The sequence below is a fragment of the Squalius cephalus genome, assembly GCF_949319135.1.
Source record: "Squalius cephalus genome assembly, chromosome: 1".
NCBI lineage: Eukaryota > Metazoa > Chordata > Actinopteri > Cypriniformes > Leuciscidae > Squalius > Squalius cephalus.
The window spans coordinates 51,219,396-51,291,484 of NC_137122.1; the positions used below are offsets into that span (position 1 = coordinate 51,219,396).

The window sequence follows — 72,089 nt, forward strand, 5'->3', positions numbered from 1 at the left end:
CCCTGGGAATTAAACCCATGACCTGCGTGTTGCTAGTGCTATACTTTTACCAGTTGAGCTACTTTTAAGGGATTGTTTTTTGTTTTGTTTTTGCCCTAGATCCTCCAGATCACATTAGCAACCATGTATAGCAATGCCCCGGAAACCAACACAGATACCTGTGCCTATCCGTATCCGCAGGGTCAACTCTATTATTCTGGTGTCACGTAGCCTGGAATTGCTCTGGGTTAAAAAAAAAAAAAAAAAAAAAAAAAACGAGTGTCTTTGCATATAGCAGGTAAATGTTAACTCTTTTCAAACATTTTGTAGATACTTCAGAATTAGCTGTTCTATCTATTTCTGGTTTTCATTAAATTATATAACATTTTTAGAATTGAAGTTTTAAAATATCCCTTGATTTGCATTGATGCATTCAGGTTTAAAATATGATAGGGATGATTCTGTTGTATTCCGAGCTGGGGAAAGTTACTTTTAAAAGTAATGTGTTACAATATTGCATTACTCTCTAAAAAAAGTAACTAATTTACTTAGTTACTTTTTTATTGAAAGTAATGCATTACGTTGAAAAAAATAAAATACAAATGTGAAGTTTATCTAAAGCTTATTAGTACGGTTGAATTGGATCATTGAAGGTCAACAGCAAAGACATTGATTAATAAAGTGAGATTCAAGACATTGATTAATAACGTGAGGTCAGAAACAGCATTGATTAACAACTTCAGAGCTCACACTAGCCCTGACTGTACAGTTGTGTAAAAAAAACAATAAAAACAACATTTAGGCATTTCAAATTCATATGTAATCAGGGACAGTGTGCAAAGTTGTGTGACACAGGTTTTTTATTATCTTTTAGTCATGGACCCCCAAATATGATCACCCTCACGTGAGGGACCCCAATCCTACAATGTATATTACTAGTGCAAAATGCCCGTGCAAAATCAGTTTTTGTGTGTGTTTTTAGTAATTGTTGGTTTGGTGTGTTTGAGTGCTCATTGTTACAATTACACAGCAAAAGTTCAGTGACATTTTTATTTGTGCATGGTAGAAAGCACAACGTGAACTCCGAGAAAACGCTATGCTTGAGCAAACAGTTTGTGAATATATTCTAAGAAGAAAAGGTTCAAAAATTAACCTTTTGAGGTTCCTGGAAATTGCAACTGTGGGGGAACCTTAAGGTTCATTTTTTAACCTTTTTGAAAAGGTTCTAATTGGAACCTTTACTTAAGGGTGCATTAATGAACCGTCTGGGTTCCATTTTGAACCTTTTTGGACACACTTTTGGTATGTATATATATATGTATTATTATTATTATATTATTATACATTACTACTTTAATCCCATTTCACAACACAGGCACAACCTATTATTCTTCTTGAAATATTTATTTAATATAGGCATATACAAATTTGAACACAGGACAGAAAGTACAAATGAAGACTTATTAAAACTGGAATAGAATATAGAGAATATAGAATATTACATTTCATGAAAAAAACTAACAGAATGCAACTGAATAGCCTATTCACAATAAATATTATTAACCCATTTAATGTATTTACATCATGTATTTACACACCCACACACTCATACAATATATTGAATTGGCCAAAATTGACTATTTTAATCTCTGGGTGATATATTTTATATTATTATTATTATTATTATTATTATTATTATTTATATTATATTCAGAATATTATGGGAAAAAATATAATGTTCACAACAACTCATTCCATGTATTTACATCATGTATTTACATCATGTATTTACACCCACACACACACACACACATTCAGTCAAACAAGAAATTGGCCATTTTAATCACTGTGGGTGGTATTTTGGTGTCTGCGTTATGGCACATTAAAAACTTTTCAACAAATTTCAGGGTGTTTCTCATCTTTGCAGCATACTCAATGTTGAAGATGAAGTGTATTGCCATCAGAACAACAAGAGCCATGGTCAGATCATCCACTTCACAGACCTTCTCCCCTTCCATCAATATTTCTAGGAGAGACTCTTCAACCAAGGCACGTCCCTTTATGTACAACACAGGGTTGGGTGTACGGGGTTCCTAAACAAAGAAAGGATAATGCTATATAAGGTATAATGATATATAGCAGTTAAAATACCATTTATGATTATAATTTTTTTCAAACATTTTCAAAAAGCTAAAAAAAGAATTGGTCATTAAGAAATCTGTGATTTTGTGACATCATAATTGGTGAATTAGCTGAATATTAGGATGTTCTAGTCTAAATATAGTCATACAACTAATAATGAATGTTTTGGTTGCATGAATACAATTAGAAGTGGATCTCAGTGGGAAAATGTAATTATAAATTTAAATTATACACAAATTTATAGGACACCATTAAAGGAAAAGTTCCCCCAAAATGCTCTCCTCATTTACTCCCTCGATGTTGCTGGTGATGTAGAGTGGTGCATCAGAATGACATCAGAACACAGAAGAGTCATTTGTCACTGGCTCCTTTGAGAGTTTCCAATGGGGTTTTATAATGGGGGTTTTCAATATATGAGCAAAATAAAGCCTGTGCTAACATAACTTGATGATACTTTGACATTTTGTTTTACACTGTAAACTGCATATGCACATTGTCTTATATAGTCTTATATAATTATTAGAAACATACTTTTCCAAAAATGAAAATTGGAAAAACACCACTCTATAGTGGAACCTGCACACAAGAGATGGGGCATACAAAACTATTGTTTTAAGTATACTATACCTCATTGATAAGATATAGAGATCTTGGACTCTTTGAATAAAAGTGGAAGCAGCAGGACAGCAGCAGCCATTGAGAGACCTTAAATGTAAAATTGTAAAAATATGGGTAGTTTAGTGTTAATTGCAAAATTGTATTTACTAAAAACAAATTGATTACATTTTCATTTATATATATTACCTTTGTGTGCCAATTCAATGTGGGTTTTTTTCGCTTCAGCCAACTCAGCACAAATATCCACCCCGACTTCTCTTCTGTGGCACTCATTAATAACTTTCTGTGCCACCAGGGCAAGATTTTTCAGAATGTTCTTTTCAATGTTTGCATCAAGTATGCTTTCAAACTCTAATACAAGCTGTTAAGGAAAAAAAATATTAACAAAAATGTTCAAATGTGCAAATGTTCATTTCTTTGCAGTCATAATTTGGAATACAATTCTACTCACAATTGAGGGGATTTTAAGGGCTGGATATCGTGATAGTATTTCTTTTGTGGAGTGATGTTTCACATAGTCTGCCCTCTCATTCCTTGTCCGTGCCATGCAGTCTTGTAAAAGTCGGATATTTGGTGTCCTCTTCAAGCATTTCGTTACGCATCCGGTGTGAAAGGGCCTTAAGACGTATTTGTTTGATGAGGCCTTTGTTACTCTTTTATTTCTCTTATCTCTTTCCTTATTTGTATTTTATTGTATTTTATCTTATCACTTTAAAAATTGTACAGCAATCTGGCACACTGTGTTTTTTTAAGGTGCTTTATCAATAAATTTTGATTGATTGATTGAAATCAAGATTGCAGACGGAGTTGCTCAATCCATTCCTTCTATCCTAGGAGACTCTTGCAGGTAAAACAAAATGTTGTAGCATCAAGTATCATCTAAGGAGTCATATCACTGTTAAAGTTTCCAAGTATTGATTTTAGATTGGGACGAAATTCTGATTAATCATCTATCCACTAAATTGGACATCATGCATCACTAGCTATATTTCAGCTACAATTCATACTATTACTGTGACTGCTGTTTTGAAAATACATGATCTGCAGTAACATATTTTGGCTGTAAATGTATTTCTGTTAGCTATTAGAATGTAATTTGCAGTTTCATCAAGAAAAGTAATCTGATTACATAATGCTGTATTACTAAGAAGACATGATTGCTTTAATTTAGCAGATTTGATTTAGGCTTATTTACATATTGTCATGACACAGAAGAAGGCAACGGACAGGTAAACTGAATTTAGTAAGTTTATTCACAGGTATGCAACAGGGAAAGAGCGTAAGCAGGTTATCAGAATCTATGCAGATAAGCACTTGGATTGGCGGTGAATAACTGTTCTTATCTGTTCCAGAAAGTCCAGATGGACGAAGAAGACTGGAGATCAGAGGAGAGGACCATACAGGTAAGTACTCGTTTCAGGTAGATTGATTGATTGATTGATTTTATTTCTGGATCAAACCGGTACAAAAAGAAAGAAACAGTAATCCAAAAGGATAACATGCTAAAGTAAAAATACTTATTTCCAGCATGGTCCTTGGTGTTACACACTGTAAAACAATAAACAGAAACAATGGGCAAGAATAAAGAAAAACAAAAACAAACCCATACAATATGAAGAGGAGGGTAAAAAAAACATCACGTAAAACAAACTAAAACAAAATAAAAACACTATAAAGACTCTCCAAACTATTAATAACTAATTTACCCTATCCCATAAATGTTTTTTGACCTGTGTTTTAAAAATCCCTCTTGATGATAGGAGTTTTGTAGCAGTAGGCAAAATATTCCATGCCATGATACCAGTATAAAAGAAAGAATTTTTAATTGCATTTGTAGCTCTAGGAACTATGCAAGAGCGGATGCTGGCCCTAGTATTATAGCCATGCTGCGTATGGACCATGTTTACGTTAGAGCATAAATATTTGGGGGCATGACCATTAACAATGTTAAACATATGATTTAACTTAAGTTGTTCTACTCTTAGATGTACAGGTAGTAGACCAGCTCTTGTAAACTCCTCCCTACCTATATGAGTACGGGAGGGTACTTTTAATAGGTACCGAATAACATTGTTTTGCAGCACTTGGAATTTATTTTTAAATTTCGCAGTCAACTCAGAAAACCATGCAGAGCAAGCAAAATCTACATGACATTGAATCAGAGTTAATACCAATAATTTCTTTACAGAGGAATCAAAAAGCTTTGTCTTGCGATATAAAAACTTTAACTTACAGGCACATTTGGCTAAAACCTTGGCTGCAATGGCTTCACCTTTAAGTGATTGATCCAATGTTAGACCCAAATATGTAACACTTGATTTGGATACAATTTCAAACCCATTACACATCACCTTTAAAGTATTTGATTTTGCCAGTTTCCTTTTTGTACCAAACAAAATTGATTCAGTCTTGCCCAGATGCATAGAGAGCTTATTGTCTACTAGCCACTGGCTGACAGACTCGAGCTCTATGCCAAGAGTATTTTCAATGTCTTTAACATTACACCCTGGGACAAGTAAAACAGAATCATCAGCATATAATAGCAACTTGCACCGTACCGCAGCTGATATATCATTTATATATACTAAAAATAACAGGGGCCCCAGGATCGAACCTTGGGGCACCCCGCATGTTATACTCTGTGGATCAGACAGGGTCCCCTCAACATCACAGACCTGGGTCCTGTCTGTTAAGAAAGAAGTGAACCATATAAGTGCTGAGTTACTAAAACCCATACACTGTAATTTAGAAATCAAAATCTTATGGTTCACAGTGTCGAATGCTTTTTGCAGGTCAAGTAATAGCATACCAACATAATTCCCTCGATCAAAATTCTGACGCACATAATCAAAAAGGTGAATGAGACAGGTGTCGGTAGAGTATGCAGCTCTAAAGCCAGACTGGAGCTCATATAATAAATCATGCCTGATGAAATACTCCTCCACCTGTTCATACACAAGGCGCTCAAAAATCTTTGATACAGCTGACAGGATTGATACTGGCCTATAATTTCCAACATCAGCTCTGCTACTTTTCTTAAAAAGAGGAACCACTCTGGCATTTTTCATATCGCTTGGAAAAACACCCTGACTTAAGGACAAATTTATAATATGGGTAAGAATACTATATATAACCCCTGCACTATCCCTAAGAAACCTGGAGGGGATAAGATCCAAGCCAGAGGCCTTATTCACTGACAGGGTGGAGAGGATCGCTTTTACTTTATCCTCTGTGACCGGGCTAATTACAAATGCACCTGCAGAGACATTTTTACTTTTATAAAAAGAGTTAACAAAATTTATGCCAAATTTGTCAGAAACACCAGGCAATTTACTGACCAAACTGGCAGCAATGGTTGTAAAATAATGGTTAAAATGACAGGCAATCAGCCGCTTATCAAAACACATCTCATTCTGAATAATAAGCCCCGCTTTTCCAGACTTAGATTTTGCCTTTGCTGTTGATCCCATATCATTGAGAATTTTCCACAGTTTTTTAGGCTGTTTTACATTTGCAGCAATGGAATCAGTATAAAATGTAGACTTAGCTTGCTGTATCTTGCAATTAACTTGATTTCTAAGATAAGCATAAGAGTTATAGTCCGCTGGAAGTTTAGACTTTTTAAACTTTCTGAAACATCTATTACGTTGTCTGATCATGTCAACAATTTCAGATGTCATCCAACATGCACTTCTATGCTTAATTCTTGTTTCCCTCATAGGAGCGACTTCATCAAGAGCTGCTATAAAACGCTGCTTAAACAAATCCCAAGCCTTATCAACATCATTACATTCAAACACATCAGACCAGTCTCTCTCAGACAGCCTTTGATTGAACACCTCAGCAGAGTACTGTTTGGTACATCTGTATTTGATAGAACAGTGCTCATTTATTGGTTGAGATTTCATTTTTTTGCGTGTGCAAAAGACTGCATTATGATCACTAAAAGCCACATCCAACACACCCGATTGACTTATCATTTCATGGTCAGATACCAAAATTAAATCAAGAAGGGACTGACTATTTATAGACAACCTAGTAGGCTCTGTAATTAATTGCTGTGAACCAGACACCCTACATAGACATGAGAGACATTCTTTCAAGCTACTTCGTGGCAATAATAGATTTGTATTAAAATCACCCATAATGATGCATTCTTTCTCTAGGCATACATTGCTTTTACAACAGACAGATTCAAGGAGTTCATAAAAGTCAGTTTGCTTAGGTGGACGGTAACATACACCAACAATGATGGGCTTGGTTTTAGGAATAATTAACTCCACCCAAGCTGCCTCCAAGCCATCCACCTGCAGATCGTGGCGCGGATTGAAAGTTATATCAGACCTTATAAAAAGGCACACTCCTCCTCCATGTCTGTTGCGATCGCGTCGGTAGATGGAATAACCTGTAAGCCCAACTTCACACTCTTGAATAGAACAGTCTAGCCAGGTCTCCGATACAGCGATCACAGCAGCCTTAGATGTAAACGCGAGGTGGCCAATTTCATCCAGTTTGGGTAACAGACTCCTTGCATTAACGTGAATAAAATGCATCCCTTTCTGATTTAAAAGACCAAGTGACTCAGAGTGTCTCTCATCCATACTGTCGTCATCATAAGTTCGCAATTCCTTTGTGTCATCAAAGACATTTACGTCGCACATTTCCCGCACACAACACCGGTTACAAACCAGCGGGATATCCGACTTAGTTCTTACTGCCCGGTCATACAATTGTGGAGCAATATTCCCGCATTTTATATGAACAAAAACGTCACACAAGTCACAGGCAACTGCTTTGGCGTTTGCTCTTACCACCTTTCCGCAGTTAGGGCAGCAGTTGATGGTAAACTTCTTTTGCCGGTATTCCACTGTTTCAGAGTTAGTAGGGCCCGGACACTGATGGATATCTCCCGAAAGCAGTAGGCAGATTGATAATATTTTGCCGAAAGCATCGGGTCGCTGGGTTCCTCTAGAACTTGCTTTAAAAGTGGCTTTAGACTGCCAGGTGATCAAGGCAACACTGTCGCATCCACAAAGTTGGTCAGCATTTACTGACAGATGACAATCTTTGTCTAAACGCTCGATTTTCAGATGCACAAAGGCATCATATTCGAAGCCCTGTTTAGAATTTTTAAAACGGTAACCAAAACTGCTTAAAAACACAGTATAGACTGATACTGCTATCAGAGCTCCAAACACACCCGGCACACCTGCCGCCATCTTAATCTTGTAGGTAGGTAGCCAAGTAAGAAGTTCCAGCATAAATGTCAAGACCAGACAATGGTGAACTATAGATTGTGGGTTATGTAGTGCGTGTTGATTAGAACAGACAGGTGTTGATGATGAGTGGTGACAGGTGTCGGTGATTAGTACTCTGGTGAGAGGGAATGAGTGGGTGGAGTGTAGAGGTCTGGTGCTGTGGATGTTGCTGACTCTGTGACAGTACCCCCTACGACGGGGACGGCCTCTGCCCCTCGGAGCCGGACAACCGGAGTGATTGGTATGGAAGTCGAGTAACAATGATGGGTCCAGGATGTCCTCACAGGCGACCCATGACCTTTCCTCGGGTCCAAACCCCTCCCAGTCCACTAGGTACTCTAGCAGGCCAGACACCATCATGAACTCCTGATGATGCACGTATGGACACAGCAGCTGCCATAACGATACTGTCGTGCTTTTGAATGTAGCCAATTCAGGGCTCGAATTTCGGCTCGGGATTGCGTATAATTAATCATTCCGCAAGTCTCCCACTTATAATGCGGGAAATTCCCGCAAATATTGATTCACTTTAGCATATAGGTTGTATTCTTAAACTAATCCACACAGATTATAAAATCAAATCAGTCATTTAAAAACTTTCTGCGAGACGCAATTTCAAAAACAGCGTGAGTGTTCCGCGGCGCTGCGTCTTCTCTCTCTCTGTCTCTCAAAATGGGTTGCACAAGACAAACGCCAAGCGCGCTGCAGGCGGCGATACTAGACTCTCGCGTTTAGGAGTCGGGACATGACGGAATATTCACTTGCATAATCGGGCCAACATTGCATCGTGACTAAAGTTTACCATTTGCACGTCTTTTGAAGTCTTACCAGTTTAAACATTCAAGCGATTTTAAACTATTCAGTACTCGCACACTCTCTGAGAGATGGTTTTCTCTGCGTGTAAACATAGAGTAAAGCCGCCTCACAAACAGCTTGCGAGTAACAAAAGTGATTTTTTTGCAGATTATATTGCTTTAACAGACAAAAAAAAAAAAAAGCAAAATGATGTAAAAAAATGTCGGTCTTGGTGAGTATCCTCTAAACACAGTCGGTTATGTCTTATGCTCTCGGATTGCTCTTGTCTGCCTCGTTGCTCCTGCTGCTGCGTTGGTTTGAGTCTGTAAGCTTCGAACATTTTTCTGTTTTGAATCATTATTTACTATCATTCCTTGTTGTTTATACTGCTAAATATAACTTAATCAACATCACACATTAACCTGACATCACTAGCTTCAATCTAAATCGTTATTGCTAGCACAACACGCTAGTAATTTGCTAGCCTGTTAGTGTGCCATCCGTCCGCTCTTTATTTATATATTTTTAATTTTTAAATTTTTTTCGTGCGCAGTCGCGCCTTTTACGAGTTCATCAAACAACTTAGTGGAGTAGGATCAGTCAACAAACATGGTGTCATGTCGTCATCTCCTCTTATTGTTACTTGCACTTCAAGTCAAGTCAAGTCAAGTCATCTTCATTTATATAGCGCTTTTAACAAGGTAGATTGTTTCAAAGCAGCTTTACAGAGATAAGCATATAATTTAAGGTAACAGAGATTGTTTTGGCTTTATAGCAGAGTTAAGTTATTTTCCATCTAAAGTTAGTTTTGATTGATTTGCTTCCGTCGCAACGATCATTTGTTATTAAATTAGGGGCCGCTAAGACGACACCATTCCCTCTACACCAGGGATGGGCAACTTCGGTCCTGGAGGGCCACTGTCCTACAGAGTTTAGCTTCAACCCTAATCAAACACACCTGAACAAGCTAATCGAGGTCCTCAGGATTACTAGAAAATTACAGGCAGGTGATTTTTTTTCAGGGTTGGAGCTAAACTCTGTAGGACAGTGGCCCTCCAGGACCGAAGTTGCCCGTCCCTGCTCTACACAGACTTTAAACGCGAACCTGTGAGAAACGCTGATGGCGTTCACATGCGCATTTAGAATTGGTTCTATAGTTATGTGCGTTTGAATATACGCAGGTTTGGAATTCCCTACAAGCCAAGCCTAAACAAAGTACTTGTCTTTCCTTATAAATTTTGATAAAGAATTTTATTTTATTTTGTTGCTTTGGGGTAGGAACGCGAAACGAATTTTCCCGACAACGCTTTATCTGTAGAGTGGTAAAGGGATCCTCCATAGGGACAGACTAGTTGGCACTTCAGCACTGCGTTGTCATCGGTCCAGGGAAAGGTCCTTCGTCAGATCTGGATACGGCCTGGATCCGGCAGACTGCAGGAAAACCTCGGGATAAACACAGACACTAAAATTAGCGTAGATGCCATTCTTCTCATGATGTAACGAGTACATCAGGATTTATGGGAAGTGTTCCCGGTTCCGGCTGACCTAATCTATGCAGCCTAACATTAAATTATAGAAGTCTATAATGTATTATGTGAATGCTAGGTCAAAAAGATTGTGTCTTTAATCTGGCTTTGAACTGACAGAGTGTGTCTGCTTCCCGGACAATGGTAGGAAGACTGTTCCAGAGTTTTGGTGCTAAATAGGAGAAGGATCTACCGCCAGCAGTCGATTTTGATATTCTAGGTATTAGTAACTGGCCGGAATTTTGAGATCGCAATAGACGTGACGGATTATAATGCGTTAAGAGCTCGCTCAAGTACTGCGGAGCTAAACCATTTAGTGCTTTGTAAGTGATCAGCAATATTTAAAAATTTATGCGATGTTTAATAGGGAGCCAGTGCAGTTTTGACAGAACTGGGCTAATATGGTCATACTTCCTGGTTCTGGTAAGAACTCGAGCTGCTGCGTTTTGAACTAGCTGTAGTTTGTTTATTAAGTGTGCAGGGCAACCACCCAGTAGAGCATTACAATAATCTAGCCTTGAGGTCATGAACGCATGAACTAATTGTTCCGCATTTGTCAATGAGAGCATATGGCGTAATTTAGATATATTTTTAAGATGGAAAAATGCAGTTTTACAGATACTAGACACGTGACTTTCAAATGAAAGATTGGTATCAAAGAGCACACCCAGGTTCCTAACCGACGACGAAGACTTAACAGAGCAGCCATCAAGTGTTAGACAGTATTCTAGGTTATTACGTGAGGAAGTTTTTTGTCCAATAATTAGAAACTCTGTTTTTTCATAATTTAGAAGTAGGAAATTACGAGTCATCCAATTTTTTATATCCGCTATGCATTCTGTTAATTTAGTGAATTGATAAGTTTCGTTAGGTTTTGAAGAAATATAGAGCTGAGTATCATCGGCATAACAGTGAAAGCTAATGCCATGTTTCCTAATGATATCTCCTAATGGTAGCATGTACAGAGTGAACAGCAGCGGTCCTAGTACTGAGCCTTGTGGTATGCCATACTGAACTTGTGATCGATGAGACATCTCATCATTTACTGCTACAAACTGATAACGGTCAGATAAGTATGATTTAAACCATGCTAGTGCATTTCCCGTAATGCCAACATAATGTTCTAATCTATTTAAAAGAACGTTGTGGTCAATGGTGTCAAATGCAGCACTAAGATCGAGTAACACTAATAGAGAGACACAACCACGATCGGATGATAAGAGCAGATCATTTGTGACTCTAACGAGAGCTGTCTCGGTACTATGGTACGGTCTAAATCCGGACTGGAAATCCTCGCAGATATCATTTCTTTCAAGAAAGGAACACAGTTGTGAGGATACTGCCTTTTCTAATATCTTTGACAGAAAAGGTAGATTCGAGATCGGCCTGTAATTGACTAATTCTGTAGGATCAAGTTGCGTTTTTTTAACAAGCGGTTTAATCATTGCCAGCTTAAAGTTTTTTGGTACGTATCCTAGAGACAAAGATGAATTAATGATATTAAGAAGAGGATCTATGACCTCTGGAAGTATTTCTTTCAGTAGCTTAGTCGGTATAGGGTCTAACATACATGTTGTAGATTTAGATGATTTAATGAGTTTAGTAAATTCTTCCTCTCCTATAGCAACGAATGAATCAAATTTTTCCTCAGGGAGACTACAATGCACTGCCTGATGCGATACTGTAGTAGATGGTTGCATAGTTATAATTTTGTCCCTGATATTATCAATCTTATAAGTGAAGAAGTTCATAAAATCATTACTGCTGTGTTGCTTGGAAACTTCGGTGCTTGAAGCTTTATTTTTCGTTAGTTTAGCCACCGTTTCAAATAAATACCTAGGATTATGTTTATTTTCTTCTAAAAGGGTTGAAAAATAAGCAGATCTAGCAGCTTTTAAAGCCTCTCTGTAAGTAATTGAGCTCTCCTTACATGAAATGCGAAATACCTCTAGTTTTGTTTTCTTCCAGTTGCGCTCCATTTTTCTGGCTGCTCTCTTAAGGGCCTGAGTGTGCTCGTTGTACCACGGCGTTGGACTATTTTCTTTAATCTTCTTTAAGCGCAATGGAGCAACTGTATCTAAAGTGCTGGAAAAGAGAGAGTTAAACGTTTCTGTTGTAATATCTAGTTCTTCTAAGCTATCCGGGATGCTGAGATGATGAAACTGATCAGGAAGATTATTAATAAAGAAATCTTTAGTAGCAGAAGTGATAGGTCTCACATATTTGAAACACGGAGTCGGCTTTGCAGCCTTGGCTAAATGCAAATTACACGAGACTAGGTAAAGATCTGAGATGTCATCGCTCTGCTGCAGAATTTCAACGGCATCAACATCTATTCCGTGTGATAATATTAGATCTAGAGTATGATTACGACGATGAGTAGGTCCTGATACGTGTTGTCTAACTCCAATTGAATTTACAATGTCTTTAAATGCCAATCCCAATGCATCTTTTTCATTATCGATGTGTATATTAAAATCACCAACAATTAGTACTTTATCTGCAGTCAATATTAATTCTGATAGAAAGTCTGCAAATTCTTTGATAAAGTCTGTATGGTGCCCTGGTGGCCTGTATACAGTAGCCAGAACAAATCTCAAACGTGATTTATCGTTTACACTATATATTTTTACATTAAGCACCAATGCTTCAAAAGAATTATATTTAAAACTTGATTTCTTAGTGGTTTTGAAACTATTACTATAAATTACAGCAACACCACCCCCTTTGCGTTTCAGACGAGGCTCATGTTTATAACAGTAATCTTGCGGAGTGGATTCATTTAAAGTAATGTAATCGTTTGGTTTTAGCCAGGTTTCTGTCAAACACAGCACATCTAGGTTATTATCTGAAATCATATCGTTAACAACGAGTGCTTTTGAAGTAAGCGATCGAATATTCAGCAACCCAAGCTTTAGCATTTGCTCATCCAGGGGCGGACTGGGACCAAAAAGTGGCCCTGGACTTTCTGGCCCACAGCAGCCCACCACATCCCACATCATAACACATTGGCACAATAATGTGCAGAATAATTTTTAACACCACTTATAGCATAAAAATTAGGGCTGGGAAAAGATTAATCGCGATTAATCACATCCAAAATAAAAGTTTGTGTCTATGTGATATATGTGTGTGTACTGTGTATAATTATTTTGTATATATAAATACACACACATATGCATGTATATATTTAAGAAATATTTGCATGTTTATACTGTATATATTTATATATAAATTTAAATATTTTATATATAAATAACAAATATTTCTTAAATATATACATGCAAGTGTGTATTTATATATACAAAATAATTATACACAGTACACACACATATATCACGTAGACACAAACTTTTATTTTGTATGCGATTAATCTTTTCCCAGCCCTAATAACAATATAACACAATACAAAAATAAATGCTATTTAAACATTAATTTTAAGCAACAACATATATTAGATCACATTTGTAAAGCAAAGGGAAACAAACAGAAGAACATAGCACGTAACCTTTCAGCTCCATCTCTTTACTTCCTCTTGTCATACATGGACAATTATAATAATTATATAAATTATTATAAAATAATGATCTGGTTAGTGAACAAGTCAGTGCACGATAATAATAGCAAAACAGCGAGCAAAGAAGTCAAAACGACACCGATAGAAGGCTGTTCTAATGTCACGTCATATTACCTGAGTGTTCCTTGGCTAATATTTCAATATTAACTGAGCGGAGTGGAATAAAGAAAGTGTTTAGCAGGATTGATATTCAAAACGGAAAGTACGCACTGCTTTGTTTACAGTTTGTGTAGTATCTGCAGCCGGTGTAGCAGTCGATTCTGTTCCCTAACGGAATTCCTGTTCCCCCTGAACGAGCCGTGTCTGCTGACAGCGCATGCGTCAAAGCCTTAATAAACCTTAATAAATCAAAGCCTAAATAAACATTACATTGAAATCTGTATAACGTTTTAAATTTGAAAAGAAATAATCTGGATTGAATTGACAGATGGGGGAAAACTCGCTTCTAATAAAAAATAAAAACAATAAAAAAACGCTTAAATTTCGGGAAAAAAATCATAGGAAAAAATACAATCCTTTTTTTAACCTTTTGGCTTCCCGTACATCCAGTTGTGCTTCTTGCTCGTATTCAGTTCTAATGGTACGCATGGTAACTCGGCAACTACGCATGATTTGTAGTATGATTGCGTACAGGGAACAGGAATTCCGATAGGGAACAGAATCGACTGCTACACCGGCAGCGTCGGTTTCTCTTTTTGAATGATGAATATGAATATGTAGCGTATACGACTCTGGGTAAATGTGAATTAGCCCAAGGATATAGGGAATTTTGGAAATATTACTAATCATAACTCATGGTCATAATTCATAAGTCGCCTGTACATTTATTTTATCAATTATCGAGATTACCTTGTTCTATAACTGGTCTAATCATCAGTTATTCGTCCAGAAGGGGTATTTACAAACTCTAATAAAGTTTAGGTTCTGGCCACGAACAGTAAACTTTATGAGTTTATTAATTAAAACTACTGAATGTAGTCTAATATCGAGCTTGTAGCTGGATCTTTTGTTTCATTGACTTTAGAATGGTGGGTTTTCAAACACAGAGACAGTGAAAAGTATAAATGGATTTTAATAAATGTGACTAAAGATTATATGAGCTACGAATAGAAACGTACGTAAAAATGCAAACAATAAACACAAACAAACATTTAAACAATAATAACATACGTGATAAGAATAAAATGAAATGAAAGAAAGAAAGAAAGAAATAGAGAGAAGGGAAAAGCTAATTGTTACATACAGAAACCTAAAAGCCGGACCCCAGAAAAGCAGCTTTTATCAGATAAATATACTTGCAAGTCTGTTCTCTGTTTGGTTGATGCTGAAAGCGCGGACGAGGTCCTGTTTCGACTGCGTCTTCCGGTGTCGCGGGAAGCTTGAAAAGGCTCACTGAAATGTAACGTTACCGAGAAAGTTCGTCTTCATCTTCCGTGAAGGAAGAGGCAAATATAACTTAGTTGCAAAAGAACGGCTGCTACGACTCGAACATGTGTTTGTCCGAGGCCTTCCGGGATGTTCCTCGGGGAAGCGTCGCGCCGGGAGAAGAGGAGGAAGGATGAGAGCGAGGTGAGAGAGTGAGGTGAGAGAGCCCGCTGTGTTTTGAACAAGCGGCAACCTCCCCGTCTCTCTCTTGAAACCAACACGGAAGTGAGTTAAACTGCAATTCATTGACTAGCCGCTTGAGGCTGTTGTCAAAAGGGAGTCAAATCTGTATCTCCCCCATGTTAAAATGCCAAATTTTACAGCAGAAAAAAACTTATTTACAGCCTGGTGTCTGTATGTGGCTTTGGTCTATACAGCTAAGTTTGCCCTTCATGACAACTGTGAGGGGGGTGAATTTTTTTATAACTCATCCGTTTAGTTGATTAATATTTAAAGTTCTGCATAATTAAGGGTGTGGCGTGGCCACTTGAGTGACAGGTGGATTGCCGCTGATGTCAATGCTAGCCGTTTGTCTGCTGTTAGCCGTCACTTCACCTCAGCAAATGTTAGCTGCTGAACTTGCCATCTCTGCAGTGTTTGTGCTTTTTTTCGGGATTATTTCATACAATTTAATACACCCATTAAGTTACTTCGCCCACTGTTTAGGATTCCGTCGTTGTCGTCGAGTATCGTTCGAGAGAACAACCAGCGCTGTATTTCTGTTTTCCCCTGTGAACATGCACTAATGGATGTCTGACAATTTCGTTGGTTTTTGGAGTTTTCAGATTTAAAAACGTCAATAAAGGCTCGTTCGTTCTGCTCTCCCGGAACAGATAGATTATAATATGCTTATGTACCGTCAGATGAAATCATGCAGGCGTCGGCGCTTTCTCCGTCCATGCAATAAATGCACATCCTTGAATGAGCGCGGATTTTCTAGCGCATTTACTTGATCTTCATAGGCAATAATATATCTATGGTTTAACCCATTTGAGAGGCGGCCAAAATCAGAAAGCTCTCTACGAACTTGACGAGCGACGCCGCGCTGACGGACCATAGACTATAAAAAAAGTGACTGACATGTATGCACAAATCACTGTCACACACACTCAAGAGTAATATTAACTTAAGTTACTGCATAATACATTTTCAACTAGCAGTACAGAATCACGATACACAGTCTCACTTGTAGCCATGTCTTTTAACTATTATAATATTTCGAAGGGCAAAAATAGGAACTTTTAATTGGCTTTACATCATCAACTGTCACTTTAGCGCGAGGCCCTGTGCAGTCGCGACTTGGTACTGTAAGCAGCATAACGTTATAGCATTACCTCCCCAGCCTGAGCTAACCATAGACAGTTTATGAGCTAACTCGATCACGTCGAGCTAGGTGGTGATTTCAGATAGACAGGCTCCTGAGCTCCACTCACGCCCCGCCTCTTTGCCCATTTTTTGTTATCCGGGAGTGACGCGAGGTGACGCGAGGCCAAGATGGCGACGGCCGGCTCCGCCCACTTTAGGCTTCAAAAACGGTCTTCAGAAACCTACGGGTGACGTCACGGATACTACGTCCATATTTTTTTACAGTCTATGGTTTTGAAGGAGCTAAAGTCACGCCCCCTTGCGTGCGTGACCCAATCGCCTGGGAGGACGTATTGTGGTCATGTCCTTTCATTTGGAAAGGTACACGCCTCTTCTAACTAATGCTGGCGGAATAAACTTCGTTCATAAACATTTATAAAACTGGTATTAATCAAATAATGCATCCTCTAATATTCTGTGCTAAATATTCAACACCGTTGTGTTCTTCTGAACAAAACAATACCGCGAATGACAATTCTGTTAGTCAACAACACAAAGAAACAGGATTTCTCGTGATGCATATATTAAACTGATTACATATCAATAAAGCTTATAGATATCGTATTTCGGGTATAAGGATCATAAGCACAGCAAGAAATACATTTTAAACATTTTAAAAAGGTAATTTTGACCACAAGTGGTCGGGCATGATAAGGAGTCTGTGTTTTGTGTGTGTGTATGCAGAGTCGTGCACACGTGGAACCGCGTGGCGAACTTTGTCCTTCCTTTTCAGTGTGAATATCTTCTTGAGTTGATGAGATTAACTCAGGGGACCTGACCGAGCATCTGCTAACACTGTTGTTTTGTTTTGAGGGGTTAATCAGTACCTTTTGTTTGTTGATTAGATTTGATTAATCAACAAAAAGGCAGACCTGATCATCTGCTTTCCGTTACAATATGTCTGCAGAAATAGACCGTTGTCTCATTTACGCGCTGACGCAGAACGCGCATTCTAGCTGACAGTCTAGCTGACAAGCTGTAGTTTTCTCGATGTGTTCAAGTGCAGCTTTTTACCCGCGACTTGAGGCGACAACACAGTCGGCTTTCATCAGCGCTAGTTCATCGGCCTCGGCTTGGTGTGTTCCAGGACGTGAAAGGGGGCGTGTTTCAAGATACGCAATGGAGTAGACCAAACTAACAGGGAGGGAGTGCAATCCACTCATTAAACACTTGTCGGCCGCGCCCGCGCGATCGACTCACTCGTAGAAAATAAATGTAATGATTTCCGTCATTTAAAAATATAAATATATAGACTAGCCTATTTGTGTACCAGGTCCGGGTGGGCCGGCCCACTTTGGCCAGCGGCCCACCGGGAAAAGTCCCGGTGCTCCAGATGGCCAGTCCGCCCCTGTGCTCATCTGTAATATAGCTGTTTTTTATTTGTTGAACATCAATTAAATTTTTAACCTTAGATGGGTTTAAACGTTTTTTGGATTTCCAAGTTCGGGGAACAGACACAGTCTCTATATGATGATAGCTAGGTGAAAGAGGCTCTATGTGATGTGATTTATCTGACCTTGGTGACGTGAGGCCGCTAGCAGACGGTCGGTTTAGCCAGTCTGTCTGCTTCCTGACCTGAGCCCCAGATTGTCATGTTTGAGCTCTTCATGCCACATGTTTAGCATAGCCTTCACCGTCAGCACAGGATTTACATGTGATAAATGCAGGGAGATAGTCAAGTTGACGGGGAAGATTTCAGAACTAGAGACAGACACGCATCCAAGCTTTAATTGAGGTTAATTGTAAGAGCGTAAGGGCTTTAGATACTGCTTTAGATACTGCTTTGGATGCGACTAGTTTAGTGAACTCTTTACATTGTTCGATTCCGGCTGAAGTAGAGCCTGTGCAGCAGGGCAATTGGGTGACTGTGAGGTGCTGTAGTCGCGGGATAAAACACCGCTCTTCCGTTCCGATTACAACTTCAAATATATTCTCCCCACTCAGTGAAACACCCACTGAGAATCCTGTTGAATGTGACCTAGTCATTGGCGATTCTATTACACATAACTTGAAAATAGAGACACCAGCCACCATAGTCACATGTTTGCCGGGAGCCAGAGCACCTGACATCAAAGCAAATTTAAAAGTGCTGGCTAATGCTAATCGTACATTCTCTAAGATTATTATTCACGTCGGCACTAATGATGTTCGACTCGACCAGTCGGAGATCACTAAAATTAATGTTAAAGAGGTGTGTGAACTCACAAGTATGGTTTCAGGCACAGTCATTTGCTCTGGCCCCCTTCCTGTTCGCAGGAGTGATGAGATACTTAGTAGATTGTCCTTACTCAATGGCTGGCTGTCTAAGTGGTGTTCAAAAAATAATATAGAATTCATAGACAATTGGAAAAGATGTCCCTCTGCTCCACAATAGAGACAGAGACCATTGTGTATAACTAAAGATGTTCAGTGTAATTGATACTGTGTTTAATAACCATGTACACTTTACAATGTGACCTTGTAAATGTATAATTTAACCCTCTGAGGTCGACAAACGCGCGGGCGCGTTTTGCTGGATTTTCTCCACATTGTAGCACTATAAACTTAAATTACTCAGTCATTTATAGTCATACAGAAAAAAGAAATATAAAAAAAGAATCTGTGATATTTCTCCTTTTGTATGTGTCCACTTACAATCAAACCAAAACATTGTGCTTTTGTAAAATAAAGAAAATAAACAGGGTGTGCGTTCTGCCTCTCCGTCGCGGTGAACTTTTTTTTCTTGAGCACGTCTATAAACTGAAACAAAACTCAGCGAATACTTGTCACACATTTATGAGCCATACACCTTTATAAACATTTAAGTGTGTACTTTTAAATGATCGGATTCAAAACGAAAACAAATATTCTCTGTTTAAGTAATTTGTATAAAACCAACAAGATGTCCAGCTTCTCAAACGCTTCCTCATTACAGTTAATTTGGCCACGCCCACTCGCGCAAAAGATATTCACATGCAAATCTCCACATGGACCGCGTCTCGCTCATTACCTCAACAACAAAACACTTCACTTCACTTTTCGTCGAGTTTGAAAGACGTGCCTGAGCTTACATTGGATTTAGGCTACCTCAGAAGAAAAAGAACGCGATTTGAAGACAAGAAAGGTGTAAGGTAAGAAATTCTTACATATTAGTTTGTTATTGTTGCATAAATGTCACGTTGCAGTTGAACTGTTGCTAGATATATGGGGAATATTATAATATTTAGACCCGTGTTTACTGTTACTGTGTTTGTGGATATCTGCTCAAACGTAGATATGTATATGGTAACCATAATGTTTTATATTTGAGCGCGATCGCGTTTGAATGTATCATATTTTTGATAGCGATCGCGTTTGAATGTATCATATTTTCCTGCGCGATCGCGTTTGAATGTACACATCATATTTTGGATGAAAGCAAAACGCACCAAACGGCTTCATGTTTTTATTATTATCTCATTTCATATCATCATAACGGATGGAAACATTTGAAGTAACATGATAATCAATATATTTTTCTCTAGCTTAGTTGTTACCGAAATCTTTTTGAAAATATATATAGGCTGCTATATTGTTATTATTTTATGCAGCACTGCGCATAGCCTATACCTACAAGGCACAACAAACCTGGTGTTCATTATATAATATATTGTTGGAAACATTTGTGTGAGTGTGTGTGTGTATTCTGTGAATTTTAAAAAGCAATTTTAACAAGAAAAATCTAAAATGTATTCCCAAAATCGTGCAGGCCTTTCTCTTGATATCAGTATGTTCACTTTTTTTTTTTTTTTTTTTTCAGGGCCTAGATGCCACTGAGTCCTGCTGACTTCAACGTTCACAGTACATGTCTCTGTACATGAACATGGTACTTTTTTGTTGTGTATCTTTGGATTATGTTGTGTTGTAAATAAATCCAAACAATTTTAAAAGCCATTCTTTTTTAAATCTCCTCATTCTTTGTGCAAGGGTGGTCAGAATGATGGGCCCTGATAAGCTCCTAATAGGGCCGTTAGGGAGGTTCTTTGTCTTTCTCAGGTGTGGAAAGCTTTCATATTAATGAGATGATCCGCCCCTTCGCATATTGCTTTATCACACAAAACACGTCGTAAAAATTTTAAATCAATATATTGTCTTCTCTGAATGAGCAATCAGGGTGATTCTCACATAGTTTTAGAGCAAATATTCTAGGCTACGTCATACAATTTTCAAAAGTCTTGTGAAGAAATAATCAGTATGGGTTTCATGACCTTATTTCAGTGAGAATTTATTTTTGTATTTTCACAAACCACGCATAAATGTCATTATCTCAAAACTACAAACTTTTACATACATGCTGCTGATATATTATTGTAGCAGAGTTTGTGCTGAATACAGTGTAATTAGACTTTAGCCATGAAAATGTCACAAGTAACAGAAATAACCACAAATGTCAGAGCATGTCAGAACACCTCCAGGGCCCAGAAAACAGCTCAGACCTCAGAGGGTTAAGGTAAAATGGAAAATTAAATTAGTACAATGCATTCAATGCAGGATATTGAAGTTATTGATGCACTTTTTTTTCTTAGCATCCCGTTTGAATAGTTAAGCCCTACTACTCAATGACTGACTTTTATTGGAAAGAGGGAAGACAGATACAGGAGAGAGGACTGGGTCCGTGTACTCTTTCGTTCATTCATTATTCTATTTCGGAATGAAAGATGAAATTTAAAAAAGGGTGCAGCTTTGTTTTTTGTTTAAAGGGGGGGGGGGGGTGAAATGCTATTTCATGCATGCTGAGTTTTTTACACTGGTAAAGAGTTGGATTCCCATGCTAAACATGGACAAAGTTTCAAAAACTAAGTTGTACGTTTGAAGGAGTATTTTTGTTCCAAAAATACTCCTTCCGGTTTGTCACAAGTTTCGGAAAGTTTTTTTCGAGTATGCTCTGTCTTACGTAAGATAGAGCGGAATTTCCTTATATGGGTTCTAAGGGCACTTCTCCGGTAAGATCGCGCGCGCGCGCACTCGTAGAACAGAGCAAGAGAGTGAAAGCAGTTCGCCATCAAAGCGCCCTGCCCGGCTTTTGGGAAGTCAATGTCACCAAAGAAGTGTGTTTTTGGTTGCCAGGGCAAGACAACCCTGCACAGATTCCCAAAGAACCCAGCGTTAAGGAACCCGTGGATGGAGTTTGTTTTCCTGAGCATAAACGGAGTTGTGTAAGGGGCCGCTCACATATCGCGTCTTTTGCGCGCGCAAGTTCGTTATTTCAAATGTAGCCGCGCGGTATGGGCGCTCATAATGGAAGCGACGCGGTCGCGGTGCGACGCGCTCGTTTTTTCCAAGCGCGTCCGCGCCGCATCGAGATAAAAACATCTCAACTTTTCAGAATGCCGCAAGCGCACCGCAGGTCACGTGACAAGAACCAAGCTTAGCAACGACAGACGCCTCCGGAGCGCAACCACCCGAGCGCTTTGGAAAAAAGGACAACGCGGCGCGCCTAGCGTTTTCGACGCGTTTTTAGGCGCGATATGTGAGCGGCCCCTAAGACTGTTGTTCCCTGCATTTCGACGATGATTGTTTTATAAACAAAGCCCACATCGACGGATTTGCAGATCGTCTAATGCTTAAGGATCGAGCAGTCACAATGATAAAGGTTCGCGGTCGTGCGTTGGAACGGTGAGTAAAACTGTTGAACAAATGTCTCTGTGTGTTGTTAGCTAGGCGGGTAAGCACATCTTTAGCTTCGCCCACACGGCCCGCCCCCAGCCGCTCGTTTTTTTCCGGAAAGACTCGGTACAGCCTATCTTTCAATTAAAAATATAATAAAACAAAAGACTTTTTGGAGATATGAAGGATGCAATATTACTCTATAGGTACTCAAGATTAACAGGAGATTGAGTGAAAATGAGCATTTCACCCCCCCTTTAAAAGAAAAAAAGCAGAAATAGCTATATTTTGTTTTCCAAATGTATTGTTGTCATCAAATATTAGTATTAGAAAATTGGACGACATTTCCGATCGTTTTTTTAATTTGTAATATTATTTGTACGTTTATTGTATTTCATTTGACTGATCCTATATCTTTACCCGGAAGTAAATTACACCGTCGTGCGAAGTCATAGATATATAGACTAGATGTAACCTATTTATGTCCGACACGGTCAGACATGTATTTATCATTGAGAAAATTTAAGGTTTTGATATTAAGATAATCTACTTCTTTTTCAAAATAATGCATAATATAAATAATGCATAAAATAATGCAAGTTTATTAGTCACATTCTTCCACTTGAGTAAACTTAGAATGAACTATTGCTACTTATATATATGTATGAGCATCTAACTGTATAAAATATTTGTGAAAATTAGATTCACAGCACTGTCCCACTCAACCTGAAATGCACTGTCCCACTCAACCTAACACTGTCAGGTTGAGTGGGACAGTGCTGTGAATCTAATTTTCACAAATACAGGGTTGCCAACTTTTCAGTTTAGCTCGGAGTGAGACTTCTCCGACGGGGGGGGGGGGGGGGGGGCACTTGTGCTTTTAGGGGGCACACCTTTAACATTCATCTTAACCTATTTTCAGTATTATTTCAAGTCATTTTTCACCATGTCATGCATGACTGCAATCTCTAGAAAAAGCTAATAAATAATATTTCAATTCAAATGAATGTTTCATTATGTTTAATTGTAGTGTGATATAATGATCAATAATAACACATTTTTTAGCATCTAAGCACATCTAGGCACTTTTTTACACCTGGGGTGGGCGATATGGCAATAATATCACAATTTTTGTTTTTGTTTTCAGAAAAAATCACGATTTTATCATGATTCTTTTTCATGTTGGTTTTACTATTTTGCATGTGACTGAGCATTACAGCCAAACTAATGTGCCTATTTTAAAAACAAAGCCTTATAACAAAATATAGGTAACAAAATATAAAATAAAAAAGAATGGCAGACATTTAGGTCAAAGTGGCGAAGATAAAATCTTTGTCACTATTTTCTTTGTTATTAAAAATTAAGAACAGAGATACATATTACACATACACAACTTAATATACAAATGAAATAAACAGTGCTTTATTTTTTCAGCTATAGGTGTATTTAACAGTAGAATTGAAGAAAGTAATTAAATGGACAAATTTGAAAATAACACAACAGACTTAAAGTTCTCAGTCAAGAGCAGTGAATGATTTCCTCTGTGTGTTTTGTTGTTTTATTAACATTAACGGCATAGTTCTCCCCCCAAAAAGTCATAATTTACTCTCTTAAGTTGTTTTAAACCTGAATAAGTTTCTTTCTTCTGTTGAAAATAAACGTTATTTGAAAGAATGTCAGTAACCAAACAGTTGATGTACCCCTGTGACTTCCATAGTATATTTTTTTCCTACTATGTATGTCAATGGGGACCAGCAACTGTTTGGTTTTGGGTGAACTATCTCTTTAATATGGAAGCCCGTTTCCGCCACGTTGAGTAAAAAAAAAAGATTCTTTAAGTCATAATAATGAGAAAGTTTCTCATAATAATGACTTAACATCTCATAATAATGAGAAACTTTCTCATAATAATGAGAAACTTTCTCGTAATAATGACTTAACATCTCATAATAATGAGAAACTTTCTCGTAATTATGACTTAAACATCTCGTAATAATGAGAAACTTTCTCGTAATAATGACTTAACATCTCATAATAATGAGAAACTTTCTCGTAATTATGACTTAAACATCTCGTAATAATGAGAAACTTTCTCATAATAATGACTTAACATCTCGTAATAATGAGAAACTTTCTCATAATAATGAGAAACTTTCTCGTAATAATGACTTAACATCTCATAATAATGAGAAACTTTCTCGTAATTATGACTTAAACATCTCGTAATAATGAGAAACTTTCTCATAATAATGAGAAACTTTCTCGTAATAATGACTTAACATCTCGTAATAATGAGAAACTTTCTCATAATAATGAGAAACTTTCTCGTAATAATGACTTAACATCTCATAATAATGAGAAACTTTCTCGTAATTATGACTTAAACATCTCGTAATAATGAGAAACTTTCTCGAAATAATGACTTAACATCTCGTAATAATGAGAAACTTTCTCATAATAATGACTTAACATCTCGTAATAATGAGAAACTTTCTCATAATAATGACTTAACATCTCGTAATAATGAGAAACTTTCTCGAAATAATGACTTAACATCTCGTAATAATGAGAAACTTTCTCGTAATAATGACTTATTTTCTCGCACTTCTACGCATGCGCAAAGCAGCGGAGCAGAAGGGCGTGCCACACTAGCGACATCCGCTGGTCAAAGCCGTGTAAATGCATCACAGCAAACTTGGCACGCTCTGTAAAACAGTTGTTTTCATTAAAGTCAGTTTGATCTACTAAGTGCAATCTGTAGTATCATTAAATAACATCATCAGTAGGCCTATCTTCCATACTTTTCCATGCGCACGATAAGGTGTGAAAGTGGAATGCAGAAGCAGGACGGTTACCATGGTAACGAAGGACGCTTGTGCACACCGATGGAAATTGTAAACATGAATTTACAAAACTATCAGATTAAAGTTGGAATATTACATTTATTCGTCAAGTTTAAGTGTAACACATATGTGTGTTAATATAACACGTATTTTGCAGATGCTAGGATATTTGATGTGCAGGTTCATCTGGAAGATATCAATACAGAAATCACCTTTAAGATGTTTATGACTTTGGGGACATTTAAACATAAGTGGGCAGTGGAATGGGGGAAAACGCAAGGTCGAGACGTGTTTTTAAAAGCTGAACTTCTTTTCAATTTAGAACCGTGTCATGCGCAAGATTGCTGCAGAAGAGCGAGCGCAACGTCCGTCTAGTGCGCGTTTGCCTAGAAAAGCAATGCAAAAGCGCGTTCTGTATGAACGGACCCTTACACAGATTTCCAGATGAAGTGTTCTTAAACAGATTTGGAAAGGTGTGCTGTCTTATCATTCCTCCGTCTATTTGAAATCCATGGATCACCCTTGTATTGCTGCTTGTTCATACACAAAAATACAAATGAATATTACAAATGAATAAAAGACTATCTAGTATGGAAGCCTGTCTCATATACTGATCATTTATCTTTAATGTTATTCACTGCAGAGCGTGCCAAGTTTGCTGTGATGCATTTACACGGCTTTGACCAGCGGATGTCGCTAGTGTGGCACGCCCTTCTGCTCCGCTGCTTTGCGCATGCGTAGAAGTGCGAGAAAATAAGTCATTATTATGAGAAAGTTTCTCATTATTACGAGAAAGTTTCTCATTATTACGAGATGTTAAGTCATTATTATGAGAAAGTTTCTCATTATTACGAGATGTTAAGTCATTATTACGAGAAAGTTTCTCATTATTACGAGATGTTAAGTCATGAGAAAGTTTCTCATTATTACGAGATGTTAAGTCATTATTACGAGAAAGTTTCTCATTATTACGAGATGTTAAGTCATTATTACGAGAAAGTTTCTCATTATTACGAGAAAGTTTCTCATTATTACGAGATGTTAAGTCATTATTATGAGAAAGTTTCTCATTATTACGAGATGTTAAGTCATTATTACGAGAAAGTTTCTCATTATTACGAGATGTTAAGTCATAATTATGAGAAAGTTTCTCATTATTACGAGAAAGTTTCTCATTATTACGAGATGTTAAGTCATTATTACGAGAAAGTTTCTCATTATTACGAGATGTTAAGTCATTATTACGAGAAAGTTTCTCATTATTACGAGATGTTTAAGTCATAATTACGAGAAAGTTTCTCATTATTACGAGATGTTAAGTCATTATTACGAGAAAGTTTCTCATTATTACGAGAAAGTTTCTCATTATTACGAGATGTTAAGTCATAATTATGAGAAAGTTTCTCATTATTATGACTTAAAGAATCTTTATTTTTTTACTCAATGTGGCGGAAACGGGCTTCCATACTTTAAGAACAAGCGGCAGCATGTTTATTATTAGGGCTACTGTCTCTTTAAGAACTGCACGCGACGCGTCTAATATACACGCATGACAAGCAGATTTTAATTAATTTTCTCTGTTTGCTTTCACTTTAGACATAACCAACTTTGTTTATGTAAACATTGTCTGTATTTGACAGTATTAGCGCAATATAAGACTCAAAAGATAACTTTTAGTCCAGTAACAGGCTTTTAGAGCATGTGCGCGTCGAGTGTACGCGCTCAGTAAAGCGCATATTTGAACAGCGCATCAGCAGCGAATGACATGTTTAACCGGCAAGGCTTTAAAGCACATGCAAATAATGAACTTTTGTGAACTGCAGTGTCCCGTTCCTCTGCGTTAACATTTGATGTGAATATACGTCGTGCTGCAGTGTAGCCTATAGATGAAGGCGCCGCAACTGATAAAATGCGCAGTTGTAAGACTTTCCCTCTCTGCCGTGCGTGCGCGCGCTATCGGTTGGTTTGGACGACAGTCTCTGTCTCGCACGCGTGCTCGCTCTAGGTTCTGGGAGATTTTTAACTAATTTGCGTTTTTAGTGAAAAAAAATACAGCACAGAAGAATGTCTATTTTTGCGTGAGATTTCTTTGTTGAGCGTGAGATTGAGGCTGAATGCGTGACTGTCACGCGAGATGCGTGAGAGTTGGCAACCCTGCAAATATGTTATACAGTTAGATGCTCATTGTTATTAATCTCTAATACACAGACAGTATAAATGTATGTAAAAGCAAAAGTTTTATTATTACATCTTATACTACAGGGCTGTTGAATGCTTGAATCTGATTGGTTGAAGAACGTTCTAAGGTGTGCATTATTTTCAGGGAAACGCACAGCTAAAGTAGTTCCAGGCAGGTCTTGACCGCATTACAGTTCCATATCACTTCGCGTAGTTAACGGTAATAACGGAAAATAGGATACAATTCATAACAATAAATAACATGCAGCCCCATGCGCTTGATCTGGAATTTTCAATGTCTAGCTTCACAATCAATGGAAACATGCAGTTTAATTTTAATAAATAAAGTATATAGTCCTAGGCTATCTATAATCAATAGAAAATTAAACTGAAAATAGGCTAAATAAATGGATAGTCCTGCAGCACGGATTTTTATATATAACAAATAAATAATTATTGATAGGTCTACTTGTTAAAGGGGCTTTGTGTTTCATTTATTTGGCTAGTCTACTGTCATCTGTCAATAATAGAAAAAAGAATGAACAAATTAATTATAACGAATTGAATTAATAAATAAATAATAATATTGACGCACATGCTTTTCTGTCTCATTTTTGCAACATCTCTCTATAATAACTGCATTAATAACTGCATAAAGCCGGGGACACACTTTAAGGCCGGTTATGAATGTAATTTGATACTTATGACTGATCATGACCAAACGCGTGTTCAGCGCGTTCAGTCTGTGTTCAAAGTCGGTGTTTAAAATATGCTGCGATGAAAACAGTCAGAGAATGTGTCAGCTAGTCGTGTGTCCCCAGCATTAGTCTGCTATCAGTGGCTCAAACCTCCGTTACTAACTCTAAAATGACGTTTTGGAATTAGCAACGGAGGCAGGGGATTAGATGAGTAAGAAATTAGACCTACATACAAGAGCGTTTTAATGACAAAAACTTTACAAACGTCTAGAAATACATAATCTGAACAATGTTTCGAGGTGTGGTAACTGTAGTATAAGCGGAATAATTGACTTCAGGCCGTTGAATTATTAGAAAAATAATGCACACCCGAGGTGAACGGCCACTCCGCTTCGCGTCGTGACCGCATTACCACCTCGGGTGTGCATTATTTTTCTAATAATTCAACGGCCTGTCGTCAATTATTCCTTACATAAGTGACAGAATTATCAACCTTATTATTCTAAAATAGATTTACACTTGCCGGGTGGCTTACCGTGAGGTCCCAGGAGTCAAGCAATTTGAAAAATAACAACCGGACCACATCTGTGATGTCACACCAATCACAACCTTTATTTCATATCCAATAGACATTCAGCTACAACAAAGTAACAATTGTTGTGATTGGTTTACAAAATTAACCATTTACAGTACCCAAAAGCTTAAGTGTCCCACTCAACCTGATGTCCCCCTCTACCTGAATTCACCCTATATATATACAGAGTGCGATTTGAGAAAAAAAAAAAACAGGGGGGGATGTTTTGAAACATTTTTATTCATAAAAATAAATCATGAGAACATGAACTTCATCACTGCATTTGCAGGAATTGTAAAATCTTTTTTCTTATTAACTCATAGATGCAACCCCAACTCCAAATGTTCTTGGCAGCAGATAAAGACAAAATATAAAAATATAATAAATTCAAAGTGGTGAGTATTTACCACAACCTTTTATTACTTTTGTGAATATTTTATCACAAACACTTGTTTGCAACAACAGAAATAAAGAGTTAAATTCAGAAAACCAGAATACACTGTGGCGGAGGAGTTGGCTCTGAGTAGGCAATAAGGGACGGCCGATTATGGATGGGATTACAGGTGCTGTACAATCTGACCCTGGTGCTGGCTCCTCTAAGCAAGTAACACTGGGTATGTGTGCAATACATTACTACTTTTTTTAAGTTTTAAATATGGCTGACTGTATGTTCTGCAGTAGAGGGAAATACAGTGTCCCTGTTGAAGCCAGCACACATACACACAGTCTCCCACACAGAGGTCAGTATGCAGCACACAGAACACCAAACATAACCTGCTTTACAACAGTTATGCTTTACATTGGCCTATTTTTATTTATTAGGGTGGAGGAAATGATGAAGACACTCTGTCTGTGTGTTCTCAGACAGTTGCTGATGTGAATGCACTGGGCTTTTTATTGTGGCAAACATTTGAATGTGTGGCATAAAAAAGGGACTGGCCCTTACACATCTCTTTTATTGCCCCAAAAACTGAGGCCTCTACCTCAATGGGCTTCAGAAAAAATGTGAACAAGGTAAGGATTTAAAACCCTTGACATAAATTACAGTCAGTCCTGTGTTTGTAGTAAGTCAAGGAACTTTTTGTGATTTGATGAGCCTCCAGAAAACTTGTAATGATCATGTTTGTGGTGGAATTATGTTTCAGGTGGAAACAGACTCAGTCAGGGCCCTGTACAAAAGGAGTCTTGAGCTAGACTGCACACTATGGAGTCTTGAACTAGACTGCACTCTAAAGGAGCTGGACTGTGAGCTGAGGAGGCTCCAAAATAAATAAATAAAATTGGAGATCAAACATCTGGATAAAACTGATCTCAGTATGTGAACTTATTTAACCAAGTAACACTTTAGTATGAATATTTATTAATGAACCTTTCTCTTGCTCTCTTTCTCCCTCTCATCCCACAAAACCAATAAAACAGTTTGAGATCTGCAGTTTCAATGTGCTTTTATTAAGTGTAATATTGTATGGTGATTGCATCTACATCTGCACCAGCTGGGTGGTCAAGTGTGATCGGGTCAGTTTCATCGGGGAGAAGCTGGTTTTGTGGTGTTTCTCGCTCCTTTCTACTGGCTATATTGTGCAGAATGGCGCATGCAGCCACTATCTGTGATGCCCGCTCTGGTGACTCTTGAGCGCCGAACACAGTTGAAATGTGCCTTTAGGATGCCAAAGGTCATCTCTATCTTCACTCTGGTTTTACTGAGGGCCACATTGAAGCAGTGCTGTGGCCCTGTCTGAGGGTCATGATAGGGGTTATTGTGTAGGTTTTCTATCTCAGTTCAAATTAACAGTGTTTTGTACTGTACCAAATTTAACTTGCTTTCCTCAAAGCGCTGACACAACACAGACTCAATGATTGTTGCAATGACTCTAGGGAATCCTATCATAAGATTAACATAATAATAATAAAAAAGATTTAAAATAATTATTAACATGTATTGTATTGTGTAGTACATTTGTGAAATTTGCTTTTTGGAGAAAAAAAAAAAAAGTGTTCATGTGATGTCACCCTATCAATATATCTTACCGGCAATTTTATAAAAGCCCTCTTTTATGGACATGGTCGATAAACGTCCGGGGAACACTATTAGTGAAACTATTCATGAACTCCTGCAGAGCGAGGACCACCTTGCGAATGGTTCGACAAACCGTGTTTTCCCCTAGCTTCTGTGCGTCAGCCACCGTGCAAGAATGTACCACTTGCAAAAAAACACAACGCAACACCATTTGCGGTACAGTAAGTGCATGAATTCGACGTGTTAAATTCTTTATGTGCAGCTCAAGAAGTTCGCAAAGATAAGACATTCCTTCCGTGGAAAATCTGTATCTTTCATACAAGTAACTATCAGGAAAGGCAAGGGGATTTTGTCTGGCCAAAAACTCTTTCTCTACGAAGTGCTCGTCAAACAATTTGCGCTGAGATGTCCACCAGATTTGGAAGAAAAGTGAAGTCATTGCAACAGACACTGGGAATAAGTTACGTCACCTATATGTTTCTTTGCTCTCAGCTGATTGGTCAAACTTCAGTCTGAATCTTGAATCCAGAACATAGCCTGCCCCGGAGCAGGTTAGCCGTGCAGCTTAAGATACCATGGCAACGAACACCGATTAAAGCCAAGCTACTTTCATAGTACCTAAAACCCAGGGTTGGCGGAAACTAAACTGAATCATAGCTGGCTAGCCACCTAAACCGGCTTCATGGCATAGGCCCCTGTACTGTATATCATATCTCAATCCCCAAGTCGCACACACAGCCTTATGGCTGCTTGCTCCTTCAATCCTTATCATATAAATTTAAGTTCTCTAGATATCTAATGTCATGCATCCATTTACTGGATAAAAAAATTTAAAACTTTATTTCTCCTGGCAGTTCGACTTTTATCTTTGCGCTCTGCCTCCTCTAACATTACATGATTGTTTGCTTACAATCCACATACACATCTCAAACAACAGACAGTAACAGACATCAGAAAAAACACTGGTTCATCAGATTGATCTTTTTGCGCCTTTTACTCTGAGATTTCCCCATGATGGTCCCTTTTTTCCGTGTTTTTTGTTGGCGCTCCTATATAACTCTAGACGTCTCTAGAGAAATCAATTTTCACCTCAATTGAAAAAGGCGAGCACTCATTCTCACGCCATGCAGCGAGAACTTTACTCACAAATTTGATCAAACAGACCCTCGGAGTTTCCCCCAATACACTCCCGTGGATTAACTGAACCCACCAGACTAATAAACTCTACTAGTCTGGACTAGCAATCTGTACTAGTCCACCACTGTGTTCCATTGACCATCATGAGTTCATCCCTTTTCAACAATTTAGACTTTGTCTCTTACCAGTCTCAGCTTACGCCACTTCAGTTCTTTTGATGATTCCAGTGGTGTCTCTCTTAGGCCCTTGCGGTCGGCCCCTCTCTCTCAAGTTTGCGAGGTAGGGCTGGAACTACTCAGTCCAGGTGGCCAAACACCGTCCGCTCTCGGGTCCAAGAGACACATCCATGGAATGCTGCCGACAATGCCAAATTGTCGTGACAAACAATTTTACATCACTGAATAAGAGACAAACATGGATCAATTGTCTTTAACAATTATTTATTCCCTTACAAGGAAAGGTCAGCAGTCATACAGTCATTACAAAGTGCCTGCAGAGTGTGACAACGAGTGAGTATCCTTCATTCTTTATAGTTGTTCCTCCCCCAAGGTTGTTTTCCCGAGGCTACATCAAGATACATCTTAGCCATAACTAACATATTGTTTAGATTTGTCTATCATATTTAATCATATTACACCCTTGAATGGAGACTCTCTCTGTCTCGGTCATACATTCAGTCACATTAACTTCTGTCCGGTCAAATACAAGGACATACACATACATATATTAATAAGAATATGTTTCGACACCACATTAATCTAATTACCATCATATTTATAAGATTCTATGAATATAATTAAGTGCAAACATAATAGAAGATTAAATTTCTTCCACAACAGTCTATTCTGTAACATCAGCACAGTTTCACTGATGATCCAGACCAAACATTAAACCCAGGATAGAGCGTCTGAGTGAATGTGGTCTGGACTGTGTGGATGAGGCTCATTGTGTCAGAGACGCTGTAGAAGGACAGAGTTCCTGCACTGTGATCCACATACACTCCTATTCTTCTGCTGATGGACTTTATATATAGGGAGAACAGTCTGTATGTTATTGTGTCTGAATAAGTATCTGGAGGAAGAACAGATCAAACTCCAGGACTGATCATTATGTCCAAATCCACAATCATTACCCCGTCCCTTCCTGCTGATGCTCTTATATGACACTGAAATAAACACACGACTCCCAGTCCACTCAATCTACCAGTAACAGCGTCCACACACACTCTCTCTACACAACACCTGACGCCACCGATCAAATCTGTCTGGATGATCAGGATACGGCTGGACTCTGTCAGTGTTAGTAATCACTCTGTTCCTCTCAGACAGACTGAGGTGTTTATTCACTGTGTTCAGATCAGGAGTCAGCTGATGGGAATCTGATGAGAGAAAATGAGAATCTGATGAGAGTTGTCGTCATGTCAGAGGATGGGGGAGGGGTCCATTGTTTTAATTGAGTAAACTTAATTTCTTAAGATTGTGTTATATATTAATAATATTGATTTGAATTAAGTAATATTTTTGTTTCTTGAAACATATCAGTTTAATTCTACATTCTCAAATAATTTGATAGAAATTTCACAAATATATTAAGTGTATTATAAATAAATTGGTTAGTCAAATACTAAATTATTTTAGTGAAAAAAACTTAAATATAACTGTAAATTTTAGATAAAAGGACTAATTTCTGAGAACAGAAGAATCTCTAGATGCCTCATATATAAAACACACGTATAGGATTCGATCCTAAATTCCAATGGATTTCATCCTACGTCAAATATGTATTTATTACTTCTAAACCATCAAGGGATGTCTGTCGCTGTTCTGTAGAGTTGATGCACTTGAATTAAAGATGAACTGTGATTTATAAAGTGGGATGCATTTAGGAAAATTATTTGTGTGAATGGATGTTTTATAAATCATAGGAACATTTCAGAAACTGTACGTTCACATTTCGGATCATTCTACGCACGTCTTTATAAAGGAGGAGCAGGACTTTACCTCTATCAGAGATCTTCTTGAGCTCCTCCAGTTTGTCTCTCAGCTGACGGACAGATTCCCTTATGCCATCAAAAGAGGAGAGATAACTGAAGGGAACGTCGAGTTCGTCTGTAGATTCAGGAGGTGCTGAGAGAGACTGGAAACTCTACAGAAAACAGAAATCAAAACTCATCATCTCCACACTTCAGCCAATAACCTGCACTATATCAGATCTGAGCGGCTCTTGTTGACTTCACTTCTCTTCAGTGACTCGCTTCAATCCAGCACTTTCACACAATCAGCACATTCTCCTCATATTCATTATAACATTAATTTTACAAACTCCAGTATTTGTCACTTACACTCCTGAAAAAGAAAGTACACTTTTAAAAAGAGTACCGTTACTTATAACAGAGATAATATACTTAAAAAATTATGTGCAGATTAGATGTAATGGTTTAATTGCATGTTATTTGCTATTTAAATGAATGTGGAATAGTTTAGTATTTTGTATTAAATGCAAATATCTGAACTTTAGATTGCTTTTTGTTTTTTTTGTTTTTTGCCCTGCTTAAGTTCGTCTCATTCTGCTCTCATGAAATGTTTCTCTGTGAGTCTCTTGCTCAAGTCCACTATGATCCAGTTCTTCTAGATCTCTGTTACCTGCAGGAACTGGATGTGATGGTGTGTGTGTGAAAGCTGCTCCAGCTCAGCGTCTCTCCTCCTCAGATCATTGATCTCCTGCTCCAGTCGCTCCAGTCGTCCTTCAGCTCGACTCACTGCAGTCTTTTCCTGATCTCTGATCAGCTGTGTCGCCTCAGAGCGGCTTCTCTCAATGGAGCGGATGATCTCAGTGAAGATCTTCTCACTGTCCTCCACTGCTGTGTGTGCAGAGCGCTGTTACACACACATCACAATCACACAGTGAGTTCAGTGAGTCCAAACTGAGACGTCTCACACTTCTCTTCTTCTCCAGACTCACCTTATGAGACTCCACAGCCTCTCTCAGCTGATGAAGATCTTTCTGTCTGCTGGATTCTCTGGTGGATCTTCATCTGTGTCTCCTTAAGCTGTTTCTGGAGGACAAACCAATAACAGCGAATAACACGTAAAACTACTGTCAGAAAAGAAAATTAAAGTTACATAAATCCAGAATTGATGGAGTGGTTAAAGATCCAGCATGGTAAGGTTATTCTGTAGGTTTAAACCACAGATTCATAGTTTCCTGAAATGAGATTATGAATGAATATGAAGCCAGTGTCAACATTATTTCAAATATGAATACTTTACCCTAAAGTTTTAATTCTGTCATCATTTATTCACCCTCATGTCGTTCTAAACCTGTATGATTTTCTGTCTATTGCAGGACACAACAGAAGATATTTTGAAGAATGTCTCAGCCATAAATATGGTGATGTATCAATAACAACAAACCTCACTGATTCTTGCATGTCCAAGTCACATGACTAAATATCATGATGTCATGACACAAGCACCAGTTAAGTTTGATGATTCTGATGTATTTAATTTTTATGCTCCGTATACTTGAGTTGATCAATGATTTGATTTGTGAATCAAAATTAGGATCCTAGTTTATAAAAAAACACACTTGACTTTAGCATACTTATGGAAATAATATAGTTTAAAAGAACAACTTAAGTGTGAACTGAACGTAATGTTTTCAGACACTGCATGAAATTTACAATTAAATGAAAATGTATTACAGATTTAAATTAATAGGTTAACTTTAGAGTGTTTTTGAGCCTCTTAAGTAGGACTTTGACTTATGGTTAAAGATTACTGTTTACTTTAAAGTTTACAGACAAACATTTATGGTAAATGTATTTACAATTTTGCACAATTGTAATGATGAAGTTGCACTTTAGTAAATTTAAAATATATTAACTTTTAATATGATATCGAACAACACACTACAGTTAACCTTATAATCAAGAACTTTACATGAGCTTCAGTATGTCAATCTACACATCAAATTAAGTGCACTTCTTTAAAGCACGACAAAAGCTCATTAAACTGAAATATTAAATATGATTAAAATGTCCAGATTAAAGTAAAAAATAATATTATATAGTATAATTTGATATTATAACTTTTTATAAGTGTACTTAAGTTTAAGAAACAATCATGTGCTCTCTTTAAGTGCATTTACGTAGCCTTTTATTTCATGAATATTATATTATCTGCAAGTACAGGTTTAAAAATGTAGTTTTAAGATCTTAAGTACACTACAGGTGCACATTCACTACAATTAAGCGCACTACTTTTTTAAAGCACTGGAGTTGTTTAAATTTTAACTTTTTCTCCTGTTTGGAGCTTGAAACTTTTGTACTTTCAATGTTTAGGCTAAAATAGATGAGACATTCCTCAAATAGCTTCTTCAAACTGGTTTGGCATGACCGTGAGTAAATAAAGAAAGCACTTTCATTTCTGTGTGATCAATCCCTCTCAGCTCATACCTGTTTCTCTGTCCTCTGTGCTGCAGTTGATACAGTTTTGTGATTTTTATGTTTAAATGCACACTTGATCAGAGATACAGAACATTTCTAGCTCTTTATCATGTTTACGGCAGATCATGTCCTGCAGTCGTCCAGTGGCATCAATCACTTTGTGTGGTTTACGAGAGTGAAATTCCTCATGACGGTCAAAATGAGTTTGACAGTAAGATTCCTGACACACCAGACAGGACTTGACGGCTTTGTATTTTCTTCCAGTACAGACGTCACACTCCACGTCTCCAGCTCCAGCGTAACAGTCAGCAGGAACTTTAGTCTTCTTCAGTTTCTCCACCACTTCAGCTAGCATGGTGTTTTTGCCTAAAGCAGGTCTTGGACTGAAGGTCTTTCTGCACTGAGGGCAGCTGTAGACTCTCTTCTCATCCTCCTGATCCCAGCAGTCAGTAATACAGATCTTACAGTAACTGTGTCCACAGGGAATAGTCACTGGTTCCTTCAGGAGATCCAGACACACTGAACATGTGAACTCATTCTGATCCACTGAAATTCTGGCTTCTGCCATTTTACTGCATGAATACAGAGAGACACAAACACACAACAGCTCAACAACACTTAAGTTTCTGTTTCTCTGAACTGAGGAGTTGAAATAGTTTCCTGCTTCTGTGTCTGAGTGACGTGTGTAAAACAGGTGTGTCTGTAAAGAAGTTTAATTCCTCATTCCTGCTCAAAGGAGAGTCACTTTCCTGCTGTTTATGTGTCGTTCAAGTGGAGTCGAAAATATCGTAATTACAAGTTCTGAGCACATGAATGATGGGGCAAAGTTGTATTTACGAATGAAAACTGAATGATACACGAGTTGCAGACTTGTGACATTGGTAGGGGCAAAAATACTGATCTTTAAGTGTTATACAAGTGTTATATATAATAATATTTATTATTATTACATAATAATAAATATAATAATAATAATAAAAATATATATCAGAAGATAAAATCTCTCTCTCTCTCTTGTGAAGGATTTGTCTATTATTCCTATCTTCAAAAGTCCTCTTATCTGGCAGCTCTTCATTTTTGATCCTCTTTAAAGGGTCAGAAACAGCATTGATTAACAACACCAGAGCTTACACTAGCCTTGACTGTCCAGTTGTGTAAAAAAATAAAAATAAAATATAAATTATTATATTTTAGATGTCATGAACCCCCACATATGATCATATGATTTTTCTGGATTTTCTTCACATTGTAGAACTATAAACTTAAATTACTCTGTCATTTATGGTCATACAGAAAAAAGAAATATAAAAAAAAGAATCTGTGATATTTCTACTTTTGTATGTGTCCACTTACAATCAAATCAAAACATTGTGCTTTTGTAAAATAAAGAACATAAACAGGGTGTGCGTTCTGCCTCTCCGTCGCAGTGAATTTTTTTTTCTTGAGCACGTCTATAAACTGAAACAAAACTCAGCGAATACTTGTCACACATTTATGAGCCATATACCTTTATAAACATTTAAGTGTGTACTTTTAAATGATCGGATTCAAACTGAAAACAAATATTCTCTGTTTAAGTAATTTGTATAAAACCAACAAGATGTCCAGCTTCTCAAACGCTTCCTAATTATTTTTAATTTGAACACGCCCACTCGCGCAAAAGATATTCACATGCAAATCTCCACATGGAACGCGATCGCGCTCGTTACCTCAAAAACAAAACACCAAAACACTTAACAAGTCTCTGCTTTTCGTCGAGTTTGAAAGGCGCACCGTGAGCTTACATTGGATTTAGGCTACCTCAGAAGAAGAAGAATGCGATTTGAAGACAAGAAAGATGTAAGGTAAGAAATTCTTACATATTGGTTTGTTATTGTTGCATAAATTTCACATTGCAGTTGAACTGTTGCTAGATATATGGTGAATATTATAATATTTAGACCCGTGTTTACTGTTACTGTGTTTGTGGATATCTGCTCAAACATAGATATGTATATGGTAACCATCAGTGGCGTGCACAGACCTCCTCAGGGGCAGGGGCGGAAGGACCAAAAAGGGCACTTTTAAAAAAAAAACATTTATTTTTAAAATAAATCACCTGTATTTAAAGCAGCACCCGTCTGTCTGTTGTGTTTTATATATTTTAATGACTTCCTCACAATTATTTGGAATATCTCACTCGATGGAGAGCAGCAGTCGGTCAGAGAGCCTCTCTCGGAAATGATGATAATATAACTAAATATTATTTACTTTACCAAACAAAACAGAGAATCAAGTCGGTAATTATGAGGAATTCATGTTTAGTTATGTTGATGTTATAAATTGTAGGCCTATGTATTCAATAAAGTGTTAGCTATCATGAAATCAGTAACACTTTACAATAAGGTTTCATTAGTTAAATTTGTTAACATGAACTAATAATGAACTACACTTCTACACAATTTATTAATCTTAATTAATATTAATTTCAGCCTTTACTAAAACATTATTAAAATCAAAAGTTGTATTTGTTAACATTAGTTAATGCACTGACTGTGACATAACATGAACAAACAATTAAAAGTTGTATTATTATTAACTAAGATTAACAAATAGGCCTATACAGTAGCCTAACAAATGTTTAGTTTAGTTTCAGACACAGTTGAGCTAACAAACAACAGCACAGTCTGAGGTGTAGGCTAAAGCTCTTGCTTATAATGCCTACCTTTTTAAAACATCTCATATTTTAATAAAAAATAAAAATAATTATTGTCTTACATCATTATAATGTTGACAAACAAATATAAACAGAATACAAAAACATTAGTATTTCCTGTGCAATACCATTGCACAATCCAAATACAACAAAAGCAGCTTGTTCATTTAACATTCTTTAAATGGTTTCATATAGTTTCAGTGCATTATTTTTTAAATAGTTTCTTTAACTTATTAAGTGCCCCACATATTTTTTTTAAGTTCCTCATGACAGCTATTCCATAGATTTACACCTTTAACTGAAATACAATGGTATTTTGCATTGGTCCTATGTTCTTTTTGAATTTTACAAGTTCCCCTTATGTTGGCATTCTCTTTCTGTGAACAACCCTTGGATACTTTCTGGCAATTGATGATTTTTTACTTTGTACATGATCTGTAATGTTTTTAGTTGTTTTGCATGATTAGTTAATGTTAGTTAATATGAATAATAAACAAATAAACCTCATTGTAAAGTGTAGGCCTACTATGAAATCAAAGATATAAATTCCTTACAATTTAGAGCTGGACATGGACTTTTCCTTGGACATGAAATTTCCTTTCACTAGATGTATTTCCCCAAGCTAAGAACACTTGCTATGGCCTGGACAAAAACGAATGACATTGTCAGACTCAGAATGCGGCTGAAATTGAGTAATACTTTTATGATTGTTAAGCATAACTCACATGCTGCCGCAACTTTTACAGTAGCATGGTAGGATAAATGTAACTTTTCCGTATTAGCTTAATATTACCTGCTGCCCGTGCAGTTTGAAGACTCGCGGCGAACTGCTGCGTACATAGCGCTGAAAAAAAGAACTCCGCCTACTGCCACTTCACCTCCGCCAAATGCTTCCGCCAAAAAAATAATATTTAATATTTGTTTGTATTATTATTGTTCGTGGCAATGGTGTATAAGTGTATTGTTATTTATTATAATATTTATTTTAATAATAATTATTATTTACATTTATCAGAGAGGGGCACAATACATTTTGAGACAAAAGGGGCAGGGGCTTGAGCCCCCCCGGCCCCCCCCCCCCTGTGCACGCCACTGCTAACCATAATGTTTTATATTTGAGCGCGATCGCGTTTGAATGTATCATATTTGATACATTCGAAAAGCAAAACGCACCAAACGGCTTCATGTTTTTACTATTATCTCATTTCATATCATCATAATGAATGGAAACATTTGAAGTAACATGATAATCAATATATTTTCTCTAGCTTAGTTGTTACTGAAATATTTTGGAAGATTTATAGGCTGGTTATTGTTATTATTATTTTATGCAGCACTGCGCATAGCCTATGCCTACAAGGCACAACAAACCCGGTGTTCATTATATTATATATTGTTGGAAACATTTGTGTGTGTGTGTATTCTGTGAATTTTAAAAAGCAATTTTAACCAGAAAAATCTAAAATGTATTCGCAAAATCGTGCAGGCCTTTCTCTTGATATCAGTATGTTCACTTTTTTTTTTTTTTCAGGGCCCAGATGCCACTCCTGCTGACTTCAACATTCACATGAGTCTCTGTACATGAACATGGTAAAGTGAAAATCAAACACCTTGGAAATGAAAGGTATGTACAATGTTTTTAGGAATGGCACAAAGGTCTCTGTCTTTTGATCATTGGTTTCAATGAGTGCTTTTTTGTAATTTGTTGTGTATCTTTTGATTATGTTGTGTTGTAAATAAATCAAACAATCTAAAAGCCATTCTTTTTTAAATCTCCTCATTCTTTGTGCAAGGTTGCTCAGAATGGCAGGGCCTGATAGCTTCTAATAGGGCTGTCACGGGAGGGTCTTTGTCTTTCTCAGGTGTGAAAAGCTTACATATTAATAAAGCTTTGTCGCACAAAACACATCGTAAAAATTTTAAATCAATATATTGTCTTATCTGAATGAGCAGTCAGGGTGATTTTCACATCGTTTTAGAGCAAATATTCTAGGCTACGTCATACAATTTTCAAAAGTCTTGTGAAGAAATAATCAGTATGGGTTTCATGACCTTATTTCAGTGAGAATTTTTTTTTGTATTTTCACAAACCACGCATAAATGTCATTATCTCAAAACTACAAACTTTTACACACATGCTGCTGATATATTATTGTAGCAGAGTTTGTGCTGAATACAGTGTAATTAGACTTTAGCCATGAAAATGTCACAAGTAACAGAAATAAGCACAAATGTCAGAGCATGTCAGAACACCTCCAGGGCCCAGAAAACAGCTCAGACCCCAGAGGGTTAAGTTACATTTATTATATATATTTTTCAACTCACTAATGTACTGTTAGATGTATTTAATGTAATTTGCATTTATTTATATTATTTATAATATAAATAACTAATATTTGTCATTATTTTAATGACATTTTTATGCATTATAGTCCAATGAGATAGTAGATCATGCAATTCTAACATTTTTGCATCTTGTTTACTCACATCTTGAGGTTTACAAAAATCATGTGAAAATGTAAGAGAAAATAAGAGACTCTAAAACATCTCACTGTTACTGATTTATCTTGCAGCTCAAAGTATTATGGGTAAAATCTCTTTACTGAAACATCAACACAGTTTCACTGATGATTTATTAGCAGCATTAAACCCAGGATAGAGCGGCTGAGTGAATGTGGTCTGGACTGTGTGGATGAGGCTCATTGTGTCAGAGACGCTGTAGAAGGACAGAGTTCCTGCACTGTGATCCACATACACTCCTATTCTTCTGCTGATGGACTTTACAGGGAGATCAGTCCGTATGTTATTATGCCAGAATGAGTATCTGGAGGAAGAGCAGTCCAAACTCCAGGACTGATCATTATGTCCAAATCCACACTCAATAGCCCCTCCCTTCCTGCTGATGCTCTTATTTGACACTGATATATACACACATCCACTCCACTCAGTCTCCCAGTAACAGCGTCCAAACACACTCTCTCTACACAACACCTGAGGCCACTGATCAAATCTGTCTGGATGATCAGAATACGGCTGGACTCTGTCAGTGACAGTAATCACTCTGTTCCTCTCAGACAGACGGAGGTGTTTATTCACTGTGTTCTGATCCAGAGTCAGCTGATGGGAATCTGATGGAGAGAAAACACATCAGAAACAGGAATTATGAATCTCTCTGATCTTTTAATGTATCTGAACTCTTCATGACTCATTATTCAATGTATCATCAGTGTTTCATTACAGCTGATCAGATATCCTGTGCAAATCATCATTTAATTATTAAACTCTTTAATCATGATTTATTTCACCTTCTACAGGAAGAACATGAACACATTCAGTGAGTTTTTCTGCTTGTTTCTTAGGTGACTTACATTGTAGGAGGTCGTTCCTGATTTGGGGATTCATGTTGGTGAATGTGACTGTGGAAATAAACAGACATGAACAATGTGAAGATAAATGACAGATAAAATGCATCCATTTCTAAGAAGTTTCTAATCTGATGTTATGATATTAGATGATGGAGAACGTCCTGGTTGCGTATGCAACCCACCGTTCCCTGAAGGAAGGAATGGAGGACGTAGTCGACGTCGACTGAATGGGATCATGCTAGGGAGCCTGTCTTCTTAGAGTACTATTGAATGAGCCAATGCAAATTGGCATGCGTGTTTCACATCACACACTCCGCCCCCGCGGCGCAAGTATAAATACGAAAGTGGATGCACGCACTAGTTACTTTACGCTGAGGAGCCGAGAGTAACTCAGAGTCAGCGGTGGTCCAGCTATAGTGGCTAAGGGACTACGTCCTCCGTTCCCTCCTTCAGGGAACGGTGGGTTGCATCCGCAACCAGGACGGTCCCTTTCAGTCGAGAACGTCAGACGTAGTCGACATCAACTGAATGGGATCTTATTATGGAAAGCGCCACTAGAGCTGCCACCTTCCAGTGCCTGGACGAAAGCCTCCTGACCCCCTGGCAACTCTGAGGCGGAGAAGGGCAAGGCTTAGGCCTGGGAAGTCAATTGCTGTTCCACAGGACCACTGGGAAAGCGTACCCTGTCAAGGAAGGAAGGGACGCTGTGGAAACCACATCCTGCCCGAAGGGAGGTAACATGTGGAGAATACACATATGGACTGGCCGGAAAGCCGGGCAGTACAACATATGGAATGTCACTGGGATGACTCCAGCCTATATCAGGGGGGAAGATCAACTGACAGTGACAGCAGAGGGGACTCTGCCGAGGGAAGACACGGGCTCGCCGCAGGGAGCCGTACCATGGAAGAATACACATATGGGATCGCCATAGGGATCACAACATATGGACCCAGCCTAACACAGGTTCCACCAGTGCATACGAGTGATGGGCCTGGCTTCGGATGTTCCGCCACGTCCATTGCCTAAGGGTATGGAGGAACTCAACAGGGTTCGGTTTAAGAGGGAACTCAACTGGAGCAAGAATTGCACACATATCCAGTCCATAGGAGGGGAATGGCGCCGCAAGACGACACTTCGAACCGTGCTTACAGTGAAACTGGCTTCATGTGAAGGGAGCCCACGGGAAGCAACGGTTCGACACATAGGCTAGTTCTCTAGCGAACGTGTATAGGTGTCGCCCAGTCCCCAACTCTATTTAACATCTGTTCAGCGAGGCACTCTGTGTCAACGCCTAGGAGGGAGCAATACCCTCGCTTAGGAGGAGCTCACCGCCCAGTGGGCACGTGCATCTTGGAAAACTTTCTCACCAAGAAGAAGGCAACCACTTGTAGTGGGCCAACCTCTGCTTGGAAACAGCCTTCCCTTCTGCTGGTTTCTGTAACAGACAGAGCTGGTCTAAGGTCTAGGCTAAGGTCTGCCTCCTCCGGGGCAGCGCTTGCAGGCTCACCACCTGGTCCCGTAAGAGAGGTAGGAACCTTGGGCACATATCCAGGCCGGGTTCTCAGGGGTCATGAGAGTTAGCCGGCCCGAATTCCAGGCACGATTCGTTGACCGAAAATGCGGGCAAGTCCCTACCCTCTAGAAAGAGACCAAACAAGCAGGAGAACTGTTTCTTTAACCCTCTGAGGTCGGCAAACGCACCGGCGCGTTTTGCTGGATTTTTTTCACATAGTAGCACAATAAACTTAAATTACTGAAGAACTTAAGAATCTGTGATATTTCTACTTTTGTATGTGTCCACTTATAATCAAATCAAAACATTGTGCTTTTGTAAAATAAAGAAAATAAATAGGGTGTGCTTTCTGCCTCTCCGTCGCGGTAAACTTTTTTTTCTTGAGCACGTCTATAAACTGAAACAAAACTCAGCGAATACTATTCACACATTTATAAGCCATATACCTTTATAAACATTTAAGTGTGTACTTTTAAATGATCGGATTCAAACTGAAAACAAATATTCTCTGTTTAAATAATATGTATAAAACCAACAAGATGTCCAGTATCTCAAACCCTTGCTCATTATTTTTAATTTGACCACGCCCACACGCGCAAAAGAGATTCACATGCAAATCTCCACATGGAACGCGAACGCGCTCGTTACCTCAAAAACAAAGCACGAAAAAACTTCACAAGTCTCTGCCTTTCGTCGAGTTTGAAAGACGCGCTGTGAGCTTACATTGGATTTACCTCAGAAGAAGAAGAACGCGATTTGAAGACAAGAAAGATGTAAGGTAAGAAATTCTTAATTATTAGTTTATGTTATTGTTGCATAAACTTCACATTGCAGTTGAACTGTTGCTAGATATAAGGTGAATATTATAATATTTAGAACTGTGTTTACTATACTGTGTTTGTGGATATCTGCTCAAACGTAGATATGTATAATATGGTAACCATAATGTTTAATATTTTGGAGCACGCCGTGCGTTTGAATGTATCATATTTTGGAGCGCGCTCTGTGTTGAATGTTTCATATTTTGGAGCGCGCTGTGGGTTTGAAAAGCAAAACGCACCAAACAAAGGCTTCATGTTTTCACTCTAATCTCATTTCATATCATCATAACGAATGGAAACATTTGAAGTAACATATGATAATCAATATATTTTTCTCTTACGTAGTTGTTACTGAAATCTTTTGGAAGATTTATAGGCTGCTATAGGCTATTGTTATTATTATTTTATGCAGCACTGCACGTAGCCTATGCCTACAAGGCACAACAAACCTGGTGTTCATTATTGTTGGAAACATTTGTGTGCGTATTCTGTGAATTTTAAAAAGCAATTTTAACCAGAAAAATCTAAAATCTATTCCCAAAATCGTTCAGCCCTATAGTTTCTCTTGATATCAGCATGTTCACAGTTTTTTTTGTTTGTTTGTTTGTTTGTTTGTTTTTCACAGGGACCAGATGCCCCACGGATGAGTCCTGTTGACTTTAACATTCACATGAGTCTCTGTACATGAACATGGTAAAGTGAAAATCAAACACATTGGAAATGAAAAGTATGTACAATGTTTTTAGGAATGGCACAAAGGTCTCTGTCTTTGGATCATTGTTTTCAATAATGTGCTTTTTTGTCATTTGATGTGTATCTTTGGATTATGTTGTGTTGTAAATAAATCCAAACAATCTAAAAGCCATTCTTTTTTAAATCTCCTCATTCTTTGTGCAAGGTTGCTCAGAATGACAGGGCCTGATAGCTCCTAATAGGGCCGTTAGGGGAATGTCTTTGTCTTTCTCAGGTGTGAAAGGCTTACATATTAATGATGTGATCACGCCTCTTCGCATAAAGCTTTCTTACAGAAAACACGTCTTACATATTTTATATCAATGTATTTTCTTATCTGAATGAGCAGCCAGGATGATTTTCACATAGTTTTGGAGCAAATATTCTAGGCTACGTGATACAATTTACAAAAGTCTTGTGAAGAAATAATCAGTATGGGTTTCATGGCCTTATTTCAGTGACAATTTATTTTTGTATTTTCACAAACCACGCATAAATGTCATTATCTCAAAACTACAAACTTTTACATACATGCTGCTGATATATTATTGTAGCAGCGTTTGTGCTAAATACAGTGTAATCAGACTTTAGCCATGAAAATGTCACAAGTAACAGAAATAAGCACAAATGTCAGAGCATGTCAGAACACCTCCAGGGCCAGAAAACAGCTCAGACCCCAGAGGGTTAAAAACAGAATTTTTAACTCACTGTCTTTAGGGCTCAATGGAGGTCTCTGCAGTGCAGTAGCACCAGAGATAATTCCCAAGAGGGTAAAGAGGATTTCAGTTTTTTCCCCTTGCTCCCCTCAGGGACCTGACGATCAAGTCGCACTTCCCCACGGCACTGCATCATGATGTGCGTCAGTACAGAGGCTACAACATTTTGAGGTGGAGGAGACAGCCTCACTCCAACCGTTAACAGGAAGGAAGCACTGAAGTGATCGAACACCTTCGGGATCTCCTCATGGAGAGAAGACTCAATTCAGCGAATAGGTTCCACTTCTAAGAGGGAGCGAGCCTCTTTTTGAGAGGGTGCTCTCACAGAAGTGATGGTCTTTACTGCATAAAAATTCTTGCGGTAGTAACCAGAACCTCCGCGTCCCGTTCTTTTTAGAACCAGACCTGGAACTCTCCAAGGTCTAGACATGGGTGCCGTCATGCCCCATCCCTGAGAATGTACTCAGAGGAAGGAATCAAGAAGGCTGTCGAGAGGAGAGGTTGGTTGGGCCAATAATGGGAAACTAGCAAGACCTGCTCCATCTCTTCCTGATTTTAGCACCGTAGTGCAAGAAGGTTCACTGGGGAACGCATTTCTGCGGGGGGCCCAGGGCCAGCTGTGGCCAGAGTTCTTTCTGTGTCGAGGGATATCCACTCAGACAGGAGAAGAAACAATTGGTGGAGGGATAAGTCCGGAGGGGCAACAGATGTGGCTCTGCGGCCCTGAAGTGGTCCCAAACAGCTGGCCCCTGTATATGAACCAGAGGCTGTCATGAGGCTTGTCAGTGGCACGATTGAGCAAGCCAGCAGAAATAAGTGGAATGAAGCGACCTTAGAAGCTTCTGACTCCAAGGAGGAGGTGGCGGGTGAGCAACAAGCGAGGGGAGCGCAGCTCGACGGTCGCAATGTTGTCAGAACAGTACATGGTCACCGAGCAATGGTGTCTCGAAGCGAGGAAACTGTAAGCAACTCGAGGCAATGAATGCCAATGCAGTCAGAGGGCGCCCATACCTCTGTTACTGCATGCCCTTTATACGTGGCCCCATAGCCGACTTTAGTGGACACTTGTCCACTAAACCCTCGTGCATGTCCATGAGTGCCCTGGCCTGATAGACCTGTAGCAGCGCCATGGTACGCAAGAGGAGACGGCTTGACCACAGGCCTTTTAACCTGTTAAGCCTCACCAGTGCGTCGGCGCACTGAAGCGTTTTTTTTTTTATTTAGTTCAAATTTACTATCAGATTTAATGTTATACCTTGACAAACTATACATCATTAAAAAGATATAAGACTCAAGTTTCAGTTTTTGACCACTATTGTATTCTGAGAAACTTATAGTGACAGTTATGTCTTAATTTGTGTCAGGAGTTATGAAATGAAAAAATGAGTCGATACCTTTAATATGAATTATGCGCGTCAGCCGCTTTCATTCAGAAAAAAAACTCTGTGCTGTCGTCATGACAGCGATACACAAAACAACGTCCTTCAGGGCTTTTAGCTAAAAAATGTGCAGACTTGGAGAAATATTGATATATTCTCATAGATTCACATCAGATTTCTATAGACAGGAATAATATTTATTGAATTTATACCCAAATGCGTCGATGTGATCATTATGAGCGCTTCTTACTGAGTTGTGCTGTGTTTTCAATTCATACCAATAGCCTGAGGGCGCTATTATGCACAATAATAGTCCATATATGGAACATGAAGAAGGGCCATGATCATGTGACATTCCAGGACGTCACTGATACACACAAAGCTAACACAACAGATATCGCTGTAATATGCAGATACAGACGTTTTGAAGACAATAAACATGATTGCAATGATATTTGACTTGCCTGTGTTCTTCAAGCCATGCCAGGTATTTTCATAATAATAGATTATATTTATAATGTAATGCTAATCGATATAGACTTTATCATCGTGCAGAAAACTATAAATATGTTTTCTGTCTGATTTTTTTATCTGAAGCCAAATTAGATCACAGAAGATTATTTAAAACACTCGACTTGCGTTATAAAAGTAAGTTTGGAGTACAAACATGGTTTTAATCTCATAAATGGTTGTGTATTGATGGTGTGCTAAGCTAACATGCTAGCTAGCCTAGGTGCACCTGCCACCTGTTATTCTTTTATGATTTTTTTTCTAAAAAGGAATGCTTAGCAGCTACTGAAATGTTTTAGTGCATTTGATACAGTTTCAACAGTTTTTTGTGAAGTGAGAACTTTGATAAAAGAAATTAGGGATTGAAACCCTATGAATAGCCTGTGAATAGCCCGTCGTTAGTAACTATAATGCAGACAAAAGAAATGCATATTTAGAGCCATAACCAGGCTGGAGAGGTGTGAATGTGTGCAGGGGGAGACTGAGACTGAATGGGGTTCGTTTGCACCACAAAACAATAGAGACAAAAGACTGAATGGATGCTTAGAAGATGACTAAACATCAGTAGCATTTTTAGAGTCTAATCAAAATAAAGTAATTTGACATGATCTTGAAAAACATTTAACTAAATACAGAGTTTTAGACTTATCATTTTCAGATTTTAAATATAACATGGTCACACATGTGGCTTTAGCTGCAGTGCATTTCTAGATTGCTACAGTGCCAACTTCAATTGTATTTTCATGAATATGTTTCATAAAAATAAATTTCTAATAACTTTACAAAACTTTGAAGCTATTTTTAAAAAAAAAAAATCATTATGACAATAATTAATTCTACATTTACAATAAACTACCAGGTGTCAGCTTTCAAATGAGATCATACTTGTGCTTTTAGTGCAAAGGGTTCATGAACTGTATCTGTTTCAGTTTGGGTATGTCATTTCTGGGGATTTTTCAAAAGTGGGGTTGCAGCTTAACAGGTTAAGCTCTGCCCGTCAGAACGGGCGAGAACTCACCGGCTTTAGGGGGAGACGAGGGACCCTGTCCAAAAAGCAATGGCCGCCGGACACAGGTGCACCTGTGTCACGCCAGACCGCTCTATTGGAGGGACAGCCTCGCAACCCTTCACCACTCCTCCTTCAAGGGTAGTGAGGGGGGAAAAGCTTATTCAGGCATTTTCATGGGGGGCTCCACCGGGTGCAATGTGATAGAGGAGTGAGGGGCCCACCGGGATTGGTTACCGGGCGGGGAAGCCTCACTATGATCCTCTGATCACCCATTCCACACGACGCTGTAACGGGGCATGGTAATGGGGACTCAACCTTCACGCATGAAGGCGAGTCTCGATCTCAACATATAGTCATATCCTCGCAATGAGAACACAAACTATCCACAAAAGCTGCTTCAGCGTGCTGCATATATACACATACATTATATATTTACATTCTAAAAACACGTGATACAACCATTGTGACCGTCCATTTGGGGGGACAGGGAATGATCGCATCCAGAAACGCACGGGTGGAATAGCATCTTGAAAAAGACGCAAACACACCCATGTTGCTCTTTCACGAAATGGGACCCATCACCAGTGCCGGAGCACACAGGGAAATGACCGCGGCAACAATGAACAGTGAACTGGATCAGTGAAGCAATCGTTTTTCTCTAACCAGTCGTTAGGAAAAGAAAGTTCACTTTTAAAAAGAGTACCGTACTTGAAATAGAAATATTGCAGATTGCAGATTGGCTGTAATGTTTTCAGAAACTTAATTGCATGTTATTTGCATTTAAATGAATGTGGTATGGTATAGTTGAATTTCTTTATTAAATGCACATAGCTGAACTTTAGAGTGCTTTTTTTGTTGTCCTGCTTAAGTTCGTCTCATTCTGCTCTCATGAAATGTTTCTCTGTGAGTCTCTTGCTCAAGTCCACTATGATCCAGTCGACTACGTCTGACGTTCTCGACTGAAAGGGAACTCATTTCTGAGAACAGATGAATCTCCAGATGGATTTCATCCATTTCAGATAAATTCCAATGGATTTCATCCTACGTGAAATAAGTATATTTTACTTCTAAACCGTCAAGGGATGTCTGTCGCTGTTCTGTAAAGTTGATGCACTTGCTCACTTTGCACTTGAATTAAAGATGAACTGTGATTTATAAAGTGGAATGCATTTAGGAAAATTAGTTGTGCTAATGGATGTTTTATAAATCATAGGAACATTTCAGAAACTGTTGTTCGTTCACATTTCTGATCATTCTACGCACGTCTTTATAAAGGAGGAGCAGGACTTTACCTCTATCAGAGATCTTCTTGAGCTCCTCTTTGCAGAAATCCTCCAGTTTGTCTCCCAGCTGACGGACAGATTCTCTCACGCCATCAAAAGAGAGAGAACTGAAGGGAACGTCGAGTTTGTCTCTAGATTCAGGAGGTGCTGAGAGAGACTGGAAACTCTACAGAAAACAGAAATCAAAACTCATCATCTCCACACTTCAGCCAATAACCTGCACTATATCAGATCTGAGCGGCTCTTGTTGACTTCACTTCTCTTCAGTGACTCGCTTCAATCCAGCTCTTTCACACAATCAGATTCTCATATTCATTATATGACATTGACAAACTCCAGTATATGTCACTTGCACTCCTTGTGAAAAAGAAAGTTCACTTTTAAAAAGAGTACCGTACTTGAAATAGAAATATTGCAGATTGCAGATTGGCTGTAATGTTTTCAGAAACTTAATTGCATGTTATTTGCATTTAAATGAATGTGGTATGGTATATTTTAATTTCTTTATTAAATGCACATAGCTGAACTTTAGAGTGCTTTTTTTGTTGTCCTGCTTAAGTTCGTCTCATTCTGCTCTCATGAAATGTTTCTCTGTGGGTCTCTTGCTCAAGTCCACTATGATCCAGTTCTTCTAGATCTCTGTTACCTGCAGGAACTGGATGTGATGGTGTGTGTGTGAAAGCTGCTCCAGCTCAGCGTCTCTCCTCCTCAGATCATTGATCTCCTGCTCCAGTCGCTCCAGTCGTCCTTCAGCTCGACTCACTGCAGTCTTTTCCTGATCTCTGATCAGCTGTGTCGCCTCAGAGCGGCCTTTCTCAATGGAGCGGATGATTTCAGTGAAGATCTTCTCACTGTCCTCCACTGCTGTGTGTGCAGAGCGCTGTTACACACACATCACAATCACAAAGTGAGTTCAGTGAGTCCAAACTGAGACGTCTCACACTTCTCTTCTTCTCCAGACTCACCTTATGAGACTCCACAGCCTCTCTCAGCTGATGAAGATCTTTCTGTCTCTGCTGGATTCTCTGACGGATCTTCATCTGCGTCTTCTTCAGCTGTTTCTGGAGGACAAACCAATAACAGCAAAAGGCACGTATAACTACTACCACAAAATAAAATTAAAGTACATAAATCCAGAATTGATGGAGTGGTTAAAGATCCAGCATGGTAAGGTTATACTGTAGGTTCACACCACAGATTCATAGTTTCCTGAAATGAGATTATGAATGAATATGAAGCCAGTGTCAGCATTATTTCAATAATACTTCACCCTAAAGTTTTAATTCTGTCATGATTTACTCGCCCTCATGTCGTTCCAAACCTGTTTGAATTTTTGTCTATTGTGGGACACAACAGAAGATATTTTGAAGAATGTCTCAGCCATAAATATGGTGATGCATCAATAACATCAAACCTCACTAGTTCTTGCATGTCCAAGTCACATGTCATGACACAAGCACCAGTGAAATTTGATGTCTTTGATGTCACCTGTGATGGATTTTTTATAGTGTTGGGTCCGAGTCCACCTTTGTCGAGCCAGAGTCGAGTCCAAGTCCGAGACCAAAGGGGCCCGAGTCGGACTTGAGTCCGAGTCCTTAACATCCGAGTCCGAGTCGAGTCCGGCCAAGTCCACAAAGATTTAAATGATCTGAAATTGACCTTTCACAAAGACCCGCCCCTCTTAGTTACTGTTGCTACATCCGACAAGCCATTAAAATATATTAAAACACAGCTAAAAATATATTGCGGAGCAAAGAGGATACTGACAATGCGCCAACAGACAAGACAGAGCAGGTTCCTTTTGGTATAAAATAAAGTCTCAGCTTTAAAATTGTGTCATTTTTGTGAAATTCAAACAATAAATAGCATTTTGTGGCACGTTAATGTGTAGCGCCTTAGTTCAATCAGCATGTGAACTGATCATCTATTTTAGTTATAGCACGAATTAAACATGAATGAACATTAGAACTGCAAAAAGATGTCCAATACACACCTTTTGGTTTTGGTTTGGTTTGTTTGTCAGACAAAAATGATGGATATCTGCATTATGATTGGTTACATTATTCAGAATCTACAAGGTAATGCTCAAGAATGCAACACGATGCATTAAGAGCCAGGGGTAAACGTTTGAGCAAGATGATAGTGATGTGTACATTTTTCTTACTTTCTTTTACATGTTAATATCTTATTTAGCCTCTGAAGGGCAGTGCTAAATTATGGCGTTATTTTCCTGTCAAATGTCGAGAGTGCATTATTGTAGCGCGAAAGTACACATTTGACAGGAAAATAACGCCATACTAAATAAATTAAAGGCACACTATGCAGCTTTCTGTTTTTGTCAAACAGCGACCCCTAGAGTCGCTGTGGAGTACTTGTATTTAACGTTACTGTCATAAATACCACTCGCGCAGAGCCGTCTCTGGACTCACGGCCTGATCCCTTCTGCCTTCTATACCGGTACCTGTTCAGTAGGATGGAAGCTGTAATGAGTGGAAATAAGGTGTGGCCCCTTTAAGAGCTGCGCGTGCCCTGTTGAACTGTCGGCAGTCTGTATTGTATGTGCACCTCGAACACCCCATGTATGCGGGTTATTTCAGTTTGATGCTCATTCTTATCCTACTTTTGTTTATCAAGTAAAGATGTGGATGGTAGAACGGGTGACAGACAGTTACCATAGACAGTTACACGAGTTTGATTGGGGAATAAAGTGCAAGTTGTGAGATGCCAAAAACCAAAACCTACGATACTATAGAGGAGGCTTCAGAGGACCTGCGGAGAAGAGGCTACACTGTAACAACAACCACCAGACCGCCGGAGACGCTCATGGAACAGGTGCAGCGATTATCCTTGAAGAGAGTAGACAGATGAGCGAGGAAGGATACACTCAAAGCCGGACGGGATTCAAGCTACAGGGAGAAACTCAGAGCCTCAGGAGATCATCACTGGTCCCCTCCGGGACCTAAATGATTTAACCAAAAGTTCGAGGACGACGGAGTTAATTGTGAAATTTCTTGAACTGTATTGTAAATAGTGGAGGAGTTTCATGGCAGGATTGACTGGTTCGGTCAGGACTAACTTTTCATCTTTGAACCCCCTTTTTGTGTATTTTTTTTTTTATTTATTTTATTTTTTCTCCATGCGACTGTTGCAGGTAAGGGCCTCTCCCTCCGGAATGAGGAGGGGGAATTTTCCCTTCGAGCCACCTTGGGAGGCTCAACATGGTCAAATTAACAGACCCCTACATAGGGAGTCACATGGACAAATTGTGTTCGGTTTTATGTTTATAAATATGTTAGTCGTTCATTCCCTGCCGGTTCTTGCAAGCGCACTAGGTTTCTGAGCGAGATGAAGGGGGGAATCACATAGATGCAAAATAGGTCTTTAAAGATAGCATAATTTAATATTAAATGGGGTACTCAATCCAGTTAAGAGAGGGAAAATCTTGTCGAAATTAAAGAAGGATAGAATTCAGTGGTCCGTAAAAGGAAAACTCAGAAGGGCAATATGGACAACTCATCTAAACTTTCTGAATGCATCCCTGCCTATGTACTTGAACGCCTAAAATTGTAATTAATGTATGTGATGGGATTTTGCCTTTCCAAATAAAAAGATAATATCAAAAAAAAATATATATATATATAAGTGTATAATAAAGCAAATTTTCCATATGAAAAAAAAAAAAAAGAACATTTGCTGAAGTCTGTTTGTCGATTATTCCTGCGCAGGAAGTAAGTTAGTTAGGGTAACAAGTTAGTTAGATGACTATTATTGAATGGGGATGTCGATTTGTAGACGAGACCCAGATAGACTAAACGTCGATAGTAGACGTTCGGGGACGTCGATTTGTCGATTGCGATTTAGGTTTAAGGAAGAATCTACCACACACCATATTTAATTTATATGATCCGTATACATGAGTTGATCAATTATTTGATTTGTGAATCAAAATTAGGCTCCAAGTTGAGGAAAAAACGTACATTTCAGCATACTGGAAATAATATAGTTTAAAAGAACAACTTAAGTGTGAACTGAACATAATGTTTTCAGACACTTAGCTGCATGATATTTACAATTAAATGAAAATGTATTACAGATTCAATTTATATTAATAGGTTAACTTTAGAGTGTTTTTTGAGCCTCTTAAGTAGGACTTTGACATAATGGTTAAATATTACTGTTTACTTTAAAGTTTACTGACAAACATTTATGGTAAATGTATTTAAATATATTTGTATTTGCACAATTGTAATGATTAAGTTGCACTTTAGTAAATTTAAAATATATGATATCGAACAACATAGTTAAAATTATAATCAAGTACTTTACATGAGCTTCAGTATGTCAGTCCACACATCAAAATAAGTGCACTTCTTTAAAGCACGACAAAAGCTCATTAAACTGAAATATTAAATATGATTAAAATGTCATTTAAAGTAAAAAATAATGGTAATTTGACATTATAACTTTTTATAAGTGTACTTACGTTTGTTAAGAAACAATCATGTAAGTGTGCTGTCTTTAAGTGCACTTAAGTAGCCTTTTATTTCATGAATATTATATTATCTGCAAGTACAGGTTTTACTTTTGAGATTTGAAGTACACTACAAGTGCGCATTCAAAACAATTAAGTGTACTATGTTTTAAAAACACTGGAGTTGTTTAAATTACTTTAAACTTTGTCTCCTTTTTGGAGGAAACTTTCAATGTTTAGGCTTCTTCAAACCGGTTTGGCATGACGGTGAGTAAATAAAGACAGTACTTTTCATTTCTGCGTGATCAATCCCTCTCAGCTCATACCTGTTTCTCTGTCCTCTGTGCTGCAGTTGATACAGTTTTGTGGTTTTTATGTTCATACTCCTTACACCGAACACAAATGCACACTTGATCAGAGATACAGAACATTTCTAGCTCTTTATCATGTTTACGGCAGATCATGTCCTGCAGTCGTCCAGTGGCATCAATCACTTTGTGTGGTTTACGAGAGTGATATTCCTCATGACGGTCAAGATGAGTTTGACAGTAAGATTCCTGACACACCAGACAGGACTTGACGGCTTTGTATTTTCTTCCAGTACAGACGTCACACTCCACGTCTCCAGCTCCAGCGTAACAGTCAGCAGGAACTTTAGTCTTCTTCAGTTTCTCCACCACTTCAGCTAGCATGGTGTTTTTAGCTAAAGCAGGTCTTGGACTGAAGGTCTGTCTGCACTGAGGGCAGCTGTAGACTCTCTTCTCATCCTCCTGATCCCAGCAGTCAGTAATACAGATCTTACAGTAACTGTGTCCGCAGAGGATAGTCACGGGTTCCTTCAGGAGATCCAGACACACTGGACACGTGAACTCATTCTGATCCACTGAAATTCTGGCTTCTGCCATTTTACTGCATGACTACAGAGAGACATAAACACACAACAGCTCAACAACACTTAAGTTTCTGTTTCTCTGAACTGAGGAGTTGAAATAGTTTCCTGCTTCTGTGTTTGAGTGACGTGTGTAAAACAGGTGTGTCTGTAAAGAAGTTTAATTCCTCATTCCTGCTCAAAGGAGAGCAAGTGGAGTCGAAAATATCGTAATTACAAGTTCTGAGCACATGAATGAGGGGGCAAAGTTGTATTTACGAATGAAAAACTGAATTCTAGATGATACACAAGCTGCAGAGTTGTGACATTGGTAGTGGCAAAAATACTGATCTTTAAGTCTTTTATAAGTGTTATCTATAATAATTGTTTTTATATAGAGAGATCAGTGGGCACCCCCTCTCTTCTCCATTTAGTTTCGGTTTCCTTGGTTAGTAATTATACGTTTCTTTTCATAATTACCCATTGTTTTCACCTGTAGGGCTGGCGAAAGCGCTGGGCAAACTGGCACAATGACGAGCACGAGCATCTCAAACTTGTGAAGAACTATCTGCGATCGACAATATGTTTACATGGAAACAAACTATTCATTAGTAATCGGGTTGGCGGCTCAGTCGGACTGAAAAGCCTTCATCTAAACACCTTAATCGATCAGGGTGGTTTATTCCCTTTCTAATCCGATCAAGAGGACATGTAAACACTTGATCGGATTGAAATCGGAAACTGACAGAACTGCGCATGCACGCCCGCCGACAGGGGGGGACAAACGGGTCTGTTGTCCCGGGCCCAGGTTAGAGGGGGGGCCCAGAACTGGGCCCTCATTAAATTATGGAATAATTTAAAATTATTTTGTTTAAAGGGGCTATATGCAACTCTTTCCCCAAAATAAACGTAACAATAGCCTTTTTATTTTACCATTTATGACTCAAACATCTCCTGATGAGCATACTGACACCTTGTCCGCTCACAGTGGGTGCACCTATAAGCCTGTATTATATTTTTCCTATTTTCTGTCGGGTCGGATTTTTCCCGCGCTGTCTGCGGATGTGACGTCAAGCGCGTTCATGTTAAACGTTTCAGATCACTCTGCCACCACCGCTAGTCAACAATATATGTATTTGACTGTTCTTACCTCAGTAAACATAATGTTGACTTCTTTGCAGCGGATGACTTGTAAAGTGTGCACGTACGAGCGAGCAGAAAGGAAGAGCAGTTCTGTTTTTTGGCCACAGGTGTCAGTCGCGAGTTTAAATTTCAGTTTAAATAGGCCTATTTGTGGAAATAAATATGTAATATTTGAGTTACATAAAAGCTTTTTATTTGTTTTCTTCCTTATTGTCCTTGAAATAGTGGTCAAGAACCACTCCACCCCCCAACACAAAAATGGTTTGGCCACTGATCAAAATTTGATGTTGTCATTTGATTTGAAGTTCAGTTCAGTTCAGTTCAGTTCAAAATGTCCGATCAGCTCAAGTCCGGTGCTCAGAAAAGGAAAGAAAAGAGGAGAAGAAGAGAAGAAGAAAATAGAGCCCTGGGAGATTTTCTAAACAAATATTTAAAAAAAGGTGGTGACGGTGAAGCTGTAACTAGTAAAGTCAACGTAGAGCAAGGTAAGAAACAGCGCAGCCAACGTTTACGAGACTTGTTAGGGGTTTTCCTGCATTGAATTTTTTTTTTTTAAGCAAATTTTTTTTGTCCTGCCAAAGCCTTATTTGATCGGTGAGTTATGTAGAATAGAATGAATTCGACTGCTGCGCTTGACAGGGCGATAACGAGCAGAGAGAGCCCCGGCCGCGCGCGCGCACTAACGTCTTCAAACAACACCAGCGCTGTCTTGCGCTCTCTCCCTCGCGCATATTAATCAGTCAACTGACACGATAGTAAAAGGTCGGAAGACCGCAGTTGCACGTGGAGCATTGGGAGATTTTTCCTCTTGAATTACGCGGGGTGTGAATTGTGCTAAAAAAAACTTTGCCTTATCTTTTCCAAAAAGCGTTCCACCCATTCAGCTGACATAACCACAATTTCAGTAAACGAAAAAACCTATCCAGTGATGAAATGTTTTCTGTGTTGACACAAATCTTGTGCGATGTCCTAAACACCCGAGATAATCACACAATGCGTGCCGTATACGCAAACGAATGACTCCTTTGAACCATTCACTTTAATGAATGGTTAAAACAACTGATCTGTCCAACACTGAATTGGTGTATAAAAAAATCGGTCACACTTTACAATAATGTTTCATTTATTAAAGGTGCTCTAAGCGATGTCTAAGCGTTTTTTAGGCCTTTTTTTTTTTTTGTCACATACAGCAAACATCTCCTCACCATCCGCTAGCTGCCTGTCCCCTGAACACACTGTATAAAAAAAAACGCGGTCTCTGTAGACAACCCAAGCTCCACAAACAGCAAGAAAAACCAACTGGGCTCATCCGCACCACGAAACATAACAAACTGCTCCAGCCAATAACCGACAAGAAGGATCTGGGGTGGGGTTTGGGGGGTTAGTGCGCGGATGAGGAGGAGGGAGGGTCCAGCTAGCCTCCATTTTGTTTGACAATACTTTAAACGTCAACTAGAAGTGAGGTCACCCAACATCACTTAGAGCACCTTTAAACTATAGTTAACTACATTAGTTAACATAGGCTAATAAACTGCACTTCTACAGCATTGTTAATTTTCATTTTAATATTTAGGCTATTAATAGCCTACATTATTGAAATCAAAAGTTGTATTTGTTAACATAGTTAATGCAGAGGATAGGAAGAGCAAGGGAAAAGGAGAGATCTGGGCGCGGGGGGGGGGGCCCATCTAAGATTATCTCGTCCCGGGCCCAGGCAAGACTGTCAGCTGGCCTGTGCGCATGTGCAATGACGCTGAAATAGTGTAATGACGTATGACGCGTGGAACAAGCTGTTCTTCCTGTTGAATGGCTGGATCCCAAATGGCACACTTCATGTGGACTTCTCAGTTCTTATTTTTGCATCCTTGTTTCCTTTCCTCGCTTCCTTTCCTCTCGTCTCAGCTCCACCCCCTGTAGGATGCGAGGGAAGGCTGCAAGGAAAGAAAAGGAGGAGAGAGGAATCGAAGGAACATTTATTTATACATTGGAATACTTGATCACTTGAGCGTCACTTCACTGTGTCATCAGCAGCGCTCAAAGGATCTGCCCTTGTGTTGTTTTAGTTTGGTTATTTAAAGGTGCAGTCCGTAGCTTTTTTGGGTTAAAAATTATCTAAAATAAATTTTTGAGCAAGTACATAACCAGCCAGTGTTCAAAACTATCTGCCTGCCTTAGCTCGATTCAAAATGGTAAGCTTGTAATAATGTTTTTAAATCCAGTGGTACTAGAGGATTTCCACGGGAAATTCGAGCATGTCTTTGCGTCATTATGTCACATCTGTACACATAAAGGAGGAGTCTCGGCTAGTAGGCTATGTTGCGTGTGAGGATGTTGGAGGTGGAGATTTATAGCCTTTTCTCACAGCACTTGATATAGTTAAACTTATCAATTTGATGGCGGACCAGAAAGATTCAAACGACAATCACCAGTGACAACTGGAGATTCACCCGTTGTAAAACGCGAAAGACTTCGGAGAAAAAAAGAGACTGCAACCGGCCCATGCGAAAACAAGGATAAATATCAGAAGGGCATTAAATGTAGTCACGCAATGCTGATGTTGTTAACATTAACAATTTGAGAAAAAAGTATAATTTCCACAGTTTGACATGATATGATAAGTGATCGTTAGATTTAATCAGCGCGATTTACCGCAATGCTTTTTTCCCCTTAGTTGGTCAGAACAAAAGTGGATGTTACTTACTTGTTCAGATGACATTTTCCGGTGAAAAGTCTAATGTTGGTCATACTTCCAAAAAGTAAAATCTGTGATTCCGAATGACAGTATCCACACCGGCGCGGTGACTGACAGCCGCACATTCTCCTCAAAACATTGGATTCATCTGCGCTGTGCCATGCCGAGGCACAACCCACGTAAAGTTGTTAATTCCGCGAATAACTGCAATTGCAGATTTCGAACAGAGATGGCGAAAAAGAGGAAAAACTGTGGACTGCACCTTTTGTGAGATGTGTGGTTAATTAAAGCTGCAAAGGTAAAGTATAAATTAAGATGATTGTGACCAATGTGAAGGGAGAGGAGAATTTATACGTGTGTTACCGGCCTCAGACCTAGGGGATATATGGACTGGCAGCAAAGGACACACAGGCAGTGAAGCACTGTGTATCTGTGAAAACACTGTGAATAAATCAAGAGACAGACAAAATGAGTGTCGTTCCTTTGGTGCGTCAGTTTACTTCTGAGATCATAAAACTTTAGTAACTGTAAACACTTTTTGAGTTACATACAAAAATAACATCTGCACATTAACTTATGTTATATGACTCATACGTGTACACATAAGATATATGAATACATACACACCTGTATTCCATAGCCTGTTTCACATAAAGGCAATACAGTATATGATTTACATATTATGTGGAAAGAAGAGTGTGTACAGAATAAATCAATAAAGATTCACATAAATGTCACTCTCATTACTCACATAACTAGAAAGATGACAAATGTGTCACTTAAACACACAGAATGCATAAACTAAAATCCAACGCCATTTTACATACACCACTTCACCCTGATTGCCTCGTGTCACTCATTAAACGTGTGCAAAGCACTCAAAATGGCGATTGAATTGTTAATGCACAGATAATACTCAACTACTCAATTAAAACACAAAAATAACAAGCAACCTCGCACTACCAATGCACTCAAACATCACAACAATGCTGTATGACTTAATACTTTTGAATGCATAACTAAACAATAAATCGTTTGCATTTGAGACCCTCGAGTTAATTCAATTTGTATAAAACACATTAGAACATAAAAAAGTTACTCCAAACACTTCACAATTACGTTCCTAAACCTTCCTATAGTCATATGAACAATCAGAAGAATGTTTAAAGTGCATATTATTTTACCTGTGAATAAATAAAGAGACAGACAAAATGAGTGTCGTTCCTTTGGTGCGTCAGTTTACTTCTGAGATCGCAACCGGGAAAAAGCTAGTCTCTATAGTGTGCTTCACAGGAGCGCTCAAGCGCCATCCGCTGGCGTGGCGGTGAACTGATTCTGAACTATTGGTGTTCACATTAAAAAAAAATAGGGAGGTATCGGTTTTCAATTAATTATTTAATAAACATTTTAACACACTTTACACTCTTCCCTGCTTTTAGAGATGCCTCCAGGCATCCAGAACTAACCCAACAGAATAGAAGAAAGGTTGTTGTTTTTTTCTGAAGATAAGAGAAAAGAGCTATCAGTCTGATGAAAGGACAGGTAAGTATTTGAATGTCAACAGTCCTGCCTCATTTGTCCTTTCTTAAGTCTAATATGCCCACACAAGTGGTGAAGGATAGTGACGAGCATCAGGTATGATCAGGTATGACAGGGTAAGCATGAATAGGGTACAGTACACAGGTGTGCATTGCATTCGCTCCTGGTCTCCAAGGCTGGTATGTGGGTTGTCCCATTTGATTATATGTGAACACCTCCTTTGGCTTTACTGCACGTGCAGACCTCCGCAGGGTGATGTCTTCCCCATGCATTGGCTGTGCAACCGGCTCCACTCCCAGGTCAGTATCCTCATTACTTCTTCCAGCTATGCAGTCATCTACTTGTTCCTGAGTTTCCAGAGATGGCAACAGGTCAGCCAGTGCTTGCTCTGGTTCTGGTGTCACAAACCGGAGTGGTTGCTCATATGTTTGAGGGTTATCTGGCTCAGCTCTATGGTGTTCCGGGTGAAACTCTGGTGCCGCTACTCGAAGATCACTACCTAGCTCATGATGGGACTGTTTGAGAGTGACTTTTCCCCTTTCATATACTGGGACTGGTCTGGGATTACAAGCATGTTCTTCCTCGTCCCCTGAATCACCGGGGTCGTGCTCTAAGGTATCAGACCTGTGATGTCGGCTGTTCCTGTGGTGTTGTCTCTGCCTTTGTTGTTTCCGTGTCAGATTGTCCTCTCCATTATGTTCAATGGACAGATCATTCACAGGCAAAAGAAGATTACGGTGCAAGACACGTAGAGTGCGATCACCAGTTTCGGCTTGAATTCGATACACAGGACCAACTCCCATCCTCTCAACAACACGGTGAACCTTGTTCTCCCAGTAAGGACGGAGTTTGCCAGGCCCGCCTCTCTCTGATAGGTTGCGTACAAGCACACGATCACCTGGCTGAAGCACAATTCCTCTGACACCACGATCATAGTATTTTTTCCCTTTTGCAGAGCTCTTTTTACTATGTTCAGAGGCGATCTTGTATGCCTCCTGCATCCAGGAAGCCCACTTCTGCGCATATTCCTGAAGGGTTTCAGTCTGTGGCTCAGGATCCAGGCTAAAAAGCAAATCAATGGGCAACTGTGGGGCCCTTCCAAAGAGGAGAAAGAATGGTGAATACCCTGTGGCTTCATGCCTCGAACAATTGTATGCATGCACTATGTGTGGTAAGTGGTCTTTCCATTCAGATTTCTTTTCCTCTGACAGTGCCCGTAGCATCTGAAGAAGTGTTCTATTCAAGCACTCAACGGGGTTCCCCTGTGGATGATAGGGTGTCGTTCGAGAATGGGTAATGCCAGCCAGTTGCTGAAGCCGCTGGAATAAGTTATTCTCAAATTCGCGGCCCTGATCATGGTGAAGCTTTTGTGGATACCCAAAGCGTGGTATAAAGTCAAAGAAAATCTTTTCAGCAGCCATTTTTCCAGATTTGTTCCGCGTTGGGTAGGCCTGGGCGAAACGAGTAAAGTGATCTACAAGAACCAAGATATACTCGTAGCCACCCTTACTCGGTTCAAGATGCAGATAATCAACAGACAGTAGCTCAAATGGTACACTTGTTGTAATTGAGCCCATTGGTGCCTTTTCAGGAACAGCAGGCCGCTTTTGCTTAATACATGGGCACTGGCGGATGACATAATCTTCAATGTCACGCTGCATGAAAGGCCAATAAAATCTTTGCCTTGCCAGGTGGGTAACTTTGTCAGCCCTGACATGCCCCATGTCATCATGAAGGTGTTTGAGCACAAGAGACTTTAGAGAATCAGGGAGAACCAGCTGTCTGTGTTGTCCGGTCTGTCTGTATAAAATTCCCTGGTCAAGTCGAAGTTTGTTCCATTCGTGTATGAGCCGTCGTGTGGTGGGTTCCATTCGTCTCTTGTCTTTGTCATTGGGGTTCCATCCTTTCTCTTTCAATGCAATTACGTCAACGATGGAAGTATCTCCTTTTTGGGCAGTTCGAATGTCTTCTGGAGGAAACAAGGGTATACTGGCCGGAAGCATATTATCATCAGTGGAGCCCTGCTGAAGGGCCACAACCCACGGTACTTCTCTTTCTCTCTGGGCTTTATCTCCCTGCCATATGGCAGACACAACATCTGGAGGTAAAACCTCAGAGTACTCTCTGATGTGGTCCTGGAGCTTCACTGGGAACCGTGATAGGGTGTCAGCGTCAGTGTTTGTCTTGCCTGGTCTATATTTTATGGTGAAATGAAAGTCGGCCAATTCACCCACCCAACGATGCCCAACAGCACTCAACTTGGCGGTACACAGGATATAGGTAAGGGGATTATTATCTGTGAATACGGTGAACGTGGGGGCGTAGTAAAGGTAATCTCGGAGGTCCACCTCGGAGGTGTTCAGGGGTCCACTGGACTGGTGTCTTGGATGGCAGCTGACCTTTTTGTATACTTTGCTTAGTTGTCCTAGTTTTGACAGATTTCTCTCCAGACTCCTCGGGACTCTCTTGAAGTTTAAACAGTGGTCGGGCTATTCTGGAAAAATCCTGAATGAAGGCCCGATAGTAGCCCAAAAATCCCAAAAATTACTTCTCCAACATTCTTTGGTTCCCGCTCCTTCCATTGCATCACTGCTTCCAAGTCTTTGGGATCGACTTGAATGCCCTCACTTGTAACTAGGCGCCCAACATACCTCACTTGGCGTTTAAATAATTCACACTTCTTTGGTCGTAATTTCACACCATGCTCCGGTAAGCGGCAAAAGACTCTCTTCAAAATCTGGTTTCAAAAGCGGACACTCAACTGAGACGGCCCTGCTCTCAGTAATTGAAGCTCTGAGACTGGCAAGAGCAGCCTCCAAATCCTCAGTTCTCATCCTGCTGGATCTGTCTGCTGCCTTTGACACAGTTAACCACCAGATCCTCCTGTCAATCCTAAAGACGAAGGGCATCTCGGGAACAGCACTCCAATGGTTCAAGTCATACCTCTCAGGTAGGTCCTTTAGGGTTTCGTGGAGGGGTGAGGTGTCTAAGACACAACATCTAGCTACTGGAGTGCCTCAGGGCTCAGTGCTTGGACCACTTCTCTTCTCCATCTACATGACATCACTAGGATCTGTGATTCAGAAACATGGTTTTTCCTATCACTGCTACGCTGATGACACACAACTCTACCTCTCATTCCAGCCCGACGATCCGACGGTAGCTGATCGTATCTCAGCCTGCCTGACAGACATTTCTGGCTGGATGAAGGACCACCACCTTCAACTAAACCTTGCGAAGACAGAGCTACTCGTGGTCCCGGCCAACCCAACACTTCACCACAACTTCACCATTCAGCTAGACTCATCATCCATAACTCCATCTAGATCAGCCAGGAACCTTGGTGTGGTAATTGATGATCAATTGAACTTCACAGACCACATTGCAAGAACTGCCCGGTCATGTAGATTTGCCTTGTACAACATTAGGAGGATCAGACCCTTCCTATCAGAACATGCTACTCAACTCCTTGTCCAAGCGCTTGTTTTATCCAGACTTGACTATTGCAACGCTCTCCTGGCTGGTCTTCCAGCTTGCACAGTCAAACCTCTGCAACTGATCCAGAACGCCGCAGCTAGAGTGGTCTTTAACGAGCCGAAAAGGGCACATGTCACTCCTCTCCTCACAAAATTGCACTGGTTGCCAGTTGCCGCTCGCATCAAATTCAAGTCACTGACGTTTGCCTACAGAACAACCACTGGTTCTGCTCCCTTTTACTTTAACTCTTTACTTCAGACTTATGTGCCTTCCAGGAACTTGCGCTCTGCAAGTGAACGGCGTCTTGTGGTGCCATCTCAAAGAGGCACAAAATCTCTTTCTCGGACCTTTACCATGACTGTTCCCTGCTGGTGGAATGATCTGCCGAACTCAACCAGAGCGGCTGAGTCCATAGCCACTTTTAAGAAACGGCTGAAGACACTTCTTTTTCGACAGCACTTGATCCAGTAATACTAACACTTTCTCTCTACTACTCTATTCTGTTCTATTAAAAAAAAAAAAAAAAAAAAAAAAATGCGTTGATTTAAACTGAGAAGGGTCATAGCACTTGCATTTTGTTGTCCTACTGCTAGTTTAACTGCTTCTATTGTTCTCATTTGTAAGTCGCTTTGGATAAAAGCGTCTGCTAAATGAATAAATGTAAATGTAATGTAATGTTCAAATCTTTGACGTGGTCCTGAAAGGATTTGGAAAAGCAGAGAACATCGTCTAAGTAGGGAAAACAGCATTCATCCCTCAGACCACTCAACACACCTTCCATACACCTTTGGAAAGCCGCCGGTGCATTGGAAAGGCCAAAAGGAAGACGGATTCACTCATACAATCCCCAAGGCGTGCTGAAAGCTGTCAGGTGCCTGGAGTTCTCCTCAACAAAGCCCTGGTGATATGCACTGCCCTGGTCAAGTATGGAAAACCACAAGTAACCTCCCAGGCTATCTAATAGATCTTGAATACGTGGAAGGGGGTGATGGTCGGGGATAGTTTTGCTGTTTAGTCCACGAAAATCAACACAAAGGCGTAGGCTCATATCTTTTTTTCTTACGCAGACCACAGGAGAGGAATAAGGTGATACAGACTTTCTAATCCATCCATGATCTAGCAGCTTTTGAACATGTTCCTTAACCTCTCTATACAAGGGCTTTGGGACTGCGTTGTAGGACCTTTGGACTGGTGTATCATCTTTTAAGTAGATTTTGAGTTGTAAGTCAGAAATGCAACCAATATCGGTGTCATCTTTGGCAAAGACATCTGACTGGTCGAATAACATACATTTCGCAATCTCCTGCTCTTCCTCAGCTAGATGAGACAAGTCAACAGGAGGATGCCATTTGTCTTTGGTCATGTGTGTGGTTTTATGCATTTCTTTTTTTCTCAAAGTCTGCTCATGAGTACACAATTGAGCTGCACACAAGTGGGCTGTATTCTGAGGCGTTGACTCACAGTTTATGGAGGAATGAGGGATTGGTTTAAGATCAAGTATATCTTCAAGAGTACCAAGAATGGTTTTCTTTGCAAGATAGATGTCATGTTTCGTCGAGTTCTGAATCGGGATTTTGATGCGCTTGGATGAGCCAGCAGGGACATCAACTAAAGCTGGGAACAATTCTAGACCCTCCAGGCAATGATTCTCAGGGCTCGGCTGAAACATCATCGTACCTCCACTGTTCCATCCTCGAATTCTACACTGGACTTCACGGATCTTGCCTGCAGGGATATTTACACCTTTCTTGCCAAGGCGTACATTACACTGTGGCATCTCCGTGGGTCTAATGGTCTGGAGAGTGAAGACTAATGCTTCCACGGTACTGTCACTGACACTCAAAGCTTCTTTCAGTATTTCAGTTACATCAACAATATCGTCCTGATCAATATTTGTTTTGATCATCTCCGCAATTACATTACTACCTAAAAGAGGGTAGTTGCATTCACGACTGATGAGCAGTGGCACTCTGATTGTCAGGCGCCCATGACGCTGGCTGCATATCTGAAGATCAATCTCTGCCCATCCATCAAGGGGAACCTGAGTATTATTAGCAGCAGAAATTTCAAGGGAATTATCAAATAACGATCCAAGTGGCTGTATTTTGATACAGGATAGTGCTTGTTCAATCCACGATTTGCTCACCATGGTCACTTGTGCCCCTGAATCAAGCAGCATCTGAAGAGGTACCCCATTGATGGAACATGAGACCATGCATCGCTTACCAATGAGTTGAGCTACTCTTTTCTTTGGGTCTGACTGGTACTGTAAGTTTGACTGTGAGTGTTTAGGTGTTTTGACCTTTTCTCTGGGCTCATCACTGCTTAGGATCACTGGCTGCCCCTCTCCAGCGACCTCTTCCCGTTTCCCGACAACCTTCGTTGGAGACAGCCAATGGCGCGATGTCCTGCCTGGCCACAAACAAAGCAGTGAACACAGTTGGTATTGTTTTTTTGTACACAGTCATTGCATTTACCTCTGGTCTCAGATAATGGTGGTTGTGTGCGGTCAGTAAGTGAGCGGCAGTCTTTCAGCTTCACAGCCTCAGTGGGGGTGGACATCTGGGCTAGATGCTTGGTTAGAGAAGAAACTTGAGCAGTTAATTCTTTGATAGCATCACGGTTTGCTTGTAACTCAGCGTCAACTTTTGTTGGGGTGTTCAGTTCACTTTCGGAGTGCTGAGCTAAGCTTACAGTAACTGGTCTGCTTTTACCTACTGAACCCAGTCTTTTCAATCGCCCTTCTTCTTCAGCTGTTGATTTTGTTATTTCTTCCAAGAGCAAGTCATCACTAACCTGCATGTCTGAGAGAAAAGGTTTAAGATCACGTCTGACATGGCTGTTTCTCTCATTTAACCCCTGGTAAAGTGTGTGAATGAAAGTGCCCTGAACGAGCTCTTTGTTATAGCTAAAACCTACACCAGGTTGTTCTGACTCAAAAAGAACACGCTGCTTCAGGCCCATTATTCGGTAAAAAAACTATTGTGGGCTTTCTTTGTCATTTTGTCTAGCACTAGTTAGCTCTTGAAAAAGTTCAGTTACATTTTTGTCTCTAATGTGGGAGCGCAGAAATCTTTTCAACCCATCAATAGTGAGGTCATCCTTATTAACCAACATCTCTCTGAATGTACCAGGTTTTGTTATCTTAACCCTCTGAGGTCTGAGCTGTTTTCTGGGCCCTGGAGGTGTTCTGACATGCTCTGACATTTCTGGTTATTTCTGTTACTTGTGACATTTTCATGGCTAAAGTCTAATTAAACTGTATTCAGCACAAACTCTGCTACAACAATATATCAGCAGCATGTATGTAAAAGTTTGTAGTTTTGAGATAATGACATTTATGCATGGTTTGTGAAAATACAAAAAAAATTCTCACTGAAATAAGGCCATGAAACCCATACTGATTATTTCTTCACAAGACTTTTTAAAATTGTATCACGTAGCCTAGAATATTTGCTCCAAAACAATGTGAAAATCACCCTGACTGCTCATTCTGATAAGACAATATATTGATTTAAAAATTTTACGACGTGTTTTGTGTGAAAAAGCCTTATGCGAGAGCTCATTAATATGTAAGCTTTTCTCACCTGAGAAAGACAAAGAACCTCCCCAACGGCCCTATTAGGAGCTATCCTAATATAGCTCCTAATAGCCCTGTCATTCTGAGCAACCTTGCACAATACTGTAAATGAGGAGATTTAAAAAAGAATGGCTTTTAAATTGTTTGGATTTATTTACAACACAACATAACCCAAAGATACACAACAAATGCCAAAAAAACACTTCAAAGACAGACCTTTGTGCCATTCCTAAAAACATTGTACATACCTTTCATTTCCAAGGTGTTTGATTTTCACTTTACCATGTTCATGTTCCAGAGACTCATGTGAATGTTGAAGTCGGCAGGACTCAGTGGCATCTGGGCCCTGAAAAAAAAGTGAACATACTGATATCAAGAGAAAGGCCTGCACGATTTTGCAAATAAATATTAGATTTTTCTGGTTAAAATTGCTTTTTAAAATTCACAGAATACACACACACAAATGTTTCCAACAATATATAATATAATGAACACCAGGTTTGTTGTGCCTTGTAGGCATAAGCTATGCGCAGTGCTGGGTAAAATAATAATAACAATAGATAGCAGTATAAATCTTCCAAAATATTTCAGTAACAACCAAACTAGAGAAAAATATATTGATTATCATGTTGCTTCAAATGTTTCCATTCGTTATGATGATATGAAATGGATAATAGTAAAAACATGAAGCCGTTTGGTGTGTTTTGCTTTTGAAATTTTCAAATGATACATTCAAACGCGATCGCGCTGCAAAATCTGATACATTCAAACGCGATCGCGCTCAAATATAAAACATTATGGTTACCATACATATCTACGTTTGACCAGATATCCACAAACACAGTAGGCTTAACAGTAAACACGGGTCTAAATATTATAATATTCCCCATATATCTAGCAACAGTTCAACTGCAATGTGACATTTATGCAACAATAACAAACTAATATGTAAAAATGTCTTACCTTAAATCTTTCTTGTCTTCAAATCTCGTTCTTCTTCTGAGGTAGCCTAAATCCAATGTAAGCTCTGGCGCGTCTTTCAAACACAGTAAGGAGTAAGTTACGAAGTCTCTGCTTCTTTGTTTTGAGGTGATGAGGGCGTTTACAGGTCTGCGTTTCTCCGCATGGATCATTTGCATGTCAATCGCTCGTGCGCTCGTAGGCGTGTTCAAATTAAATTTAATGAGGACGCGTTTGAGAAACTGTACATGCCGCTGCTTTCGTATGGATTACTTAAAAATAGAATATTTGTTTTTTATATAATTTACATACTTTAAAAATAGAGATTCCAAGCGTTGTATAGACATGCGTTTCAAGTCTGTGTGACAAACATTCACTGAGTTACAGGTCATTTTCTGTCGCGTTTCAGAATGAGTTTCACATTGAGAGAGACGGCAGAACGCGCATCATGTTTATTTTCTTTGTTTTACGAAAAACACAACATTTTGTTTTTATTATGAGTGTACACAAATAAAAGAAGACATTTAACAGTTTTGAATGACGTACAATACAAGTATGTAAAATCAAAATCAACAGAGTATTTTGCACTGATATAAAAAAAAACGAGCAGATCACTCCGGCGTGATTGTCGACCTCAGGGGTTTAAGGACTGCTCTGATAATCTCAGACTCACTGAAACCCTCCTGCAACCCTTGATCCTTCCCCCCCACTGGGCCCTGCAGGCCTCAACAGGCCGAGTCAGCCTGCCTTTCTTAAATCCAACCAAGAAGGAAATGGACAACTCTTGCCTTAAGGATGCCGTGCGGTCCAGCGTGGCCTCAACAGGCCCAGGGCAGGAGGCTTCGAAGTATCCAGGACATGTGCTCACTCCAGCATTAAGGAACTCAGAAGTTCAGTGACTTCATTTAACATGGACGAAGTACCTCGCAACTCTCACCATGTGCTCTTTGTGTCCTGCCGGCCCAGAGCATGTAGGCCACAATCTGCACTCCAGCCATGAGAACAGCGACAATACAAGTTCATCCTATCTCCTTCATCCAACGGAGAAGAAACGATTGCAACTCATACAGTGACATTTGACACTCAAGGACCCAACGACGAATTCAATCTTCAACCACTTCAAGAATTGACCATGCAAGTATAAATTTCATGAGGTGCTATGAAGTAAGCTGATGGTTCTTTTCATACTGAAATAGATCTTGCTCCATAGTTCTATTTCCTGCTTCCGGTTCCACATCACTCACCCCTTTACCTATGCATGTATGTATGTATGTATGAATGTATGTATGTTTGTTTAGCGTTAGTTATGTTTGTGATTTAGTTAATACAACTTGTGCACAATTATGAATTTGATTTCTGATCCTCTGTTTGCATACAAAGTCCCTTTTACGGTCTTGATCTTGTTACATGCTCTAATGGCTGTACATGATAAGGAATAATTATTTTTCAGTGACCATGAAAGATACACTTTCCTTAGAATAAATGAATAATCAAAGAGTTCGATGGAACTGATTAATTGATTGTAATATTAATTGGCTTACCTCAAAGTTAATCTAATTAACTGACCCAAATATTAATAATTAATCATAATTAGTAATTATGGATTATTATTAATATTTCCCCTTTGAGCTAATATCGTTACAGTGCATAGGTGTCTCTGCCCTGAAATGATGAGTGCATGCCAGTCTCTCTGTTCATGTGTAACGATTGTGTGCGAGTTTCTCTGTCCATGTGTAATGATTGTGTGTGAGTGTCCCTGTCCATGTGCAACGATTGTGTGCGAGTGTCTCTGTCCATGTGTAACGGTTGTGTGCAAACTTCTCCATTGTCATCAGTTGGAGTGTGACCCTGGTGCTATGTGGGTGAATCTCCCATCAAGACAGGTGCCACATTGCCAGATTCAGCGGCTCTGGCTCCTTAAATGCTGAATTTTCCATTTTTAGCTAAGCAGTAATGATACATTGTTATCACTGTTAAATTGTTATTTAACAATTAGCCTACATCCAGTCCTGCATTAATAATTCAGTTTGTTTGTAATTGCAATTGTAAATGTTATTTTTTGTAATACACAAGGTGTCCTACAACAGATGGTCCACACAGACATCAGAGCTCACATCATTGAATCTTTCTGGGATTACATGAAGAGACAGAAGCAACAGAGACTGAAGCCTAAATCTACAGAAGAACTGTTTAAAGGGGCATTCCACCCATTTGAACATTGTTTTTTATTTAAAGTGGGTCATATATGTAGGCGAAATGTAAAATAAATTTTGAATTTGGTGCCTTCGTGACCGAGGAAAGACAAAAAATAACTTCAGGACGCATTTGTATGAAAGACAACAACTCCCACAATGCACCACATTGCACAGCTCCGCAAGCCACTCCCACTAATCCAGAAAGTGCATATCTGCCTATAAGAGAAATCACTCTTCCGTCTAAAAGGCTAGCTACCACCAGAGCTTGAAATTCATTTCACATTCACACAAAATGTCTAGTTAGTTGACAAACTCATTAGTGCATTACTCCTCGTTTGTATTTCTTTCGAAAAGGTGAATTATTGCATGGTACCTGGATGTTCAGTCAGAACATATGCGGTGCGAAACTAGGATAGTTCTCAACACAAACGTCCGTGTCCTCGTCTGATTCAGAGATTTCGTCCAGGAGAAATTGTCATCGTTGAAGTTCTTTGCCGCAGACGGACTCTATCTCTGTGTTCGTAGCGGTTCGTAGTTGCATAGCGAGATCACCGGCGCCACCAGTCCGCCCTAACTCGAGCCAGTCCGGGCTCCTCGTCCGCGGCAGGCAGGTCTTCTGCCTCGGCTGCTCTTCGCTAAAATGCGGCTTGTAAAGGTAACGTTAGCCACAAACACCTGATTCAAGCATCAGACTTCCGAAATCCTCTTCTTCTATATCATATTGAGCACTCTCCTCCGCTATTGACATTACTTTACATCTGTCTCCACAGCGCCTGTTAGCTTAGCTTCAAACAAGATGGAGGATATTGCTTTCAGTTTCAGAGAGTAAAGTCCACACCCACTGATCTGTAATAGGTCTGTAGCGTGAGCAGGTCCCGCCCCCTGGGAAAGATGAGGAACTAGTGCTTGTAGTCTCAACAGAAATCCCCCCCTC

The 72,089-nt window shown here is 39.2% G+C and overlaps 1 protein-coding gene and 1 pseudogene across 2 annotated transcripts; both read right to left on the reverse strand.

Annotated features, from left to right (window-relative positions):
* Nucleotides 1–32,610: 32,610 nt before the first annotated feature.
* Nucleotides 32,611–36,772, reverse strand: LOC307166280 (tripartite motif-containing protein 16-like protein; annotated as a pseudogene). The gene is made up of 5 exons: nucleotides 36,278–36,772; nucleotides 34,719–34,812; nucleotides 34,400–34,633; nucleotides 33,758–33,902; nucleotides 32,611–33,135 (listed from the first exon to the last, which is right to left on the reverse strand). The product of its transcript is annotated as a tripartite motif-containing protein 16-like protein (transcript).
* A 4,525-nt stretch (nucleotides 36,773–41,297) lies between these two features.
* LOC307158883 (tripartite motif-containing protein 16-like) lies at nucleotides 41,298–55,674 on the reverse strand. Its single transcript, XM_079871858.1, has 6 exons — nucleotides 55,028–55,674; nucleotides 51,196–51,291; nucleotides 50,877–51,110; nucleotides 50,240–50,396; nucleotides 42,268–42,315; nucleotides 41,298–42,027 (listed from the first exon to the last, which is right to left on the reverse strand). The coding sequence occupies exons 1-6, from the start codon at nucleotides 55,604–55,606 to the stop codon at nucleotides 41,510–41,512; spliced, it is 1,632 nt and encodes a 543-aa protein (XP_079727984.1). The 5' UTR covers nucleotides 55,607–55,674; the 3' UTR covers nucleotides 41,298–41,509.
* Nucleotides 55,675–72,089: the final 16,415 nt, after the last annotated feature.

Bases quoted from the DNA above. Each gene is read 5' to 3' on its own strand.
- LOC307158883 (XM_079871858.1), bottom strand. From the start codon at position 55,606: ATGGCAGAAGCCAGAATTTCAGTGGATCAGAATGAGTTCACGTGTCCA. The intron at 51,292-55,027 runs GTATGAGCTGAG...TTTGTCCTCCAG, and splicing joins CACAGAGGACAGAGAAACAG to AAACAGCTGAAGAAGACGCA. The intron at 42,316-50,239 runs GTAAAGTCCTGC...TTATTTCCACAG, and splicing joins CAAGAAGATCTCTGATAGAG to TCACATTCACCAACATGAAT.